Source organism: Anolis sagrei, chromosome 6 (assembly GCF_037176765.1).
Source record: "Anolis sagrei isolate rAnoSag1 chromosome 6, rAnoSag1.mat, whole genome shotgun sequence".
Classification (NCBI taxonomy): domain Eukaryota; kingdom Metazoa; phylum Chordata; class Lepidosauria; order Squamata; family Dactyloidae; genus Anolis; species Anolis sagrei.
Genome location: NC_090026.1, coordinates 26,842,990 through 26,904,278, shown reverse-complemented (window position 1 = coordinate 26,904,278; position 61,289 = coordinate 26,842,990). Strand labels below are relative to the sequence as shown.

The 61,289-nt window shown below is 41.1% G+C and overlaps 3 protein-coding genes across 5 annotated transcripts in view; all 3 read left to right on the top strand.

The window, feature by feature from the left end:
* Positions 1–3,546: 3,546 nt before the first annotated feature.
* On the top strand, positions 3,547–33,306 carry TRIM28 (tripartite motif containing 28). 2 transcript variants are annotated; one of them, XM_060780677.2, is made up of 18 exons: positions 3,547–4,063; positions 17,291–17,403; positions 17,525–17,657; positions 17,888–18,023; positions 19,158–19,274; positions 20,364–20,478; positions 20,937–21,083; positions 22,033–22,147; positions 23,190–23,311; positions 23,460–23,597; positions 23,821–23,851; positions 24,852–24,888; positions 25,525–25,714; positions 27,499–27,806; positions 28,829–28,949; positions 30,230–30,304; positions 31,051–31,185; positions 32,122–33,306. In XM_060780677.2, the coding sequence occupies exons 1-18, from the start codon at positions 3,751–3,753 to the stop codon at positions 32,347–32,349; spliced, it is 2,574 nt and encodes an 857-aa protein (XP_060636660.2). In that variant the 5' UTR covers positions 3,547–3,750; the 3' UTR covers positions 32,350–33,306. The 2 variants fall into 2 exon arrangements, with proteins under 2 accessions (XP_060636660.2, XP_060636661.2); XM_060780678.2 differs by lacking the exon at positions 23,460–23,597 and having other exon boundaries at positions 3,548–4,063.
* Positions 33,307–39,821: 6,515 nt separating this feature from the next.
* On the top strand, positions 39,822–53,949 carry UBE2M (ubiquitin conjugating enzyme E2 M). Its single transcript, XM_060780676.2, has 6 exons — positions 39,822–40,515; positions 42,973–43,067; positions 45,076–45,114; positions 47,096–47,199; positions 48,864–48,927; positions 52,865–53,949. The coding sequence occupies exons 1-6, from the start codon at positions 40,407–40,409 to the stop codon at positions 53,003–53,005; spliced, it is 552 nt and encodes a 183-aa protein (XP_060636659.1). The 5' UTR covers positions 39,822–40,406; the 3' UTR covers positions 53,006–53,949.
* Positions 53,950–60,070: 6,121 nt separating this feature from the next.
* Positions 60,071–61,289, top strand: part of CHMP2A (charged multivesicular body protein 2A) — a 10,400-nt gene continuing 9,181 nt past the window's right edge. The window contains exon 1 of one of the 2 annotated variants that reach the window (XM_060780673.2): positions 60,071–60,180. The gene's annotated coding sequence lies outside the window, so the exon portion shown is untranslated. The remainder of the gene's footprint in view (positions 60,181–61,289) is intronic. The other variant, XM_060780675.2, reaches the window with a different exon arrangement.

The window sequence follows — 61,289 nt, the reverse complement described above, 5'->3', positions numbered from 1 at the left end:
GGACAGGCAGAGAGATCTTCAGCCTTTTCTACAAAGAGGTTCCTAAGACCATCAGAAATATATGTTTTCTGATGGTCGTTGGCGACCCCTCTGAAACCCCCTTGCAACCCTTCAAGGGGCCCTGACCCCCAGGTTGGGAAACACTGCCTTAGAGGAAAGGAGGACAATTTGTCAAATGATGGCATTCCCCACATTAGAATTCTTCCCCTCAAATTTTCCTCCAGTCCCCAAATTTCTAGCCTTGCAGTAACATAAAACCACAGTTGATCATTTAGAAATACAGTTTAGATATCAAAAGGAAAAGGCAGGCAAAATTACTAAGAGAATGGCAGTACACAAACATAGAGTTCTAGGTAAGTATTATTTTCAGTGTCACATTCTTGCAATACTAGGAATATAGGGATTGAAGAAATATTTCTGGGGGTGGGCAGAATATTTATGGGAACAGTCTTCATTTTGTCCCCACTGCAGCTGTACTCCTACTGCATGTGTGCATGCATGTGCACAATGAGTATTGCATTTATTGGTCAGCATTTTTCTTTCCCTGTTATAAGGCTTTGCTAAACCCAGTACATAAAATTCAGGATTCCTCTGTTTAAAATAAGAGGTGTACATGTTCTTTCTCATTAATAATTCTTGCCTTCGCTTTGCTTGGTCACACTTTTTTGGTCACACTCAGATGTTCAGTCACACACATCCCAGTTTATATCTGTGAAATAGGGATGGTAGACTCTCAAATCCACTTCCTTTTCAAACAAGACAAGACAGTACAGACAATAGAATAGAATCCTGATTGGCGAAAGAAAAAAAATCAAAATAGACTCATCATGGGAACCATTCCCAATTTTCAACTGAGGTTATTATTTGCATACCATTTCAGATTGGAAGGAGGTGAAGAAGAATAGCCAGCAATGGGAAACATTTGAAACTTGAAAACTGGGGGTGGAGTTCCTCTCTTCACATTCCACATTTGAAATAAAACAATGTTGTTAACGGCATTGTTTTCCCCAGGTGTGCAATCAATCAATCTCTCTCTCTCCCTTTTCACCAAGTGCTGGGTGAAATGCTTGCCTTTGCAGCTCCTGCCATTTTACTCTCTTCATACCCTTTCTACAGCTTTGTGCTAATTTGACACCAGACATTAAGAACTCAGCTGTTGGCTCATGCCTCTGTTCATTTTGTTTTGCAGGATTTTAATTTTGGAAGTCAGCTCCTCCTGATGTTCACATTGTTCACTCTCTTGTATGAAAGACTTGAAAGCTCAGAGGTCTTGGGAACATTTTGGAAGAATGGACAAAGGTTTAAGATGTCTGTGGTTGGTTTAAACTGTTTTACTGTATTTTAGCAGATATCCATTGACCCATAGAACCCAGTTTAGAAGAGCCGATGCAAGGCAGCACAAGCCAGGCTTCAAAGCAGCAATACCATTAAATGCTAATCAAGGTGGCGATTTGCAACATTCACACTTGCCTCAAGCAGACAAGGGTTGTTTCTCCCACCCTGGACATTCCACAGATATATAAACGTCACTTGTCTTGTTTCCAACAGACCTCGAAACCTCTGAGGATGCCTGCCATAGATGTGGGTGAAACATCAGGAAAGAATGTTTCTGGAACTTGGCCATACAGCCCAGAAAACTCAAAAACTCCCTTTGGGGAGATGGTGGCGGGGTATAAATAAAGCTTATTTATTTATTTATTTACGGCATTTATATGCCGCCCTTCTCACCCCGAAGGGGACTCAGAGCGGCTTACAATATATATTTTCATACAATATATTATATTATTAGCATAGTACAATATCAGTATATATTACTACATTGCACTATACCATTATATTGTAATATTATTAGTAATATTACATGTAATGTAAATATATTATAATTATAATATTGAATTATTATTACTAGTGTTATATTGTATTACATTATAATATTATAAATATTATATGTATATATACTATACTATATTATATTATTAGTAAAGACAAGATGGAAGTGTCTTCTGCTCCCTTCTGTCTTTGCTCTGGCCAGACTTGGTGCCAGCTTATTGTTGTTATTATTAATTATGCGGAGCCCCCGGTGGCGCAGTGGGTTAAACCCCTGTGCTGGCAGGACTGAAGACCAACAGGTCGCAGGTTCGAATCCGGGGAGAGGCGGATGAGCTCCCTCTATCAGCTCCAGCTCCTCATGTGGGGACATGAGGTCTAACCGCTTTGGTTAGACCACACCTGGAATATTGTGTCCAATTCTGGGCACCACAATTCAAGAGAGATATTGACAAGCTGGAATGTGTCCAGAGGAGGGCGACTAAAATGATCAAAGGTCTGGAGAACAAGCCCTACGAGGAGCGGCTTAGGGAACTGGGCATGTTTAGCCTGAAGAAGAGAAGGCTGAGAGGAGATATGATAGCCATGTATAAATATGTGAGAGGAAGCCACAGAGAGGAGGGAGCAAGCTTGTTTTCTGCTTCCTTGCAGACTAGGACGCGGAACAATGGCTTCAAACTACAAGAGAGGAGATTCCATCTGAACATGAGGAAGAACTTCCTGACTGTGAGAGCTGTTCAGCAGTGGAACTCTCTGCCCCGGAGTGTGGTGGAGGCTCCTTCTTTGGAAGCTTTTAAGCAGAGGCTGGATGGCCATCTGTCAGGGGTGATTTGAATGCAATATTCCTGCTTCTTGGCAGGGGGTTGGACTGGATGGCCCATGAGGTCTCTTCCAACTCTTTGATTCTATGATTCTATGACATGAGAGAAGCCTCTCACAAGGATGATAAAAACATCAAATCATCCAGGCGTCCCCTGGGCAACGTCCTTGCAGACGGCCAATTCTCTCACACCAGAAGCGACTTGCTCCTGACACGACAAAAATAATAATAATAATATTGTATTTACATATTACTTGTAAGCCGTTCTGAGCCCCCTTCGGGGTGAGAAGGGCGGCATATAAATCTCGTAAATAAATAAATAATACTGCCATATAATCCAGATTATCAAATCAAATAATCTGCTTTGAACTGGATTACCTGAGTCTACACAGCCATATAATCCACTTCAAAGCAGACCATGCGGATTTTATATAGCAGTGAGCAGATCCAGCCTATGCACCGGCCATTTAATAATGCTTGGAGGAAAGCTCCTCTGATCTTCCAACATGGAGGATACAACAAAAGAGAGGAATTGGTCCATCTCATCCAGGGACACCTTTACTTTGCTTTATCCATGGCCTTTGCTGTCTCCTTTTGGCCCAACTCCTCCACAGACTGGTTGCTATGGTTACAATCTCTTAACCCCCCCCCCCCCCCTTTTTTTTCCTCCTTACATCCTGCCTTCAAAGAGCGGCTTGACATTTTTTTTCCCCTAGTCCCGCTTTGTTCCAATTGGACCCGTGCCGGAGCGAAGAGGGATTTGATTGGACCATTTATCTCATTTCCCGACGGCCAATGGATGCCAAACCCATCCTTCATTGTTTTGAGAGACACTGATTGGTTAAGGGAAGGAAAGTCCCGCCTTTAGAACGACCGAACGTTGCCTGGGCTCGATGTACCCGCCATTCATTGCGGCGAGTGGGCGGGGCTGCAGGAGAGCGAGAGAAAGAGAGGAGGCGGCGGCGGTGGTGGTGGAGAAACGAGGCCTAGAGTAGCGGGCCGACCTTCCATTCCAATCCCATTCCTAGAGAAGACAGGCCGCCCGGAAGGCCCTTATCACCCTCCGCCTTTCCTTTCGCAGCAGCCGCAGCCACCCCTTGATCATGTCGGCCTCTGCCACGGCCCCTGCTCCGGCGGAGACTGGAGGCGGTGGCGGAGGAGGACCCGCCACTGGGGAGAAGCAGCCGCGCTCCTCCGCCGCCTCTTCCTCCGCCGCCTCGGCCTCTGCCTCCTCCTCCGCCGCCGCGGGCGCCCCGCTCAACGTGGAAGGCCTCGACCTACTGGAGAAGTGCGCCGTCTGCAGGGAGAAACTCCGCTCCGAGCGGGACCCAAGGCTCCTGCCCTGCCTCCACAGCGTCTGCAAGGAGTGCGTCAAAGTCGAGCCCGCCGGCGGAGGAAACAACAAGGAAGGGCAAGGTGAGCTGCAGGTGTCCTCCTAGTCACCGCCCTCTTTCTTATCTATGGGCCAATTTGGGCCTTGCAGGTGCTTTGGACTTCAACTCCCACCATTCCTCACAGCCTCAGGCCGCTTCTTTTTCCCCCTCAGGCTGAGGGGGAAAAAGAAGCGGCCTGAGGCTGTGAGGAATGGTGGGAGTTGAAGTCCAAAGCACCTGCAAGGCCCAAGTTGCCCCCAGGCCCTTCCACACAGCCATATAACCATATATCAAACCATTATCCCCTCCTTCCACAATATCTGCTTTGAGCTAAGTTATCTTGAGTCCACACTGCCACATAATCCAGCTCAAATGTGGATTTTATACAGCCCTGTGGAAGGAGGGGCCTAAGATACTCAAGGAGGGAAAGCCCCTCCATTAGTGAGGGAATTAGGCCTAAGGAGAGAATTATTCTATCATCTTGGCGAGAGAAATAAACAGAGGAATTACTATAATTATATTTATACCTTGCTTTCTTGAAAGAGAAAGACAAGCCTTAATATTATTCTATCTTATTGGTGATGGGAATAAACCCAAGGATTTACTATTGCTGATTATATTTATACCTTGCTTTCTTGAAAGAGAAAGGCACCCTTCTCGTTTTGTAAAAGAAATAAACCCAAGGAATTACTATTGCTAATTATATTTATACCTTGCTTTCTTGAAAGAGAAAGACACCCTTTATATTATTCTATCTTCTTGGTGAGAGGAATAAACCCAAGGAATTACTATTGCTAATTATATTTATACCTTGCTTTCTTGAAAGAGAAAGGCACCCTTCTCGCTTCGTAAAAGAAATCTGAGAAATAATTGTATTATTATAGTTCTACCTCTTGGAAGAGAAGAAAAGCCTTCTCGTTTTATGAAAGAGGCGGATATAAATATAATTATTATATCTTCTCTTGAAAGAGAAGGAAATTCTTGTTTTGTGGAATAAACCTTAGAGAATTATATTATTATCTATTTATACCTCATATTTCTTGAAAGGAAACACTCCTCACTTTGAAAGAAACCTATGAGAATGTTGTTATTATTCCACGTTTTCTTTTGATAGAGAAGCCTCGTTTTGTGAAAGAAGCCTCTATTATTATTATGATTATTATTATTTAGCAAATAATTTTTATTAAATTATTTTTATTATGATTATTATGATTATTATTATTATATCTCACTTTTGTCTCTTGAAAGAGAAGGGAAACCCTTCTCGTTTTGGGGAATAAACCTTAGAGAATTATATTATTATATATTTATACCTCATTTTCTTTTCTTGAAAGAGAAGGAAATCCTCCTCACTTTGAAAGAAACCTAAGAGAATGTTGTTGTTGTTGTTATATTATTATTATACCACGTTTTCTTCTCTTGAAAAAGAGAAGCCTCATTTTTTGAAAGAAGCCATTATTATTATTATTATTATTATTCCTCACTTTCATCTCTTGAAAGAGAAGGAAACCCTTCTCGTTTTGGGGAATAAACCTTAGAGAATTATTATTATTATTATTATATATTTATACCTCATTTTCTTTTCTTGAAAGAGAAGGAAACCCTCCTCACTTTGAAAGAAACTTAAGATAATGTTGTAATATCATTCCACATTTTCGTTTTGTGAAAGAAGCATATTATTATTATTATACCTCGTTTTCGTCCCTTGAAAGAGAAGGAAACCCTTCTCGCTTTATGAAATTAACCTAAGAGAATTATATTGCTATTGTTTTTATATATTTCTCAGGTTTCTTTCACAAAAAATGAAGGGTTTCCTCAAGCGAAGCCAGCGAAGTATAAATATATAATTAATAATACCACTAATATAATTTTCTCAAGTTTCTTTCACAAAACTATGAGTTTCCTTCTCTTTCAAAAGAATAAATCAAGGTATAAATGTATAATAATATAATTCTCCAGTTTCTTTCACAAAATGAGAAGATTCCTTTTCTTTCAAGAGAAGAAAGAGAGTTATAAATATAATACAATTATTCTCAGGTTTCTTTCACAAAACAAGAAGAGTATCCTTCTCTTTCAAGAGAAGCAATTTAGGCATATATAGTAATAATGGTAATAATATAATCTCGAGTTTCCTTCTCTTTCAAGAGAAGAAAGCGGGGCATAATAATAATAATAATAATAATAATATTCTCAAGTTCCCTTGACAAAGAGAGAAGGCTTTCCTTCTCTTTCAAGAGAAGCAAGTGAGGAATAGTACTAGTAGTACAGGCTTCTTTCACAAAATGGGAAGGCTTTCCTTCTCTTTCAAGAGAAGAAAATGAGGTATAAATATAATCATCATCATTTTCTCAGGTTTTCTTTCACAAAATGAGAAGTTTCCTTTTCTTTCATGAAAACGAGGGATAATTATATTTATACATCGCTTTCTTGAAAGAGAACACTTCTTGTTTTGTGAAAGAAACTTGAGATTACTATTACTATTATTATTATTATATCTTGTCTTGAAAGAGGACACCCTTCCTGTTTTGTGAAAGAGAATTATTTTTTGGATTTATACCTCGCTTTCTTGAAAGAGAACTCTTTTCGTTTTGTGAAAGAAACTTGAGAATATTACTACTATTATATCTTTCTTGTCTTGAAAGAGAAAGAACCCCTTGCTGTTTTGTGAAAGAGAATTATTTTTTGTATTTATACCTCGCTTTCCTCCCTTAAAGGAGAGGAGAAGCAGGAAAAGGGAGGGAGATATTTTGTGGGGGGGGGGGGGGGTGGAAGCAGGCTTTGTATTGGGGAGAAAAAGATATCCGGCCTCGTGTGGAAGGAAGAGGGCCTTTGCACATTGCATTGTCCTTTGTAAAAACCTCCCTCGCAATGTGTTCCTTGTTTGCAAGGTGTGTTTTGGTCTCTTGAGAAGGAATGGGAGAGATCATTTGCACAACGTCCTTTCCAGCCTGCCTCCCTCCTTCCTTCCCTTGAGATCCATCCGTTTCTTTGGTGGTGGAGGCGCCTCTATGGCGGCGGAGGCGCAGCGAAGGGGGGCGTGGCCACGTGCATTCCGACGAGGGGGCGCCCGCCGCGGGAGCAATCTCGCGAGAGGTGGGCAATTCCTGCGCAGCTTTGGTGGAAGGTGAAGGAGGAGGGGGTTGCGCAGTGGTGTGCCATCTCCCTCATGCTAGAATAGAATAGCTTTGTATTGTTGATGGCTTTCATGGCCGGAATCACTGGGTTGTTGTGTGTTTTCTTGGCTGTATGGCCATGTTTCAGAAGCATTCTCTCCTGACGTTTCTCCTGCATCTATGGCAGGCGTCCTCTGGGATCGTGAGGTCTGAGGATGCCTCCCACCGATGCAGGCGAAACATCAGGAGAGAATGCTTCCGGAACCTGGTCATACAGCCTGAAACACTTAGAGCAACCCATAGAATAGCTTTATTCATCATTGTGCTATTTCAGAACGAAATTAAATGCCTCTCCCCAGCACACAGCCCTCAATTCCACATTAATGCAGAACCACGGAGTTCAGTATAGCCACAGCTATAGGATAACAGTATCCTTTAGTCCAGTGGTTCTCAACATTTCCAATCCCGTGACCCCTTAATACAGTTCCTCAGGTTGTGGTGACCCCCAACCATAAAATTATTTTCATTGCTTCTTCATAACTGTCATTTTGCTACTGTTATGAAACGTCATGTAAATATCTGAAATGCAGGATGTATTTTCATTCACTGGACCAAATTTGGCACAAATACCCAATACGCCCACATTTGAATATTGGTGGGCTTGGGAGGAGATTGATTTTGTAATTTGGGAGTTGTAGTTTCTAGGATTTATAGTTCACCTACAATCAAAGAGCATTCTGGACTCCACCAACAATGGAATTGAACCAAATTTGGCACACAGAACTCCCACGGCCAACAGAAAATACTGGAAGGGTTTGGTGGCCATTGACCTTGAGTTTTGGAGTTGTAGTTCACCTTCATCAAAAGAGCACTGTGGACTCAAACAATGATGGATCTGCACCAAACTTGGCACGAATACTCAACATGTCCAAATGTGAACACTGGTGGAGTTTGGGGGAAATAGACCTTGACATTTGTGAGTTGTAGTTACTGGGATTTATAGTTCACCTACAATCAGAGCGTTCTGAACCCCACCAGCAATAGAACTGGGCTAAACTTTCTACACAGAACCCCCATGACCAACAGAAAATACTGTGTTTTCTGATGGTCTTCTGACACCCCCTCGTGACCCCCTCAGGGGTCCCGACCCCCAGGTTGAGAAACACTGCTTTAGTCTGTTTGTCTTTATCACCCTATACCATGGCAATAATAATAATAAAAATAATATGCTGGGTGAGATGGATCCCCAAGAACGCTCTGAGCTTTCTTAAGGCAGTGGGATTTATAATATTTATAATAATATAATAAAGCTTTATTTATATCCCACCCCTTCTCCCCAAGGTTCTTCCAATGAAGGGAGAGGGAAACAAATGATTCGCTGTGCAGAAGTGGTGGCCCTGGTTACCCCCAGGCAGCAATCAGCCAGGCTTTGAAGCTATAAGGCAATTAAATGCTATGTATAGATTGTCGGAGGCTTTCAAGGCCGGAATCACTGTGTTGTATGTTTTCTGGGCTGTATGGCCATGTTCCAGAAACATTCTGTCCTAATATTTCACCTGCATCTATCGCAGGCATCCTCAGAGCTTGTGAGGTCTGTTAGAAACTAGAAAAATTGGGTTTATATATCTTTGAAATGTCCAGGGTGGGAGAAAGAACTCTTGTCTGTATGAGGCAAGTGTGAATGCTTCAGTTGGCCACCTTGATTAGCATTTAATGGTCTAGCAGTTTTCAAGGTCTGGCTTCTTACTGCCTGGGGGAATTAAATGCTAGTCATCAAAATAGTTTATTGTTCGGGCCCAAGGCCATGACAAAAAGCACCACACACACACAATAGCACCCTCAGAGTACAGGCACCAAAGATACTAAACAGAACCATAAATTGCTCCCACAACAAAAACAATGGAAGTTAATAATAGCTAAAATACATTTTAGGAGATGATCCAGTTAACCCTTAGAATCTCCTTGGCAGTTGATAGCAATTTTATCTAACTCTATCTTTCTGATCTTTTTTGCAGAGCGAGCAAACAGGGCTACTTTGTAAGTTACATAGTCAATTGTATCGCCCAGTAGAAACCGCACTGTTTCTGCAATAGAGTTCCCTTCATCTTGTGTCAACAAGGGTTTCAGGTGTCTTTCCCTTGGGTCACTATACAATGGACAGACTAACAGATAATGCACAATGTCTTCTACCTGACATTGACTACAAATACATAGTCTGTTTTCCCAGGGAACATTTTGGTAGGACCATCTAACACTGCGGTTGGCATCACTTGAAATCGCAGCTTGGTGAAGGCGGTTCTCAAGGAAGTAGGCTTGAGCTTAATCAGGTATCTGGCTCTGAAGTGTTCAGTTTTCAAAAAGGGAAACCATGGGGAAAACTTTGAGTTCCTGATTGATTGCAGGGTCCTTCTTGAGTCAATCCAAAATAGCCAGTCTCTTAGTTGTCTCTTAGTCATGTCCAGGGCAGAATTCAATTCAGGAAGATTGTAGTTGAGTAAGAGGTCCTCCAGGCCGGATCTCCATTGTCCATGGCCACTCATTTCCTTGTAGCACAACACAGGAAATCGGTCGCCTGAAGAGTAGCAATTCGTTTGAAGTATCTTAATTGGGCACAATCTATTCTTGATTTTACTGATGGCCACCCAGATTCGGTGCACAGAAGCGCTGCAGGGGTTCCTGCTGGAAGAGAATAAAGCTTTTGTAGGAACTTGTTCTGCAGAATTTCTAGGGTTTGCAAAGGTTGATATCTGAACCCCAGATTTCTGCACCATAAAGCACCTGTGCTAGTACTTGACTGCTGAAAATTTTAAGGGCAGGTTCTATCAGCTGGCCACCCTGTGTATAGAAGAATTTCATTAGGGCACCTATTGTTTTCTGAGCTTTCAGCTTCACTGCTTCGCTGTGATGTTTCCAGGAAAGAGTTTCACTGAAAACAATTCCCAAGTATTTAAATAATTGGGTTTGTTCTATGGCATGTCAAGGTAGCCGGTTGACCCATTCACACCTACCTCAAGCAGACAAGCGTTCTTTCTCCCACCCTGGATATTCCACAGATATATAAACCCCATTTTTCTAGTTTCCAACAGACCCCACAACTCTGAGGGTGCCTGCCAGAGATGCAGGTGAAATGTCAGGAGAGAATGCTTCTGGAACATGGGCATACAGCCTGGAAAACACACAACAACCCAGTGATTCCTGCCATGAAAGCCTCCGACAATCCATTAAATACTAATCAAGCTGGCCAATTGTAACATTCACACTTTACCTGATGTTGGAATGGAGCCCTGACCGTAGAATCCTAGCACCAAAATGCAGAAGCATGAAAATCTCAAGCCCAGGAGGCAATATGTGTGTTAATTGACTATGAAGAGGGAAGTAAAAGGTGCAGTAACTTCAAATTATTTATTGGTTATGTTTGTTAACATTGAATCTCACCAAGGTGATGCGCATGCCTTCCTTGCCAATTTTGTTCTAAAGAGTTATATGAAGTAGATAAGGCAAATAGGAAGCAGGAGGGGAGACAAATAATGGCCCATCATCACTACTTTACAGCACAAGGCAAACACATTAGTCATAGCTCAGTTTTCAAGGCATTAGAATTGCTTCTCCCAGCAAATGTTCTATCACTGTATTGTCGAAGGCTTTCATGGCCGGAATCACTCAGTTCTTGTGGGTTTTTTCGGGCTATATGGCCTTGGCCATATAGCCCGAACATGGCCATATAGCCCGAAAAAACCCACAAGAACTGAGTGTTCTATCACTATTTGCTAGTCTGCCACTGCCAATAGGAATTGTAACCCAACAGTATCTGCTGTCACAAGTAGCCCACTGCTTTCATAGGAGTAATATAAAGTAAGCTCCACAATGCTGACTGGAGAATGAGCAGTACTGAAACCAGTACCAAAGAAGTGTTCTGGTTTGCTCAGAGAGCCTTCAACCTGCTCATTGTTCATGGCTAAGTTCACGGAACATGATATGCCTGAGTAAATTCACATGGGGATTATACTATGTTCAGGGATCAGAAAACCATCTCTTATTAGAGTTAGCAATCAGAAGGCCTCGGGATGTTTTGAACTTTAGCTTAAGAAATACCTCAGGTTAAGATGTATGGCAGTGGTTCTCAACCTGGGGTCCCCAAATGTTTTTGTCCTTCAACTCCCAGAAATCCTAACAGCTGGTGAACTAGCTGGGATTTCTGGGAGTTGTAGGCCAAAACACCTGGGGACCCACAGGTTGAGAACCACTGATGTATGGGCTTGTAGTCTATTTTCTCCCTGAGCTTTATGTTTATAGTTCCTCAACTTTGTATGCCACCTTTTAGATATTCCTCTCGATCAAGATTTGAAATTCTTCTGAGCCTTGAGTTGGTATCTTCTTGACAGTGTTTCTATGAGAAGTTGGTTTATCTGAAGAGAAGAATATTACATTTTAAAAGTAGACCAAGGGCCCTTCTACACAGCCATATAACCCAGAATATCAAAGCAGAAAATCCCAAATTACCTGCTTTGAACTGGGTTATCTGAGTCCACACTGCCATATATTGCAGTTCGAAGCAGATAATGTGGGATTTTATTCAGCTGTGTGGAAGGGGCCCTAGAGTACTCTTTTGCATATCAAGAAACTCACAGATCAATATTATTGCCCTTAGACAGCTTTTTAGGATGCAGACTCTACAGGCTGCAAGCTTCCTAGGCAGGGCAGAGCAGGGTGGGCATGGGGCCCACATGGAGCCGTTGGCTGTCCTTCGTGGAGCTCTAAGAGCTCCACAGAGCAGTTTGAGAACCGCTGCTATAGAGAAAGTGGGAAAATAGAATTTATAAATTTCCGTGTAGTCCTGATTGAAAAGCAAAGCAGTCTATGAGGCATGTACAACTAACTTCTCTTCAGTTGGGCATGAGTATTCTTTCAAGGACATTGTCTCCACAAAACAGCTGATACAGAATAGATGATAAATTGACACTGCAATCAAGCAATAACTTTAAATTCAAATAAAGCAGTTTAAAACTAATCTATAAATGAGATCATACCATAAAACCCACCGAACAATTCAGAAAAGACTTATCTTGACACAAAGAACTTATAAAATATGTCCTGACCATTACTGTTAAGAGCTGGTGCCTGTTCCTCTGAGCAATGATAGCATAGATGGGAAAATAAATGTGGTCATTTTTACTGTAGGAGAACACATATTATCTGCTTTAATGTAAAGGTTATAAGATACTATCTTTTAAAAAATGGAACAGATATTTTCTTTGTATGTAAGTGAAATGAATTAGTCCTAAACATCATTTAAGAGCACTGCATTTTGTTTAGGAATATTAAGAGAGCTTCCTTTTCTGCCTGTTCTTTTAAACAAATACCTTAAGGCAAATTGGCAGCCCTTTCAGTATGTAAAGACTGGTAATGGCTAAGAACTATAGAAAGCAGAGATAAGGCTTCCCCACCCCCTTCCCATCTTTTCCCATATCTTTTGCTTTGTAAAGCAAACAAGAACAGTACTAAGGATTTTGTAGATGAAGGGTTTTTTCATGGTAGATTTTACAACTTCCTTCAGCTGCTACAAACATTACACAAAATGCTCTGAAATGGTTTTCCATTGACAACAATTTAAACAAAACAAAAGAAATTCTAGAAGAATTGAATTGGAAAGCTGACTGGGTGAGTGTTTATTTATTTACTGCATTTATATCCAGCTTTTCTAACCCCTGAGGGAACTCAAAGAAGTGTACAAGTAATGGCAAGATTCAATGCCAACATATGTATGAAATCAAAGCATAACTAAAATGATAACTATAAATTAGACCTTAAAATCATATTGAACATACAACATAAACAGCTATTTAGAATTAAAATATAGAATTAAAAACATCTTAAAATCACATTAAAAGCATTAAAATCATAAAATCCAGAATCATAATCTGAAGCCATTCCTATTGTCAGTAGCACTTATGTTCTATTCCCCCAAAAATAACTTTCCCCAAAATAAATCACTTGTTATTCATTTGAAGCGGGGAAGGAATCATATCTGTATAGGTTTGTAAACCACTTAGTTGAGTTAGCCAGAGTAAAAACTGAAGTAGTACCATTCTTACTGATGAGTTAACAGTTTCATTGTGGTTGTTGGCTTCTTGCATATCGGTAGTTTATTTTAAAGAGTGTTTTGCTTACACCCTTTTCAGATTAAGAAATGTTAGATTTAATCTTGAGCTAATAAGATTACTTCTGTTTTGCTTGCATGCATATGTGTAATGAATAGAATTATAGCCTCTTAACTAATGCACACTGATGGCTGGCAACCCATTGTGTGCTCTTTTTGCATGACATTTGGCTATGAAAACAGTATTGCTTGTCTACTAAAATTGGTCTTTATTATAATGCTTACTACTTTGTACAGTGATACTCAGAGATAGATATTTGGTTATTAGTCTGTAAGAAGTGCATACAGTTTGCCCAGTTGGAAGAATTCTTCCTTTCCTACAAAGACTGCTTTATTCAAATATAGTCTTTGCTATCTTGGTGGTGGAATGATGTCATGCCTGGCTCAGGGCCATTGTTTCAGTGTGCTGTGTGTTTTCATGTTGTACTTTAATTTTCAGAACTATGGAATGTAAACTGCAGCAAAATGCTTTAATTTTTTTAAAAAAATGTCAGGGGAGAAATTGAAAATGTTATTCCCTGTCCTTAAACTGAACTATGTCTACCTTGCAGTAGATGTTATAACTTCCTCTACCTTCTAGAAGCTGCCAGAGAGACAGATTCCCCTTTTTAGTAAGGATCATAAAGACTCTTATCCCAAGAATGAGGCCACTGAGTGGGAGATTCATGACAGTTGATACCTGCACCATTTAGGCTAGGGTGCTTGTTGCCTCACGCAATTGAAGCCCAAGGTCTTCCTTAGAAGCCAAGATAACTATACTGGTGTTGTTGTGTTTTGTACACATCATAAGCAGACGTGTTTTACTAAGAAAGACAATAATGAGGCAGAAGGATGTAAGAAAAGAGATGGATATACTAAACCAAGGAAGTCATGATTCTGAGCTTGTAAGACTCAAGCTGAATGTTTAATGATAGGGTGACTTGGAGGTCTTCCATTCATAGCGACTTGATGTCAGTTAACAACAATTATCTGTGTCTATACTTTGTGCAGGAAGAGTAGACCTTAAGGCAGGCAAACCTAACTTTGCATGGAGGCCACAGCAGGTTTTCTCCAAGCCCCCTCCATGCCTTTTCCTCCCCTTCCTCTTCTCTTTTGGAGGCAGAAAGCAGAGGAAAAACAGGAAACGTATGGATCCCAAAAGGGTTGGCCTTCATCAGGATGAGATGGTGGATGGGAGACTAAAGTGTCTCCATTAGGTCCTGTATTGTCTACTCCTGATATATAATCCTAGAATCCTAGATGTGGAAGAGACCCCCAAGGGCCATTCAGTCCAACCCCCTGCCATCTAAGAAGGCACAATCAAAGCACTCCCAATAGACAGCCTCTGAGGAAAAGTCTCCAGATAAGGAGACTCCACAACACTCCGAGGCAGCCTATACCACTCTCCAGCAGCTCTTACTCTCAGGAAGTTCTTCATTACATTTTCAGTCAAATCTCTTTCCCTGCCATTTGAATCCCTTATGCCCTGGTCTCTAGAGCAGCAGAAAGTCAGCCCCCCCTCTCAATAGGACACCCTTGAAAATCTTGAAAAATGGTTCTTGTTTTCTCTCTCTACCTTCTCCTCTCCCAGTTAAACGTCCCCCAGGAGGAAAGGGGAAGGGAAAAGAGAAGGAAGAAAGGGAGGAAGAGAAGGAGGGAAGGAAGGATAGGTGGAAGGGGAGGGAGAGAGGAAAGAGAGAATAAAGGAAAGACTGTAAGGGAGGGAGAGAAAAAGGAAGGGGAAGGAGGGAGGAAAGGAGGAAAAATGGTGGGACGGAGGGAGGGGAGAAGGAAGAAAAGAGAGAAGGAAGGAAGGATACGGTGGTGTGACAGAGGAGGGCCTGAGAAAAGAGCCCAAGCCCCCCCCCCCCCCCCGTGCCTGGGTTTGCCCATACCTGTCTTAAGGCATTCTTTCTTGTTGATACCATATTAATGCAGGAGGCTGATGGTACAAATATGCTAACTGCTGATCATGTTTGTAACATTAAAATTAACTCTTTATCTTTTGATGGACAATTTCTGTCTTGTGTTTTGAGCCAGTTGGAGCAGGCTTCCTGAAATACTCAGCCAAACAGGTTATTATTCTCTATGGGTTTAAAAACCCACTCTAAAACGAGATGCTTGTGATACACAGATGTTTTGGAAACTGAAAATAAGAATAATTTCTCCTTTAAAAGTGAAATGGTCAGTGTTTTTTTAGATGGGGCAGCTGTGATTCTTGAGATGTTTGAATGCAGCCTCCATGATAGCTCTATCTTTGCTAAGGTTTTTGGGTGTTGCTCTTCAACAAGATCCAGAGGGCCATAGTTGCTCTCTGTATAGATATAGGCATAGATGTGATCCGAGTACCCCCTCCCCTCTTGGTACAAATCCACTCTGCTTCCCTTTTCTTTATAATATTTTATTGCCATTCTTTAGTATTATTATGTTATTGTTCATTTGTTCAGTCGTCTCCGACTCTTCGTGACCTCATGGACCAGCCCACGCCAGAGCTCCCTGTCGGCCGTCACCACCCCCAGCTCCTTCAAGGTCAGTCCAGTCACTTCAAGGATGCCATCCATCCATCTTGCCCTTGGTCGGCCCCTCTTCCTTTTAACTTCCACTTTCCCCAGCATAATTGTCTTCTCTAGGCTTTGCTGTCTCCTCATGATGTGGCCAAAGTACTTCAACTTTGTCTCTAGTATCCTTCCCTCCAATGAGCAGCCGGGCTTTATTTCCTGGAGGATCTTCTCGCAGTCCAAGGCACTCTCAGAACTTTCCTCCAGCACCACAGTTCAAAAGCATCTATCTTCCTTCGCTCGGTCTTCCCTAAAGTCCAGCTCTCACATCCGTAGGTTACTACAGGGAATACTATGGCTTTGAATTATGTATGGTTTGTTGCATTGATATTCTAGCTAGAACTCTTAACTACAAGGAGATTCAGAATGATGGACCTAATTTCAAAAGCAATGTATTTCAGAATGGCAACATTTCACAATTACACAAATGGTTCCATGAGTTATCAAATTTTACTAACCACTGTATAGTAGACACATTAGTGCTTTTGTGCCTCTGATTGTTCCTGGAGGGAATGGTGCATGGATGTTGAGTCAGAACCAACGAAAAGTATACATCCCACTGTGTATAATTCTACCTTTATGGTTTAGTTGTTTGTTACCAATATTGTGGCATGTTCTTTGAAACAGTCTGCAAATCTGCACATAAATGCTATGTTCGCAGACTGAAGAAAATGACAAAAATTAGAAAAGGGTGATGGAAAAAGCAGAGGAAAACCAGTGAACGTGTTAGAATGTAAAAGTATTTTTTTAAAAAACCCAAATAGTACCTGGACTCATAAGGGAACTGATGGAGTATGCCAAGGATAAAACAAATATATCTGTTCTGAAAATGTGGGAAAAAACAACCTGCAAGATTGCCTTATCTTGAAATAGCTCTTTAAATAAAACCAACAGACAGTTGCTAATGAATAGAAGAGGCACTTTTTGTTCTCTGTGTTTATGGGACTTAGTTATTTATTTACTTACTATATTTTTATACCGCTTTTCTCAGCCCACGGGCGACTCAAGGTGATTCACAGAGGCAAAATTCAATGCCCAACATCATAAAACATTTAAAAAGCATTTTAAAAACATTTAAAACATTAACATATAAAATATAGTCATAATAAGGTCAATAAACCAGAAATCATAAATAAATCATAAGGAATTAGATTTTTCCTACTGGTGTATGACAATTTTACCTTGAAAAAATGGAGTCCTCAGACCTGTGTATGTGTGCATGCAATATGGAATTAGATTTTTCTAATTCTTATTAAAATGGACTACTAATTAAAAGAGTTGGAAGAGACCTCATGGGCCATCCAGTCCAACCCCCTGCCAAGAAGCAGGAATGCAATATTCCTGCTTCTTGGCAGGGGGTTGGACTGGATGGCCCATGAGGTCTCTTCCAACTCTTTGATTCTATGATTCTATGAAAATGGACTAGTAATTGCTTGATGTTTTCAATATACTTCTCTTTACAGTGGTTGATTGTCCAGTGTGCAAACACCAGTGTTATGTAAAAGACATAGTGGAGAACTACTTTCTGAGAGATGGTGATACAGAGTCTCTTGGAGAAGCTAGAGATGCTAACCAGGTAATTGGGCTACTTCCCTGGAGAGCTTTTCATTCTCATGCTTCTTTGCTTGGTTTCTTAACTCCCCCTGTAGAACTGAGGTAGACAGGCTTGTTATTAACTGCTGTCCTTTTCTCATCAGTGTTGTACCAGCTGTGAAGACAATGCCCCGGCTACAAGCTTCTGTGTGGATTGCCAAGAGCCTCTGTGCGAGACATGTGTGGAGGCTCATCAGAGAGTGAAGTACACTAAGGACCACACTGTCCGGTCCACAGGTAGGTGGATGCATACCAAGTAAGACCTAGTGAGCACTACACTTTTACTTGGATGTGTGGCAGGAAATGTAGACTTTTTCTAGGAAAAAGGATAAAGTGGGAAGCAGACAGGAAAAAATCATTTTAATATAGGTATCGGCTGTTTTGTTCTCCCCACTTGTGCTGCACCTGTTTATGCATAAGGGGCCTACCTTTTTTGGGGTAATAGACTAGTCTCTTTTTCTTCCTAGGTTCATCCAAGACTCAAGAAAGGGAGAAGACTGTTTATTGCTCTGTCCACAAGCATGAGCCACTGGTGCTATTTTGTGACACGTGTGACACTCTAACGTGCCGGGATTGCCAGCTGAATGCACACAAGGATCATCAGTAAGCTCTCCTGACTGTATAAAAATGTGTTGGCTGTTACAACATTCCTTGCCTTGTGTTGTGCCCCATTCCTCTCTTATCGTAAGAGCTTGAAGACTTGGTGGTTTCACCAGGCTTTCGAGAATGATTAGTATGAGCTCCAGCCCCTGGCCACTAGTTAGATTCTGGCCCTTCACCTTGACCTATTACCCTGGTCAGTTTCCCAATTGGTCAGTTCCCCAATTGGCTCAGGATATGAGCATCTACAGGCCCCATTACTATTGTTGAGCCTGGTTATGGCACTTTACCCATGCCCCTGGTCCCCTATGGTATACTTTTCACTAGCCTCAGCCTGGTCATCCCAATTTGCCTAGATCCTTTCTGAAATTCCAGCCCTAACAGTTTAATCTTGGCACGAAGAATAAGGTGGGACTTGTTTTATTACATATATATTGTGCTGACCATTTTATGCCTAGGTATGGTTTTGTTTTTTTGCTTACTTTGTATGGTTTAGTGTTTTTACGATTTGGAAACTGCCCTGAGTCCCCTAGGGGAGATAGAGCGATATATAAGTAAAGTTTTTTAAAAAAAAATTTATTATTATTATTATTATTAGTTACTATTAAGGTACATTATTCATCCCACACCTGTGTGTTCAGTTAAATGCACAGAAACAGGTGTAAATGCACTAGGCAACTTTCAGCCCTTGACCTGAGAACCTGTTCAAGTCATCTGTTTAGATATCAAACAATGTATTACTTTCCTAGAAATTCATTAGATGGGGAAGGAGAGAAAAGATGGAAGTGTGAGAGAAATGCAGCAAAGAAAAACTAAAAGATTGAAAGGAACCACTTCCTACTGGTGCATGACAATTTTACCTTGAAAAAATGGAGTCCTCAGACCTGTGTGTCATGCAATACGGAATTAGATTTTTCTAATTTTTATTAAAATGGACTAGTAATTACTATCTGAGAACACTGAACTATGAGATAGCCATGTGTTGTCAAAGTCATGTACATCTCCCACAACACTTCCTGCTTCCCAGACAAGGCAAAGGATGTTGACAAGATAGAATGCTAACATGTTTTTGGCAGCATATATATCTCATATATTAAAGCATTGGCAGCAGATGAGTGAAGCCATTTACTTCTGCAGGTATCAGTTCCTGGAGGATGCAGTCAAGAACCAGCGCAAGATGCTAGCCTCGTTGGTCAAGCGCTTGGGAGATAAGAATGCCAATCTCCAGAAGTCAACCAAGGAAGTTCGCAACTCGTAAGTCCCCCTTGCTCTGTAGGCTTTGTTTGCAGATGCCAGCTATACTAAGAAGGCTTGTTAATGCAGTGCATAAAAGCACACACTTCTCTATACAGTCTGAAGTGGATTCCCAACAGGTTAGAAAAGCAAAAGTGGTATTGGAATTGTACAAACCTTCCAGCCACATCGTGAGTGACAGAAGCTGTTTTGCTGTAGCTTCTAATAGGGGGATGTTTGAGCCTGGAGGCTTACTTCTCCTGGTTTTTAGTTTCTTAAGAAAGGTCAGAGCAGGCTGTTTTTGGCTACTGCTTTGGGGCAACTGGACATTATATGTTGTTACTCCTGATCCTTTGGGAATTTTTTTGTTGTTTAGGCGGCTGGGCTCTCCAAACCGGATATTAATCCATTCTGGAATACCTATAATTTTTTGAACCAAAAAACCAGTCTGGAGTTAAAGAAGTGTTGGGAGCCACACTTCTAGAGCTGCATGTGGCCTTTGGATTCCATTTCTCCCCACTTCCTTTATCAGGAGATGGCTGTTGCGCAATATTGCCTTGGGAATAATTTTGATAAGTGGTTTTCTTTGTTTGCACAAAATTACCTATGGATGACTTTATGGTATGGTGCAGTGTTGTATTTCACTTAGCCAGAGAGCATGGAAGACAGACCAGCCACTGTCTATTGGATGTGCCTGCTTTGCATGGTGATCTTCAGAATAAAAGGGAGAAAACCCACACAGTTGCCTAAGTTCTTGGATAATGGGCAAGACTGTTGTTTGATAGCTTCTTGAGGAAAGACTGGCTTTTGTTTTAGATCAGTGGTTCTCAACCTGTGGATCCCCAGGTGTTTTGGCGTACAACTCCCAGTTTACCAGCTGTTAGGATTTCTGGGAGTTTAAGGCCAAAACATCTGGTTGAGAACCACTGTTTTAGATAGTAAAGCAGTAACTGCATTTAAGGAGTGCGTGATCATTAGCAAAACCCATATTAAAGAGGTTTGCTTCCCATACTTTGACCTTGTTGCTGCTGTTTTTGGCCATAACATCAGTGTATGCTATATTTAGCATCATAGGTCCTCTAAAAAACCTTTATATTTCTATTTTAACAGGATTCGACAGGTGGCAGATGTGCAGAAACGAGTGCAAGTGGATGTAAAGATGTCTATCCTGCAAATCATGAAGGAGCTCAATAAGAGGGCCAGGGTGCTTGTCAACGATGCACAGGTGAGACAGGATGGCAGATTTGGCTGTTATTATTATTATTATTATTATTATTATTACTATTACTATTACTATTACTATGTTTATTTAAACCTCACTTTTTTCTCCACAAGAAGAGTGTGCCATGAAAATCTGTGAATAGGATGGTGGGAATTAAAATTGGAATTTCTTGTTTTGTACAAAGATTAAAAGCAAACAGACAGTATTATGTCTGCACACAGAACAAAACATATCAGTACTTTAAACAGATTTTACATGCAACACCACACTTTCATAGGTTGGAGGTTCATGTTAAGGTCAATATCCGTTGTAGTCTGTTTTCTGGAAACATAAGTAGAGGATCAATACAATCTGAAGGATGACTGGGCAAAACCATAGTGTGGCACTAGTCAGTGAATAAAAATAATAAGGGATTGGTTTCCTTACAATTTGAGTATATTTTTTTTTCATTTCTTTTGTAGAAAGTCACTGAGAGTCAGCAGGAGAAGCTGGAAAGGCAGCACTGGGCAATGACAAAGCTTCAGCGTCATCAGGAGCATATTCTACGCTTTGCAAACTGGGCTCTGGAGAGTGACAACAACACTGCCTTGCTGCTCTCAAAAAAGCTGGTGAGCTTTGTATTCTTCTTATACATAAAAACAAGAAAGGAAGGACTCCCCTCCAGAATAGGAATCCCGCAATGTAATGCCTTCGTTTTATCATAAGAGAGGCTCTATGCTGGTGTTGTCAGCTACCAGTCATATAGCATAGTTCAACGTTTTATGTTCAATGAAAGTTCATTAACCAGTGTGTAAGCTGAGTATTTCAGCCCCTTTCTTTGGTGGAAAAAGCCCCCCTCGGCTTATACATGAGTCAGTGTTATTTATTGTATTACTTTATTTTTATTACATTTATTATTTTACTTTATTTATTATTACATTTACATTATTTTACTGTATTATTTTTATTACATTTACATTATTCTACTCTATTATTTTTATTACATTTACATTATTATACACTATTTTTATTACATTATTTTACTTATTTTATTATTACATTTATTATTTTACTCTATTACTACTGTTATTACATTTCCATTCTTTTGCTCTATTATTTTTATTACATTTATTATTTTACTCTATTATTGTGGGAATGATACGTAAGCACATTTACATTGAAGAAGGTTAGAATAATAATTTACTCAACCTTATCTTACATTACAGTTTTATATAAATATTCCAAAACATTTAACCTACTGATGCCTCAGTGTTATTTTATTCGTATCTATTTATATTTTATTTGAAATATACCAGTAGCTGCTGCATTTCCCACCCTCGGCTTATACTCAAGTGGATAAGTTTTCCCAATTTTTTGTAGTAAAATTAGGTGTCCTGTTTTATATTTGGGTCAGCTTATACTCAAGTATATGCGGTACTTGGATCTAATGTGAGGTATGTCTATGTGAAATGATTTGTCAGTTACAGCTTCAACATAGTGAAGGAAATGAAGAATTTTAAAACAAATTCTACCATGTGTAATGAAGTTCTCTATTGTTCCCCTATCCTTCTGCTTTAGATATATTTTCAGCTGCACAGAGCTCTGAAAATGATTGTGGATCCTGTGGAGCCCCATGGAGACATGAAATTCCAGTGGGACTTAAATGCCTGGACCAAGAGTGCTGAGACATTTGGTAAGAGAAGTGGAATGCTTGCTTTTTTGCATGTGACCATACTTTGGGAAAGGAGCAAAAACTTCAAATTGGACTGTTCTCAATTGGGCTTCATTGTATTGTATAATGTTGATACTGCTGTGTAGATGACACTAATTAGGATTGTCCCCTTCCACCTAAATTTGGATGTATTACACTGAATGCTTTCAAAAATACATCATACACAAACTGACTGAAGTGAAATCGGCTTTGCTCTAGTGTTTTGATGCACTGCCTGGGAAATTTCTGTCAAAGAAAGGCAGTGATGTAAATATAAGAAAACAGAAACATAATTCCCTGTTTGAGGTTTAGATTTATGATTCTATTTATTTATTGTGTCAGAAGCAAATTTGAGGGTACAGTTAAAATGTATTTAAAACACAAACAAAGTTAAAAATTTAACATTATGCTAAATGTCCTTTGACCAGTAGCTGGCCACTTGGAGTGCCTCAGCTGTAGCTGTGAGAAAAGGTCCTCCATTGTGCACGTGGCAGGGCTCAGGTTGCATTGTAGTAGGTGGTCAGTGGTTTGCTCTCTTGTCCCCTTTTAGAGGGGATGCTGTGATACAAGTTACATAGGTCAGTCTTGAAAGAACTGAGCAAAAGTTCCCATGCTCAAGACTTGTATGATCACTCCATGTATTTGCATGTGTTATTCTGAGTCAGGAAGATTGAACTTTGCTTCTTAGTTCCTTTATTCCTCTCACAAATGACTCTAAATGGCACAGTGTGAGATATCACACAGGAAAATTGCATGTTACAACTAAAACATGTTTGTGCTACAAAGAAGAGAAAGGTAGCTACATGAAGTTAGGAGATGCCTGAAATGGATAATGCGTACATGTATTCAGGACACCCCCTCCTAATGGTAAAGGCCTGAACTTCACAAGACACTTATTTGGCATTTAAATTTCTGAAGATGCAATATAATATGTTTAAGATACTAGCACTTGGATACGATGGCTGCATAAATCACTGTTGAGTGCCTGAGTGTGGAAACGAAATGTTTTTCTTCATCTGGTTAGGTCAGATAGTCTCGGAGCGAAGTGGTTTGCCAGTGATCTCCAATGCTCAGCCCAACCAACAGCGGGCTAATGCTGCCTCTGGCGGAGTGGCTGTCAGGCAGGGCTCTGTTCCACCTTCTCAGGTACTGTCTCTTGGAACAATCTCGCATGACTGCCTGACTTTCTTAAACCAGCAACCTCTGCTGGTTGTCTGCTTTCTGGGAATGCTTGGCACAGTGGTGAAGGGGCTAATGGGGCAGTTACAGGCTTCCTGCTCACCTTTCTATGTAGGGTGTGCAGCAGATGTCTCTGCAGACAAGCATAATGAATAAGGGAGCACTGCTTCAGCCTGTGCTGCCTTCCAACAGCCAGCGGCAGGCCATCCCTGATTGCTATATCAATGATGCCAGTGCTTCTTCTGCTGGACAGGTGAGCCGAACTAACGGCAGTCAAGGGGCTCTAGGTGCATGAGATGCATGGAAACTAATGCTGATTCTCTCAAGGGGGGATAATTTGTGTTAAGCTGGAACCTTGCTGCCAGGCTGCTGTCTCATAATAATATCATAACAAATAAATATGTTTTCACACACCATGGTTTGGAAGCAACGTGTGATTATATGAATCTGTTTAATCTGGCTTCTTTCTCTTACAGCCAATGGACATTGGTGACGGCTTTGGTGTAGGTAAGCACATAAAAAGCAAAAGCAGGGGGCTTAAGGCTGTTGTTATTAGATGTTCCTTTCAGTTGTTTGTGATTTGAAAAATATTGAAGATAATGGATTATGACGTGTTAGGATCACTGATCATTGGGGTATAGATCATGGACATTCAGAGAGTTTGTGTCTTGAACTTAATAATCTTTTAACATTCATAAATTATGTTTTATACAGCTCTCTTTAATAAGTTTACTTTCAAATAAAACACAAGCCTCAGACTTCTATACTTAAGCTCATTCAAGGTTCAACACTTCTCTAACAGTCGTTCCTCAACTGACATTCTCTAATTATCATCCTGTTTAAACCTGAAGATTCTATACCAGGGGTCCTCAAACTTTTTAAACAGAGGGCCGGGTCACAGTCCCTCAAACTGTTGGAGGGCTGGATTATAAACATGAATTATTTCCTATGCACACTGCACATATTGATAGTGCAAAAAACACTTAAAACAATATAATAATTAAAATGAAGAACAATTTTAACAAATATAAACTTATTAATATTTCAGTGGGAAGTGTGGGCCTACTTTTGGCTGATGAGTTACGATTATTGTTGTTGTGTGCTTTCAAGTCATTTCAGAGTTAGGTTGACCCTGAGTGAGGGCCGGGTAAATGATCTTGGAGGGCCGTATCCGGCCCCTGGGCCTTAGTTTGAGGACCCCTGTTCTATACTGTCGCTGAGTCAGTCACATGACCTGCAGCCCCTCCCACTGCTGTTAGGTATATAGAAATGAGGAAACTGCAAATCAAATAAGACATTTACTTCAGGTTATAAATATACACATTACAAAGCAGAGAAACATTATATAGAGAAGGCTTGAGAAGACTGCTTCCCCAACAAAAATGTACACAGTTTTGTGGAGCTTTTTCAGAGATTACAACAGATTTTCAGAGAATTGTTTTGTTTTTTTTTTAATAAGAATGTGGGTAATTCATTTTTTGACACTTATTTCTCCTTGCCAAAACAGAAGGATCATACTCTGGTGACATATCTGGACAAAAAAGGTAAGGATTATTCTCTTCTTGGGGTCCATTCTAGGGTATATTTCTAGTTTACTTGGTGTAGCTTGCTTTTCAGATCCATGTTCTGTCTTCCACAGACACATGCTCTCTAGTACATTACACAGAATTAAAATTGATTTGATCCAGTGGAAAGTGAGTTTAGGGTATGAAGAGTAGTGCTGGAATGTAAGGTTTTTAGAGCATGCAGTCTTCTGACCAAGATGTAAGAGTAAATTATTGATCTTGGGAGGCTACTTAGTGCGCCAGAGCCGTATTGATTAATGCATGTGCTCTGCATTTTTACATAGTATAGAGAAGGTTTGGCCTCCAGAAACATAAGATTTTCAGAGAGCGGTAATTGCAGCCCTAATGCTGAGATCATCAAAAAAGTCCCATCCCCTCCCCTCCCCGCCGCGGTTTGGTCTGAATTCAGAACGCAATAGAAATGTCTTAATGAATTAAGTGATTTATTAGTTTGCAGCTTATTCCTCATTTTATTTTGATAGAGTTTTCCCCACTACAAAATTCTCTTTATTTTTAATAAGTACAGATACTTTTTTAGCTCTGTTACAAGAGAGAGATCGATGATGTAGCAGCAGCAATGTCATCTTATCAGCGTCATTTCTGATTGCATCTCAGGGCTCGTAGCCAAGATGGAGGAGATGGCAGTCTTCGCAAAGTACCTCGTGTCAGCTTGGAGCGTTTGGATGTGGATCTGACAGCAGACCATCAGCCACCCATTTTCAAAGTCATGCAACGTCCTACCACAGAAGATTACAATATCTATGTGATTGAACAAGGTGCCCAACAAGGAGGGCTGGCAGTGAAGGTCAGTATGGCCTTCGTGGGGTTTTACTTGCATTTTGAGTTGGCTAGTGAAGGGTGATTGAATTTGAGTTCAGAAAACCCTGTATATAATGGTGAGTAAAACCATTATTTTGTCTAGTCAAGTAACACCCATGGAACAGACTACTGCTGTGTCAAAGTTGTTATGTATCTTGTGAAACTGGCACCAACTGTTGTAGGAGGAATGCTTTCAGTAAAATAATCCTCGTCCACATTCTTACAACATCCTGATGGCAATTCAGGAAAGGAACTCTAAAGCAACTTTTAGAAAGTGAGGACTTTTTAAAGGAGAGTAACTATCCACCCCTTTTTAAGCCCTGCATCATAGTTGAAAGACTTGGGATCTAGAATGAGCAGCTTTGTTCATTGAAACTTTATTGGCAATGAAAAAGACAGATAGTTACTGTAATTTTTGTATTTGCAAAAACAAACCACGGATTCACCATTGTGTTGAAGAAGTTATAATAAGAAACACAATTCTCCCCAGATTCGTTTTGGAATCAAGTGTAACATTTGTAGTTGATGTTAGTAACCAAATCATGAACAGCATGGGCTTTTGACCTTACTGTTGCATTTTTTCATAGAAATATTACTTTGTTGTTGTTTATTTATTCAGTCGCTTCTGTCTCTTCATGACCTCATGGACCAGCCTACCCCAGAGCTCCCTGTCAGCCATCGCCACCCTAGCTCCTTCAAGGGAAATACTACTTATAGTAGCATAATTTGTTGTTGGCTGCTTTTATGCTGATGGTTCATGGTCTTGAAATAATAAGCAAACTGACATTCCAATTATCACTAGCCAGAATACATTGTTGGGTGAGTGGGTTTATTAACAAAAGACCCCATAAAAAGACAGCAGAGTAACTGATTAGCAGCAGCGTGACCCACCAGTAGCCCAAAGTGATAAAAAGAACAAAAAGACACAGACCAATGTTATCTCTTCCTTAGGAAGCTTAGATAAAATAATATGGTTACATTATAGAACAAGATTTATACAACACAAATAAAGTTCTTTGTACTTCCTTCGTCGCTTTCACGCTGAGCTTTTTTCTTACGCAGATAAACAGCTTCTAGCTTGGCTTTCACAGAGCTTCCTCTCACACTGAATTTACACAGTAGCATTACACACGAGGCCTTTAACCTGGAGCTTCTCTCACTGAAGCTACTTTCACCAGGCCTTCTCACACACTAAGGCCTACCTCACACTGTGAGGCCTTCTCACAGACTGAGACCTTTCTCCCACTGAGGTTTACCTCAGACTGACGGCTACTAAGGTACACCTTATATAGAACTGCAGCTTTTTCATGCCACATAGAGGTAAAAAGCAAACTGCTTAGGTTGGAGGGAGGGTGGAAGGTGGGAGCACCTTGTGATATCCTTCGGGGAAGGGCATCTTTCTTGTCAGCACATTGGAATCAGGTGGGAGGGGCTTGAAAAAAGGAAAGGCCCATCCAGTTTAGCTTATGCTAAATTTAAAAGCAGAGCTCATTCACTTATTAAAAGGCCCTTTTACTCAAAGGATATTGGAGCAAAAGACTTACGTGTTCCTAAAAGTAGTTCCCAACCCTAGTCAAGATTAAAAAGGATCCAGTGGTGAAAGCACTTGGAAGAGCCTAAAAGGAACAAGGCTGATGTATGTTTTTCCAGAATGAGGAAGCTTGTTACAATAACCGATACGTTTGTTGCTCTTTCCCTCTTCGCACTGCTTTCCCTTCTCATGTTCCAGTTTTGCATCTGTTCTGATTCGTCCTGTCCTCCTTCTTCCAGGAGGAGCAAATGGAGTCAGCAATTGATCATCCAGGCTCTATTCTAGATATGAAAGACACCAAGCCAATTCTGCCCCAGGATGCTCTTCTTCCAGAAGGCTCCATAATTCCCCGTGTCATCTCTCCCAGTGGCAGCACAAGCTCTGCTATGGAAATGCAGTCTGTTCACAGCCATGATGGTACAGCCAATGGAGAAGAAGGTGCTTGCTGCAGGATCTGCCTCAAAGCCGGAGCTGTGGTCATGTGTGATGGCTGCAAGAAATGCTATCACCTGGATTGTCACCTGCCTGCCCTTCAGGACGTTCCTGGGTATGGGCTCCTTGCTTTACCTTTACGTCTTTTAAATCATATCCCTCTTAGGATATCTGGAAAAAAATCACAGTAATTAAGGGTGACGTTTCAATAGTTAATAGTTAGCTTTGTGGCACTTCAAAAGAAGAGTCCTTTCAGTCCCTGCATGATAAAGATTTCTCCCTCCCCCTTTTCTGTTGCATAAACAAGTTTCCCAAAATCCATTTTCTTAACAGTGGAAGTGGTCCTGCTCGGTAAAATATGAAACGCGCCCACATTAGTTGAAACTTGTTTCTTATGTCAGCAAGGACATGGATCTGCCCAAAATACTCCCCTAAGACTGCTTGTGTTTTTTTCCTCTGGGAGGAAAAGTAATAGTAATGGCAGCTATTAATTAGGATATGACAAGAAAACTATACTAAATCAGCGGGAATGGCTTTAGTTGGTTCTTTCCTCCACTATTGTTTAGGCTGAGTGTTAAGTAGCAGATTGTAAAATATGGTAGTGCGCTTGGATGTTGACATTGTATCTGTTACTTACAGAATTTCCCCCCAAAGGTTAAAGGCATGGAAAAGCATAATATTGCATATTATTTTCATTGGGAAATCATCAAGTAACTTCTTGTATTCAGTGAATACAGTTAATTAGGATACGAATAAATTGTGGAAGTTCTTTGAGCAGTTAACTTTACTCTCAAGACCAAAACCCTTGCTAATTATAGACAGAAATGTCACGAGCACATAGTGGAATCTTTCGCTTTTTGAAAACACCACAAATGCTTTTGTAGAAGTTAAAAGAGAGTAGCCTGTTTGTATATTCACTCCTTACTGTAGGACTCTAATTAACCAGTCAGAAGGAAATCAATTGCCATCTCATGCTGTTTTTACCAATCTTGGTCATTTCTTTTTGGGATGATTAATATAGGGCAGATTGTATCTTGGGTTTTAGTTAATGCCAAGAACAGTGATAGTGGTAAGTCTACACTTCTGTGCAGGCCAAGCATGTGTTCTCACGCTCTGCTCTCTATTTTGCTTCAACAGCCGGGATTGGAAATGCCTACTCTGTGAGGACGCAGTGACAACCATTGAAGAGGATGAAAATGACCTGACTCCAATCTTCATCGATGGGGAGCCGAAGACTCTTTCAAATGGTGACCAGAAGGTTGGTCTGGCTGTCTCCTCTGAGAAGAGGGGGAGGCATATTGGGCGAGTGGTCTTATTAACAAAAGACTCTCCTCATAAATTTACAGGAGAATAACTTAGCAGCGTGATCCAGCACCAGTAGCCCATAATGATAAAAAGAACAAAAAGACGCAGCCCAATGTTATATTTTCCTTAGGAGGCTTTTCTTTATAGCAAAATAATATGGTTGCACTATTTATAAGAACAAGATCTCCATGACACAAATAAAGTTAAACCTTCACACTAGAGCTTCACATGCGAGGCTTTCTCATATTGAGACTTGCTTCTCTCACAGACTAAGGCCTGCCTCACACTGTGAGACTTGTATCACAGACTGAGACCTTTCTCCCACTGATGCAAACTAACACAAAGGCCTACTAAGCTACAGACACACCTTTTTATATAGGGCTGCAGCTTTTGCTGAGTCGTTGCATCCATTTAACCATTTCAGTGCTTGACTCACATTTTTTTAATTACAAATAACTAGTTAATTTTTAATATTTCTGACAAGGCACAGGGGTTTTTTTTTGGCTGATGAGGTGGATCCAAACATTGATCTTGGATACTTAGGTGGCTGCATTCACCTGTCTTGTTAAAGAGCACAATAAGAGGCAAAGAGAGGTCCCACCTCCCCACCCAGGAAACATTGGAGAAGGGCAGTACCACCCATTTAAAAATCTCCCAAAAAATCTCTACACCATTTTAGGGGGCACGATTGACATGTTTGTCATATTTTAGAAGAAGGAAATACTTTTAAAAAAAGAAAGCCAATTAGAAGTTGCCCGAGGGCTGAGAAAAGCGGTATATAAATATCGTAAATAAAATAAATAAATAAAATAAGTCATTTCACATCTACTTTTAAAAAACCTCTCCTTTAATCTAGTCTTCCTGCCAAAAATCAAAACAAAGACCTTCCTGCCAAAAATCAAAACAAAGACCTTTCTCAGTTGTCATAGAGCATAAGGCTTATTTTGTGTTACTTATTTGTCTCAGATTAAAATGAGAAACCTTTAGTTTTGAGATCTTCAGACTGACTGGGTTTATAATGTTGTGCTAAATGTTTTTCGTTGTATTTTATGACTGTTGTGGCATCAAATTTGTAAGCCCCCTAGAGCCGCATTCGGACTGAGAAAGGCGGGATAGAAATACTGTAAATAAATAAATTATGGAAGCCGCTTGAAAATTAATGTGAGGACTTCATTCTTGGCCAGAGCCAGATTTTTTTTCTCACTGACTTTATTTCCATACTGTCTTTTACAGAGATGTGAACGGGTTCTCCTTGAATTACTGTGCTTTGAGCCTTGCAGGCCTCTTCATCGACTCTCCAATGCTACGGTGAGTTTGTTGTTTGAACTGGGTAAAGAAATTGAATTTCCCATGCCTCTCCAGGGCTTAACTTGGTTGTAAAGTAATGAATATTTCCCTGACAAGTGTTAATTGCTTAACCATTTCCCATGATAGAGCAAGTTTTATTCATAGGAATATAGTGTGAAGCTCTATCACTCAACACAACCATGGATCTTTTATTGTGTGTGTTCCATCTTGTTCTTACGTTCACTCAAGATAAGGTCACTGGATAGTACTCTGTTTTGCACTTCATCTACTTCCCCAGCCCTATGTTACGCTATGTGCATTATCCCCTGCCCAACCCTTTTATAGTTTGGTCTTGTCCATTTTGGAAATCTTGGTCATTGTTTTTTTTAAAACTTGGTCTGATGAAGCTCCAATGCAGTTTGTTTTATTTCTGTTATGTTTAATGTGTTTTATCTGGATTGCTGTATTTTATGATGCTCCTATTTTAATGTGTTTGGTTTTATGGATTGTTTTGTTTTAATGTTTTGTGGACATTTTGTCCTATATGTAAGCCGCCCTGAGTCCCTTCAGGGAGCTGGTGGCGAGGTATAAGAATAAAGTTATTATTATTGTTATAAGAAACGCCATGTACAAAGTACCTTGATCTAATTTGCAATGCAAGTTACCTAGGTGTGTTGTGCCATAAAGCAAGCCTTCTCTTTTGGAGATCTTGAAGAAGTTAACAGCACCTCATTGGACCTTTTGTTCTTCTTCCCCATATCTTTCAGGAGGGGCAGAACACCATTGATTTGACCTTGATCAGAGCCAAGCTGCAACGGAAGCTTTCACCACCGTATGCCTCTCCTGACGAGTTTGCAGATGATGTCTGGAAGATGGTCAAGCAATTTAATACACTGACAGAAGTGAGTTGAGGCTTTGTCTGGCTGGAAAAAGCAGCGAGGGGTTGCCCGTGGATTAATTTGGCTAGAGATTGTAACCTTCAGGTAGCACAGCAGCTTGTATTCAGTGAGTGAAGTTATTAATAAAAGACCCTCCTCATAAAAGTATAGCAGAGTAACCTACTAGCAGCAGCATGACCCAGCACTAGAAGCCAAAAGTGGTAAAAAGAACAAAAACACACAGACCAATGTTATCTCTTCCTTAGGGGGCTTTTCTTTATAGCAAAATAATATGGTTGCACTATTTGCAAGAACAAGCATTAAATAAAATAAAATTCTTTAAACTTCCATCTTTGCTTCCATGCTGGGTTTCTTTCTCATGCAAATAATCTTCGTTCTCACAGAGCCTCTTCTCACACTAAACTTTACACAGGAGCTTCTCACGGTAGCCTTTTTCTCACTGCAGCTTTATATACAAGAGCTTCAACCTGGGGCTTCTCACACCAGGCTTTCTCACACACTGAGGCCTACTAACTCTGAGACGCTCTCCTACTGAGGCAAATTAACACTTGTTTACCTCACGCTGAGGCTTCTCTCAGACTGAGGTCTCTCTCAATCTGATGCCTTTTTATACTGAGGGTAACTAACACCGAGGCGTACTAAGCTACAGGCACACCTGCTTATATCGAACTGCGGCTTTTGCTGAGTCATTTCATCCATTTTACCCTTTCAGTGCTTGACTCACATTTTTGTAATTAAAAAGACCTAGTTAGTTTTTAATATTTCTGACACCATCCTAGGCCAGGTTTCTTATCATTTTGACTAGAGACAAGGAGAATTGGAACAGATTGGCCGTCTTCCTTGAACTCTGCCTGGCTAGTGTTCCAAGTGAAGGGTTGCACTGATTCCTTCCCTCCCCTTGGATGCTCAATGCTTTTTCCACTCGTTTTACTCCTTCAGGACAAAGAAGATGTCCAGTCCATCATTGTTCTGCAGCGCTTCTTCGAAGCCAAGCTGAGTGCTGTCTTTGGCGACCGGAAGTTTTCAGCATTGCGTGAACCCATCAACGTAGATGAGCCACTGAAAGAAACCACCCTTCCTCTCCGCGGCTCGCCACTCACTGACCTCAGTGAGGCTGCCGCTTCTAAGCCTGATGGAAGTGGTGGGGATGATGGAACTGCAGCCTGAACAGCTACCGTCTGTTAAATGGACCAGCATTCCACAGAAGAGAGAAAATGGAGGTGCCGCCGTTTTGAAACTGTCCTTGCCTGTCCCTGCCCTCTACTCTTCTGGCCCCCTCTTTATCCCTTTCCACACCTCTCTGCCTTTTATTTTGAGAGTTATTGTAGAACTTGGCAGCTTAGATAATGGTTATAAATGGTCTAAACTGTTCTCTTTTTTCTCCTCCCCCCCTTTTTTTTGCTTGACAAATTTTATGCCCTTGTTCTGACAAATACATTTTGTGAGGTTTTTCTTTTGTATTGAAATGGAAATTAATAAACCGACAAAATCCAGAACCCTGTACCCAGCTCTCCTCTCAGACTCTTTTTATTTTTGGCTCCTGGTGGGAACGTTGTAGTGATTCCCATCTCTGATTTTAATCCCATGCCACCGAGGAGGCAGTTGCTGCGTCCCAGACACAAAATTGGATCTCCTATCAATTAATTGCCCTCAAAATATACATGACCTTGGTGGATCTCTAGTAGGCCCCAATTGCTTCAATACCCAAGGTCTTGGGTCCCCCTTAGGTTAAAATAGTATTTCTTGAATCGCTTTTTCAAGTCACCTGGGCATCTGACAAGCGTAACTGCTAGAGCAGCTCTGTGACAGCTATTTTCTATGGTGGTGGTTGCATTCTAAAATACTTCATGTCCCCAGACAAGGCCTGTCGCTTTTCTTTCAGTTTGTTCAAGAGGAGATGTATCTGTTTTCATAGGTCAGAGTAGTCGTAGGTTTTTAAATTCAGTTGTTCCTTCCACATAGCCACCCTTTCTGGCTGTACGTTATCTTCAAAATGCTTTCTGGTCCAGTAGCTTATCCTCACTATCCCAAGAGCCATTCTTCTAGAAATGTGCTTTTTTGGCTTATGTATATTTTAGACTTTGCTTCTTTCATGTTCAAGAAATAAACAATGTTTGCAATGTGTGTGTCTTGTTAGTTTGAAAGCAGTACCTTCTGTTTTGTTTTTGTTTTTTTGTGGGGGGGGGGTGGCTTGCCTGAGAGCATTCATGGTACATTATACTATACTAGATTTAGCAACCTTTGCCCCCTTCCTGTATATGTGGTGTTTGCTTCCCAGATCTTCAAATACATTTTTTCTTGACAAGAGAGAGAAATTGGAACGTGAGGTTGGGGGCACATGGAGTCATGGCTAGATGAATTGGTTTCTTTTGGAATCTTTTAATTATCTTATTAGAATGTGTGCTCTTAAGAGTGGGCTTCTTAAACCTTTCCACTTGAGACTCCTCTTGGCCTGAGAAATGTTTACATGACCCCGGGTATGTAGGTATGTAAAATAGATACAGAAATCAAATATTTACTGATAACAAATCAGCATTTGCAAGCCTTGCAAAACAGACTTGATTTTCCTTTTTATGAAGTACAGATGAAGCCTCACCTGCAGAGTCAGTCTAATATAAATACTGCATTGTAAATGTGTAAAAGTCGCAAGAATCAATCAGGGCTAGCTAACACCTCCCAATAAAGGATCCTCCAGGCAGCAGCCACCCAGGCTTTGAAGCTGCAAGGCCACTGAATGCCAATCAGGATGGCCAATTGCAACATTCACACTAGTCTCCAACAGACAAAGAGTTCTTTCTCCCACCCTGGACATTCCACAGATATATAAATCCCACTTGCCTAGTTTCCAACAGACCTCACAATTTCTGAGGATGCCAGCCATAGAGATGAGCGAAACGCCAGGAGATAATGCTTCTGGAAGATGGCCATAGAGCCCAGAAAACTCACAGCAACTCACTATGTGGTGTTCATAAAACTTCTATTTGAGCCCAACATTGAGCTTGACCCATGTGGGATCAGGACCCACAGTTTAAGAAGCTCTGCTCTGAAATACTGCTAATCCCTTTTCTAATAGAAAGGAGGGTCTCCTACACTAGGATGTCTCCTCCCACCTACAAGGCAGGACATGTGAAGCAGTATTACTAGTGTTACACTAGTTCTTTACAGCCTCTCTAGCTTTGGAAAAGTTGGAAAAGCTGCTTGCTTTTTTGAATGCAGAATACTAAGCACCTAGTACCCTTCATTGGACCTACAGGCATGATTGGTCCAATAGATAAATACAGTTTAGATAGTTCCCAACCTGTGGTCCGCTAGAAATAAAATATGGTCCGCCTCACTGTTGTTACACCATTGCAATGAGAGTGACTGGTCTCACAAAACCCTCTTACAGTACTGAGGCTTATGTCTGGTTTTCTGTGGGCAAGCAGAGGCGACAAACTAGAGCTGATGTGGTCTATCCAATGCAGTTTTCTGAATCAACATCACAAATAACCAAACCGAATGTAAAGTTGTTCAAAAACTGATTCGTAATCCTTTTGGTACTAGTGTTGGAGAGTGGTCCCTGGTCAATTAAAGGTTGGGAACCACTGGTTTACATATTGGTAAAACTTGAATATTGCTCTTGTTTTTTGATTCCAGAATTACAACAAAATGTCTTCCATGTGGCAAATGTTAGAATGTGGTTTGACTTAGAACAAGAATAGTATACTCATCCATCTTTAGTCTCTTGGGAACATTTTCTCAAGTACAACCACCAAAAGACATCCTAGATCTAATGGGCATTACTGACTAAATCTGAAACGCATTAGCACTATCATGGTGGAAGAGCAGAAATTGGTGGGAGCCACAGAAAGGAGGGATGATATATCCAAATACATCCTGTCTCCCACATTTGCCGGGGTTAGGGGCAGAGGATCCCAATGAAAATGAGGAAAAATTGGAATGAACTATTTTAACATGAGAAAGCACCTCTAGAAATCTATGCCCTGCACAATTGCATTGCCATTTTCTAGTGGAGTCTCACTAGAGGATCTAGGAATTCTTAAGGTAAATGTAAAGGTTTTCCGCTGACATTAAGTCCAGTCATGTCCGACTCTGGGAGTTGGTCTTGTCTCCATTTCTAAGCTGAAGAGCTGGCGTTGTTCGTAGACACTTCCAAGGTCATGTGGCCGGCATGACTGCATGGAGCGCTGTTACCTTCCTGCCGGAGCGTTACCTATTGATCTATTCACATTTGCATGTTTTCAAACTGCTAGGTTGGCAGAAGCTGGGGCTGTCAGCAGAAGCTCACGCCGTTCCACGGAATCGAACCTGCGACCTTTCAATCAACAAGCTCAGACGCTCAGCACTTTAACCCACTGTGCCACCAGGAATTCTTAGATCATACTAATTAATTCTTAGATCATACGAATTAATTAGACCATATTACACCCACAAATCCTGGAAGGCTGATTGTACAAGGTACTCTAACCAAAATTTAGAGTAGAGTTGGACACAACTAGCTTTTAAAGTGGGAAAGTTGGAAGCTAGTAATACATGAGCCAAAAATAGTATGAAGTACATAGTAATCCCATTCACATAAGGAATACAGGGGTGAACAGAGTGCAGAATATTGTTTAGCTGCTGCCAGAAGTTGAACATAAGAGTTCTGCTGGAGAGCCTCACAGATTCCTAGAGAGAACATATATAGGATTTCCAGTACAACTCTATAGTCAAAGAGGAATGCTAGAGGAGCTATACATTTCTAGAGTGGTGTACTCAGGAAAAAGTTTTTTTTAATTCATGGTTTCCCAATTTTCTTGAGGAAAATGGTGCCAAAAATGTTTGGGGTTTTGGAATAACTAACGGTAAAGATTTCTTCTTGACATTAAGTCTAGCCATGCCAGACTCTGGAGGGACGCGCTCATCTCCATTTCTTAAGCCGAAGAGCCAACGTTGTCCATAGACACCTCCAAGATCATGTGGCCAGCATACTGCATGGAGCGCCATTACCTTCCCGTTGAAACAATACCTATTGATCTCATATTTGCATGTTTTTGAACTGCTAGGATGGCAGAAGCTGGGGCTAACAGCTGGAGCAGACCCCCCCTCCCCCGGGATTCAAATTGCCCATCTTTCGGTCAGCAAGTTCAACAGCTCAGCAATTAACCTGCAATTAACCATAATGGAGATGCATGGAATCCGGGCCTAAACATGAAGATTCATTTATTACATATATATCTCTTATATTCATAGTCAGTAATTTTATCCAGAATATTTCAATCACTCAAAACAATTTTGAAATATTTTGACATCCCAGGTAATTTGTTTCTTCTGATACAGTTTATTATTATTATTATTATTATTATTATTATTATTATTATTAGTGTGATTATTATTTATATCCTGCTTTTTCCTCTTAAAGGAGACTCCCAAGTGGCTAACATTAACAAAACAAAAAATTAACACCAAAGAAACAAAAACATTAAAACAAAATTACACACACACATATACACATTATTTATATTCTACCCTATCTCCTCGAGGGGACTCAGGGCGGATTACAGTATTCATATACTGCAAACATTCAATGCTGTTAAACAATTAACAAAGACAGTACATAAACATCTTCCCAGCTTTTTCTGTCTCCAGCATCTGGGGCTGTGCTTGATTCCAGCCATGGGGAAACACGTTGAAAGACAGCCAGTGCCTATTCCACTGGACTCCTTCAACGGCAAACTAGTTTACATGCCAGAGGCATACTTGAATAAAAAGATCTTGTCACTCCATCTTTTGTGCTAAGGAACTTTGTCGTCCTGAGACGTTCTCCTGATTGAATCGTTCGCGTGTCTGCAAGGGTGCATTTTATTACCCCTTTACTCAAATTGCTGTTTTCAAACTGCTAGGTGAGCAGAAGCTGGGTTGACATCGGTAGCTCATCCCAACCCAGGCTTGAACTGTCGCCCTTTCGATCAGCAAGATTTTCTGCAGCTGGTGGTTTAACAAATACAATTATTAAAATAATTAAATATCTATTGAAATACATTAACAGCAATCAGCACCCTCTGTCTCAAGTCTTATATGTAGTGCTTTTGCTGTGTTTAGGAATTCTAATTATTTTGTAACCTGCCTTGAGCCAAGCTTCAGCCCTCCAGGTGTTTTGGACTTCAACTCCCACAATTCCTAACAGCCTACTGTTAGGAATTTGTGGCAGTTGAAGTCCAAAATACCTGGAGGGCCGAAGTTTGCCCATGCCTACTTTACAGCATGGCTGAAAATGCAAATTGGTAATTTCCAATATTTGGCAATATTTTTATTGATTATTTCAGCAAACATTTTAATGAATATTTCTACAAAAATTTCTAGGAATGTTTTTCTGAAAATATATTTGTGCATATTTGGATCATTTTTGAGAATATTTTTCTCAATATTTCTGCATATATTTTTCTGAACATATTTTGTGAATGTTTTGATTAATCCTGAGAATATTTTTATGATTATTTTTGAAACAATTTGTTGAACACTTTTGTGAATATTTCTGCAAATATCTTACAAAATCTATAACTCTTTCTGTGGCTATTTTAATATATATTTCTGACAATATTTTTGTGATGATTTCAATGAATATTTGTGCAAATAATTTTGTATTTATGATTATTTCTATGAATATTTTTGGTGAATATTTCTGCATCTTTTTTGTGATGATTTTGATGAATATTTCTGCAGATATTTTATGATTATTCCTGCGAATATTTTGGTGAATATTTTTGCATCTTCTTTTGTGATTAATGAATATTTGTACAAATATTTTTATCATTTTTTAAAAAATAATTGAACATGTTTTTTTAAATATTTCTGCAAATATATTAATTTATAATGGTTATTTTATAGTTATATGCGATCATTTTAGTTATGCTTTGGTTTTGTATATATATTGGCATTGAATCTTGCCATTACTTGAGTCCCCCAGGGGGTGAGAAAAGCGGTAAAAATGCAGTAAATTTATTTATTTATCGTGTCAGTAGCAACCACACAATTGTATTACATTTTAAACATTTTTTTAACAAACAGACAAAACAGAGTTTGCAAGCTTGGTAGTTGATTAAATGTCTTTTGACCAGTATCTGGCCACTTGGAGTGCCTCTGGTGTTGCTGCAAGAAGGTCCTCCATTGTGCATGTGGCAGGGCTCAGGTTGCATTGCAGCAGGTGGTCTGTGGTTTCCTCCTCTCCACACTCGCATGTCGTGGATTCCACTTTGTAGCCCCATTTCTTAAGATTGACTCTGCATCTCGTGGTGCCAGAGCGCAGTCTGTTCAGCGCCTTCCAAGTCGCCCAGTCTTCTGTGTGCCCAGGAGGATGTCTCTCATTTGGTATCAGCCATTGATTGAGGTTCTGGGTTTGAGCCTGCCACTTTTGGACTCTCACTTGCTGAGGTGTTCCAGCGAGTGTCTCTGTAGATCTTAGATTCTATTTCTTGATTTAAGTCGTTGATGTGCTGGCTGATACCCAAACAGGGGATGAGCTGGAGATGTCTCTGCCTTGGTCCTTTCACTATTGGCTGCTACTTCCCGACGGGTATCAGGTGGTGCAATACCGGCTAAACTGTAATTTCTCCAGTGGTGTAGGGCACAGACACCCCGTGATAATGCGGCATGTCTCATTAAGAGCCACATCCACTGTTTTAGCGTGGTGAGATGTGTTCCACACCGGGCATGCATACTCAGCAGCAGAGTAGCATAGCGCAAGGACAGATGTCTTCACTGTGTCTGGTTGTGATCCCCAGGTTGTGCCAGTTAGCTTGCGTATGATGTTGTTTCTAGCGCCCACTTTTTGCTTGATGTTCAGGCAGTACTTCTTGTAGGTCAGAGCACGGTCCAGAGTGACTCCCAGGTATTTGGGTGTGCTGCAGTGCTCCAGTGGGATTCCTTCCCAGGTAATCCTCAGAGCTTGGGATGCTTGTCTGTTCTTGAGATGAAAGGCACATGTCTGTGTTTTACATTGATTAGGGATCAGCTGGTTTCCCCTGTAATAGGCAGTAAGGGCACCTAGAGCTTTGGAGAGCTTCTGTTCAACCATCTCAAAGCTCCCTGCTTGAGCGGTGATGGCACGATCATCAGCATAGATGAAACTCTGTCCCTTCTGGCAGTGGCTGGTCATTTGTGTAGATGTTGAACATGGATGGAGCAAGCGGGCTCCCCTGAGGCAGTAAATAAATATGGCCATATAGCCCGAAAAACCTACAACTAAGTGATTCCAGCCATGAAAGCCTTCGTCAGTAAGAGAAAGACCCGAACGCGTGGCGGAAATTGCCGACTCTTGCTCTCCCAGTCAGTAAAGAAATACATTTCCGAGAAAGACCCGAACGCGTGGCGGAAATTGCCGACTCTTTCTCTCCCAGACAGTAAAGAAATACATTTCCGAGAAAGACCCGAATGCGTGGCGGAAATTGCCGACTCTTTCTCTCCCAGACAGTAAAGAAATACATTTCCGAGAAAGACCCGAACGCGTGGCGGAAATTGCCGACTCTTGCCCTCCGGGCTTTTGCGAAGCTACGATTGGGGATCTCCGGAAAGGCCCGAACGCTTTCGGAAAGGCCCGAGCGTGCTTTGAAAGCAACCCGAGTGTGCCTCCCTTCTCCCTTCCGCCGGCCTTGGGAGTGCTTCCGGAGAAAGAGAGAGAGGTAGACAGAGGCGGAAGTTGCCGACAGTCTTCCGGGAAAGGCCGAAGTGGGCTGTCCGTTGCCTTCCGACTGGGACACAGAGACTCAGTAGGGAAAAGCAGGAGCGGCGGCGGCGACGCTCTGAGGCGGGGCGGCCCCGTTTGCTCGGTCCCTCTCCTCCCCTCCTCGGCCTTCTCGCCTCCCCCTTCTTCCCCCTTTCTTCGGTCCGTCCCCCTCTCTCTTCCCCCCATCTCCTCCTCTTTCTCCTCCTCCTCTTGTGTCCCGCCCGCCCGCCTTCCCCCCTCTCCATTCACCGGCTTCTCTTTGGCCCCACTTTAGGCCAGGCCTTCGGAGTCGTTGCCGCCACCGCCGCCGCCTTCCTTCGCCCTTTCCCTCCCTCCCTCTCTCCTCTCCCTTCTCCCTCCCCAAGGCCCCGGCTCTGGGTGACTAGGCCGAGCGGGAGGACGAGGAGAGAGAGGTTGGGGCCTCCTCCGAAGGGCAAGCCAGCCAGGAAGGAAGGGAGGGAGGCGAGAAGGGAGCCACCATCCCCTAGGCCACCGCCGCCGCCGACCCCAAAGACCCGCCACGATGATCAAGCTTTTCTCCCTGAAGCAGCAGAAGAAAGAGGAGGAATCGGCCGGAGGGACCAAAGGCTCCAGCAAGAAGGCCTCCGCCGCCCAGCTCCGCATCCAGAAAGGTTGGGAGGGTCAAGAAAGAAAGAAGGGAGCAAAACAATAGCTCCCAAACTCTGGCCTTCCAAACATTTTGGGAAATTGGCTCCCAGAATTCCTCCTCTCTAGGCCTTGAAGTTTTAGAATCAGTGGTTTTGTGGAATGAATACAGTTTGATACCACGTCAACTGCCATTATTCCAGGCATGGGCAAACTTGGGCCCTCCAGGTGTTTTGGGCTTCAACTCCCACAATTCCTAACAGCCAGTAGGCTGTTGGAGGGCCCAAGTTTGCCTATGCCTGCTAAATTCTTGAAGTCCAAACTACCTGGAGGACTAGAGTTTTAGAATCAGTGGTTTTGTGGCATGAATGCAGTTTGATACCACTTCAACTGTCATTATTCCAGACATGGGCAAACTACCGGCTGTTAGGAATTGTGGGAGTTGAAGTCCAAAACACCTGGAGGGCCCAAATTTGCCTATGCCTGCTAAAGGCTTTGTGAACTATAGCTCTCATTGGACTCTGGCTCCAATAATTCCTGGTCTCTGGACCTTGAAGTCCAAATCACCTGGAGGACTAGAGTTTTGGAATCACTGGTTTAGTGGAATGAATGCAGTTTGACACCGTTTCAACTGCCATTATTCCAAGCATGGGCAAACTTGGGTCCTCCAGGTGTTTTGGACTTCAACAGTCTGGCTGTTAGGAATTGTGGGAGTTGAACTCCAAAATACCTGGAGGGCCCAAGTTTGCTTATGTCTGCTAAAGGTCTTGTGAAACTGTAGCTCTCATTGGACTGTGGCTGTTCCAAGTGCTGTCAATCCCCATCCTGGAAGTTGAAGTTTGGTGAGGCACCAAGAATAATAATAATAATAATAACAACAACAAATTTATTTGTATTCTGTCCCATTTCCCCACAAGGGCTCAGGGAGGTTTACATGCACAGTACACTGTGGCCATGTTATACTGAACTCCCAGGATTCGATAGCATTGAGCCACAGCAGTTGAAGTACTGTCAAACTGCATTCATTCTACAGTGTAGATCAGGCATGGGCAAACTTAGGACCTCCAGGTGTTTTGGACTTCAACTCCCACAATAGGTTGTTAGGAATTGCTGGAGTTAAGTCCAGAACACCTGAAGTGCCGAAGTTTGATGCACCCTTTGTCCTTTATACAGGGTAAAAGATGAGAATCCCTCATCCAAAATACTTTGGATCAGAAATGTTTTAGAGTTTGGATTTTTTTCCAAACTCTGGAATACCTGTATTAGTATATACATTCCTAATGAGATAGCTTGGAGATGGGACCCAAGTCTAAACATGAAATTCATTTATGTTTCAAAATTACCTTACATACATAGTCATAAGGTCATTTTCAATAATTTTGTACAACCACCAGAAATCAAGGGGCCCAGTATCTCAGCCACCCATGTAAACAGTTTTGGATTTTTGAGAACTTTTGGATTTCAGAATTCCAGATATGGGGTGCACAAATAGTACTTGAGAGTGTTTAGATCTCTATTCACTTTATGATTGTAATCCTTATAGCAACCCTTTTAGGTATGCCAGTAACTTGTTATAGAAAGGTGGAGGATATGGCAGAGGTCTCAGAGAGAGACATTTGTGTGAGACTGCTGATGAATTTGTGTCAGAGCCAAAATAGAAACTGGAAGGTTCATGTTTAATAATTTCTTACAGTTGCTTAAGAGATGTAAGGGTTCACGCCCTGGTTGGAATTCTGGGTTGGTAGGCTGGGGTACTTCTCTTAAATTCTTGGAGTAGGAGGCAAAAGTAATGGCAGAGATAGCTGGTTATTGTTTGATTCCTGTGGCTGAACCTTTCTCAAGTCACGTATTTAGTAATTTTGTGTTTTTTTCCTATCCGTTAAGGAGGTCAAAGGAGCACATGTAGAGTCTTCCACTGTTTTATTCCTTGGGACAAACACGTTAGTTTAGAAGGAAGAGCGTGCCTAGTCAAATGGCATACAATGGGAATAGAAGCTGAAAGTAAATTGGAATCCCAGTTAACACTTCAGAAATTGTTAACACTGTGTTTTTCTTTTTTTTCTTGATAGTGAGAAAAAGAAATAGGTTCCTCTTCTTGGTTATATATATAATAGACATAAGAGAGGTTTTTCACTTGTAGCTGTATAAAATCCCACATTATCTGCTTTGAACTGGGATATATGATAGTGTGGACTCAGATAACCCAATTCAAAACAGATTTTGTGGGTTATCCTGCCTTGATGTTCTGAGTTATATGGCTGTGTGGAAGGGCCCAAAGTGGCTAGAGAATCTTTTCTCCTCCTGGTTCCTAATGAAGTTGTATCTATTTTCAGCAAAGTACAAATCCAGTACAGGTAAAAAAAAAAAAAATGCCAGTGGATTTTGGCATGAAAAGGAAGGCATAGTTTTCTATTTATCTGGGTGCCAATCTTATTAAGCAGTCATCCTCAGCTAACTGACTACTTCTTTTTCCCCCCTTCCAGATATTAATGAACTGAATTTGCCGAAAACGTGTGAAATAGACTTTTCAGACCAGGATGACCTCCTCAACTTCAAGTTAGTTATCTGCCCAGATGAGGTGAGTCATTTGTTAGGGACCTGTCTATCTGACATGACATGCTGCAATTTGACATTCTGATTGTGCCCTGTGGGAAGCCTCAGTGGGTGTGTCCCATAGCTGTATTGCACAACAGCTCAGATTGGAGTTGAACTAGTACATCAAGGAAGTTTACGTCTGTTGACAGGAGTCAATAACCCATACCAATCTGAGGCATTCTTGAATTTCTGGGTCTTAACTTCAGTGAATTGGCAAGCTGTACTTGAGCTTGCTGACTGTTTTCTTTTGTGCTTCTGCCTATGTAATGGGTCTCATCTGAAAAACCTGGAATTAAGAGTGTCTACTTAAAATGTTTTAATCTTCAAGACTGTGTTGGCATTTGAAATACATATCTATGATAAAGTGCTGCCTTTGTATTTTGGCTTGAAGTTATTCACTAGATACATGTAAGTCATCTTCCATGGTGTACATATTATAAATGTTTTTCAGGATTTTGTGATCTTCCTCAGAAGTATTACTCTGGAGTACAGCAGAAGGCCACTCCAGAATGGTAGTTCTGAAACCTGGCACTTCCATTCTGGATATTTAGACACTGGCCCAAGATGTCCAATGATATTGTTTAACATCTGTAGAGAATTGCTCTTGGGTTTAGTCTTGTTGGTTGTGCAAGTTTGAAATATCACTATTATTCATATTTTTTTACATTTTAAATATGTGAACCACATTATACATCTGTTATACTGTAAAGGAGCATCATGCAGTGTTGGGAGAAATTAGCAGTATGGTTGGAATATCTACTCTTGATCAGCCTTGCCTTGCTTTCTTTGAAGGAGTTTAGCAAGCCATACATTTCTGGTTTTAGAACTTACTATTCACATAATTAATTATAGAACAGCCCTATTTTTCTCAGTGAAGCCTCTGCTGTACCCCAGCAGTGCTTAGATTCTTCTGCTCTAGCCATTGCCATGTATCCAGAGTTCACTGGCCATATTCCCTTCTAGGCTTCAGTGCAGAGAATTCTCAAGCAGTACTGCTTGCAATCCTGATCCTAAAATTTGAATCAGTGCTCTTTCCCTGTGGCACCTAATTTTGGCTGGAGCAGATATGGACATGATGTGTCGAGAGTGCTTAAATCCTAATAAGTATAGTAAACTGATAGGGAATTGAATTTTGAAGTTAATTTGGATTGATTTTTACTACTGTGTTAATTCTGTGTTTGCAGTTGTCACTTTAGTATATTAAATTTTTGGTTTCTGTGGTCCAGTTATCACTGTGAAGTTTTAATTTTTTCCTGTGTGGGAATCATCTTTCTGGATGTGCTTCCACATGGTGAGGCGAAAAAGCCCAGAGTGACTTACAATGGCTGTCAATTAATGATGTATTTCAAGGTTTGCATCACATGGGAATTGCAGGAAGAAAGTATTTTGTGGTGTGTTCATTATATCCACACTAGGCCAATAACATATCATTCACTGTTGTCTTTCAGCATCTGGAATAAATCAGTTCAGATGAGTAAATGACTTGTGCTAATTAGTACTGGCCACATCACATGTGAACCTGAGAAATTTTGCCTTTTCAGATGAGGCTTTGTGGTAATTATGACTATTGAAAAGTTCAATTGTGTTGGCAATTTGTGGAAAACAGATTTGTGATCATTTTCTAAACACAGGGATCAGTCCTCCCATTGTAGATCAAAGTTTACTCTTTTGGCTTCTTAGTGTGCACATGCATGCATACATCCCAAAATATCCAGTGTTTTTTAACTTTCAAGTCTAGTGCAGATTATTACAAATAATTCTGATTTACAGGCTGGAGGAACTGGGCGTAACGTCTAGAATCTGAGGGTTCACAGTGAGGAAATATATGCAGAGTGCACTATGTGATAGAACAATCTTCAGTTTTGACTGTTTTGCTTTAGGGATTAGAACTAAATATATTGTTCTAGTAAAACATGCATCCCCACCTTTTTCTTGCAGCTGATCTAGTTTGGAGTAAAACTTGCTTAGAAATTTTCATTTTTGCCTTCTAGGGCTTCTATAAAGGTGGGAAGTTTGTTTTCAGTTTTAAGGTAAGTAGCTTCTCTGTCTAAACTTTTGGTGTTTGATGGGATGGGGTGTGTAACATATATGCATTGGGCTGTATTGGTTTGTCTTAGCAGGCAGTTAAAATAACAGTATGGCTAGGTGCCTTCAGTACATTTCAAGCAGCCTGTTTAGCTTTCAATGCCTTCTTTTATTTTGCTTAAAAGAAAAATAAATGATGAATTTGTCTTAGTAACAACCACGGAGAAACGGATGTCATACAGTCCTCACACATAACTAAAATATAATTCTTTCTGCCTTCCTGTGTTTGATTTTGGGTTTTTTTTTTTTGGGGGGGGGGTCCCTAAGCTTTCTGGGATATTTGCAATATCTTTGGGAGATTTTATGAGTCACTGCACAGAGTTCCAGGTTTGGGTGGGGATAAAGGGTAGGGTGGGTGTGGGACAGAGTTTACCCTAGTTCCTCGGCCTGTTAAATAAACAGGCTGCTCCTCCTTTTCAAGGCTGTTTGGTCAAGGTAAGCCTATTTGCTAGAAATGAGATATTTCTTACTTCAAAAAAGGTCAATAGTTAAAAATTATAGGGTCTGGAGTTGGGAGAGACAATAGAGCAATGAGCTATTTTCCAAGGTAACAGTGGACAGGGTTCCTCTCTGGGATGTGCCAGGAATGTAGAGTGCTCTGTGTTTGAAAATCTTGGATTTCAAGCCAAGCAAATGCAAGTTTTATATATGCAATAAATTGCAGTGTACTTGCATTTCTAGGATTTTTATGTGGTTTTGGTCTGGACTGTGTTGCGGTGGTTTCGCTGAGTGTGAAATATTGTAGTGGCTTGAAGTGATAAGGGCTAAGGAGCAGGTTGGAGTGAAGAGATAATAAGGTTCTCTGAGGCTTAGAAGCTCTGCTCAACAGAACATCTAGTTTCTGATAAGCTGGTAGACTGCTTTTTCATGCCTTTCCCTTGAAAAAAATGTGACATAAAATTGATTTATTTTATTTACTGTATTAATATTCTAACTTTCTCTACCCTGTAGGGGACTTAAGGCGGCTTACATATAGGCAATAATTCAATGCCTTCACAACAAAATGCAGTTAAAACTTTAAAATTAAACTTAAATACATTAAAACATTATAAAACATTACTATCAGTATAAAACCACACAATCCGCAATTGTAAGTTGGATTGTTTTAATTCTGAAAGGTGTCTTTGGTTCATTGTGCTATGGCTTAGGTGAAATGCAGACTTGACCCCAAATTAATGAGATCTTGCAACTTCTGATGTTCGGCTGTACAAGGTGGGAGTACAGATACTTTGCTCCTTAATATATTTAGGCCTATAATGCTCATTGCCCCCACTCAGGATTTTGACACTTTCCTTCACTAGTAACCTTAAAGTGACCTACTGAAAAAATAAAGCTATTGAAATGGAAATATTACAGTAAAAAGCATTTTGAAGTAAGTAGAACCTGTAGCCAAAGTACTTCTTCCTTGTTTCTTTGGCCACATCATGATGAGACAGGAAAGCTTAGAGAAGACAATTATGCTGGGGGAAATGGAAGGACAAAAGAAGAGGGGCTGACCAAGGGCAAGATGGATGGATGGCATCCTTGAAGTGACTGGCTTGACTCTGAAGGAGCTGGGGGAAGTGATGGCCGACAGGGAGCTCTGTTGTGGACTGGTCCATGAGGTCATGAAGAGTCGGAAACGACTGAATGAATGAACAACAACAAAGAACCTGTAGCACACCTGATACGGCACATGAGTAGAGAAATTAGGAGTTCCTCTTTAGTCTGATGTACCAAGTGTTGTCGAGGATGGTTGGATTCTGACCAATTTTATAAGGCCAACTGCTGTGTGTGAAGAGATGGTGAATCCTAAAATGTATTCTAGGAATTCTGTGTAGGTATGGAAGTTCCTTTGTGTAGTGGAACTGTTTCATTTGGGAGGTGTTGATCATGGTCATAAGGAGATTTACAACTGTATGTTTCTTCCTTCTATATCAACTGTAGGTGGGGCAAGGCTACCCACATGACCCACCCAAGGTCAAGTGTGAGACCATGGTGTATCACCCAAACATAGACCTAGAAGGCAACGTTTGCCTAAATATCCTCAGGTATGGAGCATACTTTCTTTTGATCTTTTGCTGAACCTTTTTCCCCCCATATCAAATGCCTAAATTGAATTGTTAATTCCAATTCCAGTAGGCCCATTGAACCAGTGAGGAATCAACTCTCATGCACGTTCTTCTCAAATAGCAATAAATAACTGGTTTTATGCCTGAACTGGGAATAGTGCAACACCCCAAATGATGTTGAACTATAACCTCCAGCATCCCTCATCATTGGTGTGCTCACTAGGACTTCTGAGAATTATGGTTTAATAGCATCTAGAGCAGTGGTTCTCAGCCTGTGGGTCCCCAGGTGTTTTGGCCTAAAACTCCCAGAAACCCTAGCCAGTTTACCAACTGTTAGGATTTCTGGGAGTTGAAGGCCAAAACATGTGGGAACTCACAGGTTGAGAATCAATGATCTAGATTGAGGATAGCATAATTCCCATCTCTGATCGAGGCCAGTGTAATCATGTAGACCAAGTCCTTTAATCTCATATCCAGGTATGTGGTTAACTTGTATGAATGAAGTGAAGAACAACCAGACTTATTATGACATGTAACCCTTCTGACTACCTCTTCTAAGTTAAAATCTATAGGCTTACTTTGTAACTGTAATGAATACAAAAACTTGTTTGATGTGCTGAGTTTTATAGGGCACAATTTATTATGTCAAAACAGTAGAATGAGTTATTTGGCTTAATAAGAGTTAATGTGCATATTTCTGGTAGATTCCATCTCTCTGTTCCAAATGGGACTTGAGTATGTGGAGGGACAGGGAGAGACATCTTTTCTTCTGTAAAAAAATTGTCCAAATTAGCAAAAAAGTTGTATTTCTAGATGTGAACAATCTCAAAATTTTGGACATTCTAGATCAGTGATTCTCAACCTGTGGATTCCCAGATGTTTTAGCCTTCAACTCCCGGAAATCCTAACAGCTGGTAAACTGGCTGGGATTTCTGGGAGTTGTAGGCCAAAACACCTGGAGACCCACAGGTTGAGAACCACTGTTCTAGATAATAAGTATATATTTCAAGTTTCTCTTCATAAAATCCAGTGGTTGCTTGGAAAGCTAAATTTGGGGACATTTGAATAACTAAAGCCTGGGTGGACAAAGTGTGGTCCTTGGGTCACATGTGGGCCATGAAAATTCAATGTGGTTTCAGAAGCTCCCTGAAGCTATTTTTCATCCTTAAAGAAGCCAGAAAGAGGTTTATCATCCCAATGTCGCCATTAGAAACCAGCTGAAAATCAATCAAGAGGGTGGTCAAAAAGGCCACTAGAAGGATTTTGGACAGCAAGAGACCAATCTACTTCTAATTTCCCAACCCTTAACTGTCAGGAGAGTAATAAAAATTGAAACAACGCACAGGGAGAAAATTGGAATTGCCTTGATAGATAAGAGTCTGTCTATTTTTGGTGGAATTGTGATAATGTGATTCAGATGTATCTTGGGTTCTTGTATCTGCCCCTTGGGAAGGATAACTGTCTTTTCAAGCATTTGAGTTTTTAAAATCATTCTCCTGACTCTGCAAAATTACTGGTGAATTTGGGTCTAGTGTAGTGAGTTGTAACTTCACATTGAGCCTAAATCTTATATTTGTATACATTTATCTCATTTGAGGCTACTTTCCTATCTCTTCAATCGCCCCTTTGTTTTTTCCCCACAGAGAGGACTGGAAGCCTGTACTAACAATAAACTCTATAATTTATGGCCTGCAGTATCTCTTCTTGGTGAGTATGTGTGGAAATGAAAGTGTGAAGGGAGAGGAATGTGAGGACAGCTATGCCTTTCCAAAATCCTGCTTTATCTATGATCAGTCTGAGGATAAAGTGGGTGTAGAAACAAGGAAGAAATGGTGCAGAAGGAAGAACGCTTTACATCCTGAAGATCTTGTGGGTGTTTAGTGTGAGACAGTGCACAAATGAAGCAAAGGCAACTTTATATAGCTGTGTTTGGGTAGGATGCATGTGCTGTGGTGTCAGCCAGTCTGCAAGAAGGATTTGAGTTGCAGATTTGCCTTTGCACAGCAGTCTTCCTGACATTGCAGGCAAACCATAAGTGTTGGTCTTGGCAGTCTGTGGCTGATGTTAAAGTCTCAGGGAATTGATTTTAATTCAGTGACAAAACTCCTGTTACATTTGTTTCAGCACCGAGTTTGTATACTGATTGGTTTCTATAACAACTAGAACATTTGTTTGTGAAAAAGATGAAGCTCTGATATTCTACCAGTCAGCATCATAACTGTAACATTTTGTTATGCACAATCCAAAATTATTTACTCTCATTATGCTAGTGAGACTTACTCCCAGTTTGGTGTGTATTCATTTGCAGCCTGTACCTGCTTTCAGCAACATCTTCTTGAAGTTAAGAATTTCTGTCTCGTGTCCTTGTGCAATAGATAGATGTAGAATGATGTGCAATGACTATTGGAACGGCCCAGATTATGCTTCAGGATTATGCGATTAATTGTGGAGATATTGTCTTAAATGTTTTTAATTGTTTAAATTAATTCTATAATTTTGTTTAAATGTTTATTTTAATTGTATATTGTTTTATGGAATCAAATAGTTGCCTTGAGTCCCCTGTGGGGTGGAGAAAGGCGGGGTAGAAATGTTGCAAATAAATAAATAGATAAATTTTACTAGCAAGATAATTAATCTGAAGACTAGGTGCCCAGAAATGCAAACAAGTCTAATAGCCACTGAGCAGAACAGTGCTTTTCCGTGAGGTAGAAAATAAATGTCCATACTCCTTGGTCAAGAGTTCAAACGAAGGTGGACAACTTCATGATGTTGTGGCTGTGTTGCCCTCCTTCCCCAGCTAACCTTCCAAAGTGTCTCCTTGCACTATATAGAGCCCCAGAACGCTAGGGTGCCTTGCAAGACTTCAATCCATGGCCAAGAACCATTTGTTGTTTACCCAGAATTTTACAGATTGTATGGAAAATATATCTGCCAAATTTGTGGCCTTCCAGAAGTTTGGGCCTCCAACTCCCAGAAGCCAGAGTCAGCTTGTCCAGTGCTGGGAATTTTGGGAGCTAGCTGAAGCTCAAAACACCTGGAGGGCCACATGTTTGACACCACTGATCTGCATGATTTACTGGACCAGTGATGCTTATTTTCAAAACACACATTTCTGCCTCATGTTTGTCCTCCTACATAGGAAATTAAAATTTAATTCATGTGCGTTCACTTTTAATATTAGCATGTTCCTATTGCCTTTAGGCATTGCTTTAAATTAGGTGGTTTTAAGAAACTGGCAATCAATAACTATTGTTTAAATGTAATCGAATTCTTGTATGGGCATAATATATCTTGAAATGGACAGGAATATGCAAATTACACCAATGAAGCAAAGTTAAAGACCCGTTTTTTAAACATCCTAGCCTGATACAGCAGTTTTTGGAGATGTACCATTCTCTCTTTGCTTCCCAGCTGTATATTTGATACTTGTAGCCTATTTCGACTGATATTTCAAGAAGTCATGTTCTTTCACCATGAGTCTTTGGTGACCACAGTACCAGACATTCCATGCTTTGTTGTTGGTCAGTTTTATGCTTTGGGGCTCTTCATCAACCTCCCTTTTCTTGAAAGCAAGTGGGAAAAGTTGACCACAGGACATTGGAAAGCTGAAGCAGGCCTGGTTATCAAGTTACAAGACTTGTTGGTGGAGAAGGTGAAAGACAGGAGAGCATTTGAGGTCATGTGTCTTAATAGTTCTAAAATCCTTGTTTTGCCTTGTGGTCAGTGACTACAGGGGAAACTATGCTGTTCCCTGTCTTTTAGGAGACACATTCATGGTGAGGGGGGCAACTCTAGTGCAATGTGGGGCTGCTGCTAGGCAGGTCACAAACCCCTTCCTGAAACAATCCTGTGATCATGAGGCAGAGTGTCAGAATAGTGGCGAAACAAAGTTGTTAGCATGCATTATCTCTATCCTTGATCATTATTACTGAAGCAACACTCTTCTGTAGGTTTCTTTAAAAAATCATTTGGATGTCCACATTTGCAGGTTTGAAATTTGCAGATTTAATTATTAAGAGTCTATTAAACTGTTACCACTAGGAATCTGTCTTCCAGTGAGAATCTATGGTTAGCTTCCAGTGGAAGTTGATGGAGAGTTGTTCTTGAAAGCGTAGACATTCCTAAAGAAAAGTTCTCTTGGATAAAAAAAATGTAGAGGGTTGATTGTATAGTATAGACTTGCTTTTCTCTTGTCTTGTTTTCTATTTGCTAAGACCAAGAACTGATGCTGTCATGCTAAGAGACTGATATATTTTGCCTTGATTAAATTGGGGCAGTTTCAAAGATTCCCTCTTGGGGTGGGTACAAGGCAGTGGGAAAGGGCTTCTCAATTCATGAGAACTTTTGCCCCCAAAACAATGCAAACCCAACTATCGGAAACTTTGTGATCACAGAGGCTAAAGGCCGTTTTGCTTAACTTGTTTTGACAGAACTTGGACGCTGGTTTATATAATCATCAGGTTGAAGTGAAAACAATGACATGGGAAGAGCTTCCCTGCTTGATTCTGCTGACTTCTCTCTGTCCTCCTTTTGCCATCATGCAGTTTTTCTGGTTGTGTGTTAGGTACCTGGCTTTAAAGCTGTTTTGCATTTTCCTACATCTTTGAGGAAGATTGCTTTAGCTTGAGGAAGCCTTTGTTCCCAAGTTGGACATTGGTGTAGTGGAAAAAAATACATAGATTATGTCAATACAGTTAATACTAACTTTGGAGACTTGGAATTTATTTATTTATATACAGTATTTATATCCCGCCCTTCTCAACCCCAAAGGGGATTCAGAGCAGCCTTAGAAAGGTAACAATTTGATGCCATATACATAACAGACATAAAATAAACATGTACATGAAAACATGAATTTAAAATCATATAAATATTAAAACACATTATTAAATCCACGCAATCCAAGATCATAATCAAAATATGGCATCATGAAAAGAAGTTGTATAGAGCCAGTATAGTTTTCCTCTATATGTGGCCCTTTTTTGGCTAAGATTAATCATCTGACTGATATATTACCTTGTCTCTCACATTTGAGAAATGGGGTATGCAGCTTCTTGGAGGTTCCCATGCTTTTAATGGCCATATTTAATTTGGTTTCGAGTTATTGAGATCACAGACGTTTTCAATGCAAAGCCCTTATAATGCTATGCTGAAGTTCTGTGTTCTCTCAGAGCAGATGAAATCCTAGACTGAGCAAGGCTGGAAACCGACCTGCATGAGATGAATAGGAGAGGAGTAAGAAACTTAACTGGCTGTTGGCAACTGAGATGTCTTTTTGGTTCCTTCTCCATTTCCTAAGATTTTTGCTAGTTGACATCATTGGTGAATTTTAAGTTGATTTTCAGTTTGTTGAATTCTCTAGTGAGAGACAGATTATTCACATTTCTGCCAAATTGCAGTTCAATTACAAATATGCAAAAAATGGAGTATCGCTTAACCGTCTGATTTACAGGGATGGACATGGGCTAGGACTGGATATAGGAAATACATAGATAAGTGATGGTCAACTCTGTTGACTTGTTATAAAACAGGAAGTGTTGGAATTTAATCTTGCATCTAGCTGAACTTATGCCATTATAAGGTCTTCGTTGTTTCGAAGGCCCAAGGCTCTTTGAAGTTTAACCATGTTCTCTTTTTTTCATAGGAGCCAAACCCTGAAGATCCCCTGAACAAAGAGGCTGCTGAAGTCCTCCAGAATAACAGACGCCTGTTTGAGCAGAACGTCCAGCGCTCTATGCGGGGCGGTTACATTGGCTCCACTTACTTTGAGCGTTGCCTCAAATAGAACTGACCGGCTCCGGGCACAAACCTGCCCTCCCCTTGCCCCTTCATCTCCCTTCCAGCTCTCCTACGGGACTCTGCCAACACCGCTGCCTTCAGCCATCAAGGGGGCACAGGAGTCAGAAATTGGCAGGGGCCCCCTTCCATCTGCTCCCCCTACTTCCTCGCCCCACCTGCTCGCCTTCCTACCATCCGTCTGCCAGCCTGGCGCCTCGGCAACTGCTGCCTCGCCAGATCCTCATACCTCTCTTGCCACTCTCCCTATGTGTTGCTGTGGGGAGAGGGGTGAGGTTACTGCTGCTTTGCCCCACCCACCATGTTGGGGTAGTCATGTGCCCTCCCCTGGGACCGGGTATGTGGGACCCCACATTGGTGCCCATTTGCCTTTCTGTGGGTGAGGGTGGGGGGTGCTGTGGTTTTGCTGCTAAGAACAGAAGGCTCCCTCTGCTCAGGCGCTCCCCGCCCACAGCGCAGTATCACCCTTCTCTGTGAGCTGCTGCAGGCCACTTGGCTATTCTAACCCCCCCCCCCCCCAAGCTGGGCACCAAGGCTTCTGAGCGTAACTATTTATTACATGTGGGAGGCTTGTGAGGGTTGTGTGAGTCTGGAAAGCTAAAGAGGGGTGCTCAGCCACCTCTGCTCTGCCGCAGGTGCCGTGGCTGTGGGGAGGCTGGGTCGGGCCTGGAAGTCTTCCTTTTAGAATCAACTCACTTGTGTGTCTGGTTTTTAAGGAAAAATAAAAAGACAACCAAAACAACGAATGCTAATAATAGTAGTAATAAAAATGTAAGCGGGGCAGTGCTGTCTCCACCGGGGCCTGCCCAGCAATGAACTCTCTCTCTCTCTCTCTCTCTGCCTCTCCAGTGACTCCTGCAAGCTCCTGGCCAAAATAAAGCCACTGTACTTCTAGTGTGTCGGGTTATTAAAGGGGAATGTTAGCGCACTCGATTTACCCCTTGCCTCTCTTGTTTTTCTCTTTCCTTCTGCCTGGCTGTGAGAGGTGGGAAGAAGGGTAGGGGAAGAAGAGGAACAGCAGTAGGGACCTCTTGCACAATGCTGTTTTCTTCATCCCTGATGTACCTTCTTCGAAGATGAGAGACAATAGATATCCAGTGAAAGGAAGAATTATTTGCCGAAGAGGGCTCTGGAAATAATTTTAAAGAAATAGTTCTTGCAGTTTTATATTGATACAAATACAAAATCACAAAATTAGAATAGTGGGGTTTTTTTCCTACAGGCATAAGTGAAATTGTAAAAGATGCCAAAAGCAGTAATGTATTATAGCACTTTGCAAAACATGGATGTTTGCTTGGAGCCCCCAGTGGCACAATGGGTTAAACCCTTGTGCCAGCAGGACTGAAGACCAACAGGTTGGAGGTTCAAATTTTGGAAGAATGCAGATGAGCTCCCTCTGTCAGCTCCATCTCCTCATGCGGGAACATGAGAGAAGCCTCCTACAGGGATGGTAAAACATCAAAATATCCGGGTGCCCCCTGGGCAACGTCCTTGCAGACAGCCAATTCTCACACCAGAAGCGACTTGCATTTTCTCAAGTCACTCCTGATAAGAAAAAAAGCTCATTTATTTCCCGCAAATGGTATTTTGGGCATCATTGTTTTGTGCCCATTTAAATATAATGAATTTCTGTGGTGAGCTAAATTGATTTCCAGGAAAGTGCATCGGTCTAAATGTTGAAAAGGACTTTGTAGGTACCCTGATTAGCAGGTATAGCTTTCCCCTATTTCCAATTTTATTGGTAAATGCCCGAGGCCTGCTTTCCAGAGTACACTAAGTATGTTGTGAAGCTGAGTAGATCTGTAGTCTGATTTTTTCTCTCTCTCCCAAGAGCATTGGGATATTTGTGTTCTTGCATAGTATTTAGTTAATGTTGGAAGTAAAGCATAACTCAACAATTGTGTTTCATAACAAGACTGTGAAGTATTGGAACTTGTTAAAGACTGCTGCTGATTTGGTCAATGTTTATACTAGGGTTCCTGAAATGGTTGTATTGTCTTTTCTCTAGGAAGGTGAAGAGGCACTGTTAAACCTTCCTGCTTGAACTACTGTTAAAATGGGTTTGGCTTGCTTCTGGAGGATATTTAGTAGAAAAGTGTACTAAAGACTGCAGTGTGGATGCAGTTGAAGATAATGTCTCATCCATCCTCTGGGAATTAATGGTTTAATATCAATTCAAGGCAGATGCATTCAAGGGTCATGGAATGAATGAAAAAAAGGTTACAGATTCATAATAAGTGCTGTTAATCCATATAAATGAAATTGTGGAGGAAAAGGAAATACCAAAGCACCTGCAACTGTTTACCCTGTGCTTAGACTGTGAGTCAGACCTGAGCCTAGTCCACTATTGTAGGAGCTAGTAGTTTTTTCTTTTTGAACATCATCCTTTTTAGGATGTTTGGTGTCAAATAGGCAGCTCAATCTTTGGCCCTTAACATATTTTGGGTATCATCTGGGCAGCATGTACACTGTGAATGTGGAAAACGCAGTTCAAAAATATCCGGGAAATGAAAGGCTTCCTGGCACATCTCTCAAATATTTTGAGCAGCATGGCAGCCTGGGTTGTCTCAGGAATTGCGGTAACATTTTCAGGCTGGGCCTCCCAAGTCTTCTCTGAGATGTGTTGTCACAACCCCTTCCTGGCTAGCAGTGAGATGATGACACTTGTATCTTCCAGGATTTTCCTTTTTTAAAAGTTCCTTTTGTTCTCCATGAAGGGGAAGTGATGTTCCTGGTGGCTGCTGGTTCTGTGTTATTCTGCTTTAAGTCAACAGCCCCTTGAAAGTAGTGCAAAAAGTTCACATTTGCCTTATTTCCAGTGCGGGACAAGCACTGCAATTTTGCATCACTATCTTAGGAGGCATGCCTGTAAACCTAGTACGAAACCATTTGAGTCATCTTAATGCTGAAGGTTCTCTTTGTAAATGAATGCAGCAGGCTCTTGGGGTGATTATGAGGCTATTTAAAACAAAATTTGAATTGTCATTCTTTTAATAATCAGCAAATTACGCATGGCTTTTTCGGTTTGGCTACATCCACAACAAAATTGAATCTGGTTAATTAAGAGGAAAGTGTATCTGAAAGGGTTTCCTGTTATAATCTAGCCGGATAGAACCACTGGAGGCTTTGTGTGAGTAATTCACAATGTGACTTGGAAATGGCTAAGGATCCAAAAGCGTTGACAGGGTGGAAGGTTGTGGAAATTGGCTTTTCGGGGTTACATACCCAAAAAGGAGAGGTAAGGGGGCTTTCATGGTGGCACTGTGTGCCATGTGGTACTAAAATGTTTTCATCTGCTATTATGCAGAGTAAATGGCCAAATGCCATAAAGGCACAAGATCCCTCCAGATCTTGGAAGCTAAGCAAGGTACTATATTTCAGAGGAAGGAACTGGCAAAACCACCACTGAGTAGTCCTTGACTAAGTAAGCCATATGAAATTGATGGGGTTGCAACAAGTCAACAGTGATGATGACGTGTACACAAAGACCAGGCACTTTGGAAGCAGAGTATATCTTTGTTACCGAGACGGCTGTATCTGCTCACAGCTTTCAAAACGGGAGGTTGATCCCTAATTTGCTAGTTCCTTTTGCAGCTGCAACTCTGCAGGTAGCCTGTCTAGCCTTTTCACCTCCCTCCTTTCTCTATGTTCATTGTTACCACTTCCTTCTATGTCGAGGGAAGGCATGTTTCTTTAGGATACACACTGTGACATAGGAGAGAGTAAGAGAAAGGAAAAGAGAACAGCTTTTTGCGTGCCCTGAGAGTTTCCCAGAAGCATTTGGCTGGTTTCTGTTGCAAATTGGATGAGTGTCAGGGATTTTCTTGTGTAATTTCTTCCACTAAATATACTTGCTACTCTTGCATAAAAGAATTCATTGTGCCTGCTACTGTGTTACATTCCCTATGTCTTAGCACATTATGGGATGTCCTAGTTTGAGTCACAACGCACTTAATGATCCTGAGCATTTGCAAGTATGATGTATGTGTAAGTAATGCCTTCATAGCTGGCATCCTGTTAGTGAGATACATATGCATAAATTGTTCTACAAGTGTGGAGAATATTATTTGCCTTCGTGTAATCGGGACAGCTTTAAATACTGTAGAGACACAAGATCCTATCTAATCTAGGAAGCTAAGAAGGGTCAGCTCTTGTTAGTACTTGGATTGGAGAGCAACAAATACCAGGTGCTGTAGTCTATATTTTAGAGGAAGAAATGGGAAAAAAACACCTCTGAGTATTTCTTGCCCAAGAAAGCCCTATGAAGTTCACTGGCAACTTGAAGGCACATATTCACTGACTGTGATTGAAGTGGAACATACAACACAACTGTGATCATAGTGTTGCTATTATGCATGGTGGTTACATAGCGCTGGCAAACATCTCCATGTGCTGATATTTATGCTACACCAAGCTGCTGATGGATTGCATCCTCTGGGTATCTTCAGCATTTCAAAGTGTAGTCTTGGTTTTGACCTGGATTATATCAGTTAACACTAGTTGTGGTTCAACATCTGGGGGGGGGGGGGGGGTCACACAAGTCCCGCTCATCTAAATGGATTTATACGGTGAAACATCTTCTCACAGCAAACAATTATCTGGAATTGACTGGAAGGAAATTATACGGCCCCAGTTCCTAAACTTTAGTCTTCTCATTTCCCAGAATCCCTGATAACTGGCCAAGCTGGATGGGGCTTCTGGGAGTTGAAGTCCAAAAAACTATGAAAATAATCAAATTTTGTGAACCATAAATTATCTGTGTGTAGAATATGTGAAGACCATTAAAATCCAAATAAATAATAGTCTTAATCACCTATTACCAGACCTGTCACACACACACACTCTCTCTCTTTAATGGAGATACTGAAGATTGAACTGAAGACGTTTTCTGCATTAAAAAAACTCTGATGGAGATGGTATAATTTTCATGACATAGCTTCCTAGGTACTTGCTGCAGCCCACAGTTGAGGATGGCTCTAGTCTGTGAGTCTCTGTTCTAGTTGCTAGACTAGCTATAGTTAGCTTTTCAGATGGGCAGGTTTGAATTTTGCAGATTTGTTTATTCTCTAATTTCATCAAAATGTTTTCTCTGGATTCTCCAGTGTAACTCTGGTCAACCTTCTCCTGTAATCTTGTAGGAACTAGAGGTTCCTAGTGAGAACACAGTACAATTCTACGGTCAGCTGCTGTCATTTTATTTGTGGTTTATCATTTTTATGGGCCTCCCTATTTCCCTAACCATGGTGAATGTGAAAATTTGACTGTAATAACTGTGCAAATGTGCTTTTGCCATTAAATTGGCTTTGATGTAAGACATCCTTATGAATGAATCTCCAGGACACCCTGTTATTATTTTTTTTAATTGTCACAGAGCTAAAATTAAGTTGTTATATTAGAAAGTGGACATTTGGGAATAGAAAGCCAGTGTGGTGTATTTGAAGTGTATTTGAATTGTTAGGCTACAATTCTGAAGAAGAGAGTTGAACTTGCCCATTGGCCATGGCCGCTCATTGGCTGACTTTTTGCAAGTCACGCTTCAGCGGGAGACAACCTTCCTCTGAACAGATCCTACCAAGACATCCCTGTGATAGGGTTTCCATAAGTCCAAAAGGACCTGAAGGCATACAACCAGCATCATCATAATGTAGGGGTGAAAGAATTAGGCTGAGCCATGGGGAATTGAGGTTTTAGTTCAGTGATTCCCAAATTTGAATCTTCTAGCTTTCTGGATTTCTTCTCCCAGAAATCTCTGCTGGTTCATCCAATAAGCAGGGATTCTGAGAACAGAAGATGTGAGTTTGGGAAACACCGTTTTAGTTCCTCACTGAGCCATGATGACTCTCCAAGGTTCCTCCTACACTGCCAAATAATCCATATTATCAAAACAGATGATCTACATTATTGGTTTTGAGCTGGATTATATCAGTCTACACTAGTTGTGGTTCAACATCTGGAGGGGGGGGGGGTCACACAAGTCCCACTCATCTAAATGGATTTATACCGTGAAACATATTCTCACAGCAAACAATTATCTGGAATTGACTGCAAGGAAATTATAGGGCCCCAGTTCCTAAACTTTAGTCTTCTCATTTCCCAGAATCCCTGATAACTGGCCAAGCTGGCTGGGAGTTGAAGTCCAAAAAACAATTATAATAATAATCAAATGTTGGGAACCATAAATTATCTGTGTGTAGAATATGTGAAGACCATTAAAATCCAAGGAGAGCCTTGTTTTGCCTATATATATATGGGCAAAACAAGGCTCTCCTTGGATTTTAATGGTCTTCACATATATATCTTCACACACACACACACACACATAAAAAGGCAGAGGAAAGAGAGACCAAATTGCCAATATCCGCTGGATAATGGAGAAAGGCAGGGAATTTCAGAAAAACATCTATTTCTGTTTCATTGACTATTCTAAAGCCTTTGTGTGTATCATAATAAACTGTGGCAAGTTCTTGGTGGTATGGGCATACCAAACTGCCTTGTCTCTCTCCTGACGAATGCAAGGCTGGGTTGAAAACATTAACAACCTTAGATATGCAGATGATACCACTTTGATGATCGAAAGTGAGGAGGAGCTGAGGAACCTTCTAATCAAGGTGAAAGAAGAAAGTGCAAAAGCTGGGTTGCAGCTAAACATAAAAAACCCAAGATTATAGCAACAAGAATGATTGATAACTGGCAAATAGAGGGAGAAAATGTGGAGACAGTGACAGACTTTGTATTTCTAGGTGCAAAGATTACTGCATACACACACACACACACACACATATATATATATATGCTGATTTTTATAAATCTTCAGGACCACAGTGTTTCTCCCTGCTCTTTTCTATGATCCCATCTCATTTCCATTTTCAAAAATGGCTCCTCCTCTCAGGTAACCTGGAAACGTCCCACGCATGCGCTGTAGCCTTCTCAGGGAGGGACTAACCAGCAGCCGTCTTCCAAACAGGAAGTGGCCAGTCCCGCTCTAGCTTTCCCAACCTCCGTGCCTCTATGACCTCTCCTTTTTCTTCTCCGCAGCCACAGTTGCCACGCTCGCTGGTCTTCCGCCCGCCTGACTCTGACGCCGCCGTGACGTCACTGCGTCGAGGCGGAAGAAGACAGCTGAGGAAATAACAAGAAAGCTCGGAAGGGAGAGGCTGCTGTTGGGTAAGCGGAGGGAGGGGGAACTTGGGGATTTGGGGGGCATAGATAGAGGAATTTCAATGTGTTGGTAAAGTTTCTCCTATTTGTAGTGATTCTTCAGACTCACAAAAGAGAAAATGTAGACGTTTGTGGGATTTAATTGTAGGCTTGGCATGGGACAGTCCCCGCCCTCTTTAAAGCCCCAGATTAGTTTATCCACAGGTTGGTTGGAAACATCAAAAAATAAATAAATCCAAAAGCAAACTTTGATTTGGGCGTTTTATATTAGGGATACCATTTTATTATATTTTATTTTATTATACAGTTCCCTGGCGTCCATTTTGTTTATTTATTTACTATATTTATAACCCATGAGGTTTGGTAGATTTCAAATAAAGGTAGTTTCCAATTTAAAGATTTAAAGAGATTTAAAGATGGCCTCAAAGCCAACCTTAAAATCTCTGGCATAGACACTGAGAACTGGGAAGCCCTGGCCCTTGAGCACTCCAGCTGGAGGTCAGCTGTGACCAACAGTGCTGCAGATTTTGAGGAGGCACGAGTGGACGGTGAAAGAGAGAAACGTGTCAGGAGGAAGGCGCGTCAAGCCAACCCCGACTGGGACCACCTTCCACCCAGAAACCAATGCCTTCACTGTGGGAGAAGATGCAGGTCAAGAATAGGGCTCCACAGCCACCTACGAATCCACAAGGAAACCCATCGCGGAGAACCATCTTACTCGTCTAAGTGAAGTGAAGTGTAGTTTCCAATTGCTTGGGCATTGCTATTATAATAGACCTAATTACTACTGTACGCTATACCAAACATGGGCCAACTTGGGCCCTCCGGGTGTTTTGGACTTCAACTCCCACAATTCCTAACAGCCGGTAGGCTGTTAGGAATTGTGGGAGTTGAAGTCCAAAACACCCGGAGGGCCCAAGTTGGCCCATGCCTGCCCTCTACTATACTATCCCACAAACTCTGTATTGACTTGATATAAACTTTATGTATCACAGTTTTATTGTAAAGCTTTGTGAATGCAGTATTATTTCTTTGATTTTCTTTTTTGCCTGTTGCTAAATTGTTCTGGTTGTCTGAGAGTCTACAAGTTAAACATGAGCCAACAATGTCACGTG

Coding starts and splice junctions, on each gene's coding strand:
- UBE2M (XM_060780676.2), top strand. CDS start 40,407: ATGATCAAGCTTTTCTCCCTGAAGCAGCAGAAGAAAGAGGAGGAATCG. Junction 40,516..42,972: donor CCAGCTCCGCATCCAGAAAG/GTTGGGAGGGTC, acceptor CCCCCCTTCCAG/ATATTAATGAACTGAATTTG. Junction 47,200..48,863: donor GTTTGCCTAAATATCCTCAG/GTATGGAGCATA, acceptor TTTTCCCCACAG/AGAGGACTGGAAGCCTGTAC.
- TRIM28 (XM_060780677.2), top strand. CDS start 3,751: ATGTCGGCCTCTGCCACGGCCCCTGCTCCGGCGGAGACTGGAGGCGGT. Junction 17,658..17,887: donor CCACACTGTCCGGTCCACAG/GTAGGTGGATGC, acceptor TTTTCTTCCTAG/GTTCATCCAAGACTCAAGAA. Junction 23,312..23,459: donor GCTCTGTTCCACCTTCTCAG/GTACTGTCTCTT, acceptor CTTTCTATGTAG/GGTGTGCAGCAGATGTCTCT.